General features: G+C 32.7%; 2 protein-coding genes and 2 long non-coding RNA genes across 5 annotated transcripts; 1 reads left to right on the top strand and 3 right to left on the bottom strand.

Moving 5' to 3' along the window:
• Positions 1-8060: 8060 nt before the first annotated feature.
• Positions 8061-9702, bottom strand: LOC127735699 (uncharacterized). The gene is made up of 2 exons (XR_007998568.1): positions 9629-9702; positions 8061-8266 (listed from the first exon to the last, which is right to left on the bottom strand). It is a non-coding gene; the product is annotated as an uncharacterized LOC127735699 (long non-coding RNA).
• An 8546-nt stretch (positions 9703-18248) lies between these two features.
• On the bottom strand, positions 18249-45414 carry LOC127735678 (nitric oxide-associated protein 1-like). Of its 2 annotated transcripts, XM_052245934.1 has the most exons (9): positions 44387-45414; positions 43512-43640; positions 38159-38338; positions 37022-37278; positions 36932-36976; positions 35757-35888; positions 30250-30366; positions 27975-28095; positions 18249-18443 (listed from the first exon to the last, which is right to left on the bottom strand). In XM_052245934.1, exons 1-9 carry the CDS (start codon positions 45339-45341, stop codon positions 18268-18270), a joined length of 2112 nt encoding a protein of 703 aa, XP_052101894.1. In that variant the 5' UTR covers positions 45342-45414; the 3' UTR covers positions 18249-18267. The 2 variants fall into 2 exon arrangements, with proteins under 2 accessions (XP_052101894.1, XP_052101895.1); XM_052245935.1 differs by lacking the exon at positions 36932-36976 and having other exon boundaries at positions 37067-37278.
• On the bottom strand, positions 41248-43044 carry LOC127735702 (uncharacterized). Its single transcript, XR_007998571.1, has 2 exons — positions 42881-43044; positions 41248-41710 (listed from the first exon to the last, which is right to left on the bottom strand). It is a non-coding gene; the product is annotated as an uncharacterized LOC127735702 (long non-coding RNA).
• Positions 45415-45444: 30 nt separating the features above from the next.
• On the top strand, positions 45445-66108 carry LOC127735691 (N-acetyl-D-glucosamine kinase-like). Its single transcript, XM_052245954.1, has 10 exons — positions 45445-45544; positions 49653-49737; positions 50533-50631; positions 53410-53551; positions 54968-55078; positions 56038-56150; positions 57285-57372; positions 60158-60258; positions 61876-61954; positions 63817-66108. Exons 1-10 carry the CDS (start codon positions 45510-45512, stop codon positions 63987-63989), a joined length of 1026 nt encoding a protein of 341 aa, XP_052101914.1. The 5' UTR covers positions 45445-45509; the 3' UTR covers positions 63990-66108.
• The last annotated feature ends 731 nt before the right edge of the window (positions 66109-66839 follow it).

Here is a 66839-nt window from a genome sequence, read left to right as displayed (position 1 = left end):
TCGCACATAGCAGGAACATATATTTAGTTAGATATACTGTTCCCAGCACATAGCTGATAGAATTGAGAAGCGCTAGTGTTAACGCAAAATCCCTAATTTATTAAAGACTAAATATCTCCAAACATCGTGATACATGAACCAGTACGCATTTTTTTTTTATTTGTTTTTTGTGTTTAATCTTTTTCATTATGGTGCAATCGTCTCAAATTTGTGTAATTTTCTAATTAAAAACGTCGTACAAGTCAGATACAAAACAAAAGCAGAGACATATATACATGTATATATGTCTCTGACAAAAGTAACAAAATAAACTGGATGGTAACAAACAGCCGTTATTTTCTGCACTTGTAGTCCGGTCAAGGTCCTCGGCTATCGCCTATGACTTTCCCTGACTACTCGTGCAGAAAAAGTATACGGCAACGGTTGTTAACAGCCAGTTTTACCTTTGTTCTGTATCTAATACTAAAACCTAAAACCATGAGGCTCCAAGAACCTGCATTGTACTCTTGTAAACTATGCATGCTATTGGCAAAAGCATTTAAGTACATATCTTTGTAAGCATCATGCAGTGGGGGATACATGACAATGTCACTTAATTCATTTTTTTGGTCCTAAATTATAATGAGAACACAGGTAGCTAGATGAGTAAAATTCATTATTTTCCCTGTATAATGTGCATTGCCATGGCAACAGCTACACAACATTTTGCCTGAATTATGAGTTTTTAAAGTACGATGGAAGTAAAGTTCATCAATTAAAACAATATGGATTTTAACAAAGTTGACTAAAACACAAAACACCACAATTCAAAAATGTTAAAAATTCAAATTTACTTATATATATTAACGTTATATTAAGGTATTTAGGAAATTTTTTTTCTGAGACAAGTGCCTGTGAATAGAATAGAATATTTTTATTTCCCAAATTACAGAGCCCATAAAAAGCATAAAATCAGTTGCAATTTGTTTGTACGTATTTATGCTTTTATCTTGGTGTGGAGGGGATATATAAATTCAGGGGTGTAGGGTACCATACCAATTAAAGTGAGGGACAAAACTATACGCCCCTCTCCCATTTTGTCATTTTTTTTTTAAATATTAAGTGACTACGAAAGAAGACATTGGCTTATTTCTAGAATATTATGATATAAAATATGGATTACATGTAAAGGTCTTTTTTTTTGCTTGCCACTATAAGAAATCCCCCCCTTTTTCTCAACTTTTCTAGTCCTACTTCACTGATATGTATAAAAGGAATAAGCAAAAATTTTACTCGCACATAGCAGGAACATATATTTAGTTAGATATACTGTTCCCAGCACATAGCTGATAGAATTGAGAAGCGCTAGTGTTAACGCAAAATCCCTAATTTATTAAAGACTAAATATCTCCAAACATCGTGATACATGAACCAGTACGCATTTTTTTTTTATTTGTTTTTTGTGTTTAATCTTTTTCATTATGGTGCAATCGTCTCAAATTTGTGTAATTTTCTAATTAAAAACGTCGTACAAGTCAGATACAAAACAAAAGCAGAGACATATATACATGTATATATGTCTCTGACAAAAGTAACAAAATAAACTGGATGGTAACAAACAGCCGTTATTTTCTGCACTTGTAGTCCGGTCAAGGTCCTCGGCTATCGCCTATGACTTTCCCTGACTACTCGTGCAGAAAAAGTATACGGCAACGGTTGTTAACGGCCAGTTTTACCTTTGTTCTGTATCTAATACTAAAACCTAAAACCATGAGGCTCCAAGAACCTGCATTGTACTCTTGTAAACTATGCATGCTATTGGCAAAAGCATTTAAGTACATATCTTTGTAAGCATCATGCAGTGGGGGATACATGACAATGTCACTTAATTCATTTTTTTGGTCCTAAATTATAATGAGAACACAGGTAGCTAGATGAGTAAAATTCATTATTTTCCCTGTATAATGTGCATTGCCATGGCAACAGCTACACAACATTTTGCCTGAATTATGAGTTTTTAAAGTACGATGGAAGTAAAGTTCATCAATTAAAACAATATGGATTTTAACAAAGTTGACTAAAACACAAAACACCACAATTCAAAAATGTTAAAAATTCAAATTTACTTATAGTTTATTTCCATAGCAGCTAGCTATTTATAAATAAATTAAAATTTTATAATAAAAAACTTCAAAATCGCCAAAGGATCTTCCCAGATGTAAAAAAAATAGACTAAGTGCATGTATCTCTGACTTTAGTTTATGGAATCCAAGTCTTTGTAAACACTTACAGTAGTGTAAATATATGGCAAGAAATGAACCAAAAAATTATTACTTTAAAAATTTCCAGATTTATAATGAGATTGATTACAAGTATGTTGTTATACAGAAAAGACATAAAGACATATTGAGGGTGGGTCATAAATATCAACGAAATATATGTTAAATGAGGCATGCCAAGAAATCCTCGCTAAAAATTCCGGTCGACCTCCCACGGCATCCATTAGAAGTTAAAGATTTGATTTCATTCAATAAATTAATTTATGACCCACGTGTACGTCTCACTTAAAACACAGCCATATACCAAATGGTCAAAATTAATCATCCATGTAATTTGCTCTATGGGATGTTTGCAAAATTTCAACGGAGGCAATTTCTTGGCATGACTAACGTTGGCATTCCTACGGTCAGATGGTACGTCTCTGCTTTCAATTGATGATTTAAAAATGAATGTAAGAATTGGGACTATTTCCGTTGATAAATCTTTCAGAATCTTGGTCTTATATTGTCCGGTCCTGCTGCTTTAAAATGAAATACCAATATTGGAGGTATTTTGAATTACCATGGGCCACTAGTTGAATGGATCCCAAATCCCTCCCTCTTACTCCCACTTCTTATCCACTTACTCCCAGACAAAAATCGGTAAAAATAATTTTCCACCATATCCCTTTTTTTAATCCCCCCGGTTCCCGCTTCCCTCCTCCTGACTCCCGCCTCTAATTCCCTAGTTCTCTTACCCTTGTCCATCCCCTCCTAGTTCGCGGAAGATCTTTTAATATACAACGGGAAGCATTACCTTCGCTTATTTCAATGATGCTACCTTCACTGCAGCAGAACATCTGAAATTCAAAGGAACGATTGTTTGATAGAATATCAAAACAAGAAAAACAATTTAAGTAAGGATGGAGTATATATTCCTCTAGTAATGGACTTCTGATAATACTTTGCGGAGTTTAAACTAGCTTGTGTACTTTGGGACCCCGACTTTGACAGATATCTGTAGATATTTCTTCAAGTGTCTGTTCCCGCCGAGGAGCCCGGTGGTTCGCTCCAAGTACTTCGGCTTCTTCCGCCATAAAAGCAGACTTCCGGGTGTTCTAATGCTCTTTGGGACTGTTCTTGGTGTATATAGCTGTTAATAGAATTGAGAATGGAAACGGGGAATGGGTCAAAGAGACAACATACCGACCAAAGAGCAGAACTTGAAACAGCTATGTATATGTATATAATTTGCATTTAAGCAGTGGCGGTATCTAATCAATTTTATGGAATTACGCCCCCTTTCAAAAATCCTGGATTCACCAATGATAAATAAGCGACACATCTCCGTTAATCCTAATAAGGGGTGTACATGGATTTCCCCTGTACCCTTGCAGCTCTCAAGGGGTATTTAGAATAACGAAATGCAAATTTGAATATATACTTATGCTGTCTAATATCTCACGGATAAAGGTCATCAGGACATTATTTTCATATTGGCCAGTTGTTGGAGATACACAACAGGCAACACTAGAATATCGAATGTTCATCTGACGCATGGAATGAAGCTTTGCACAGTCTTAGTTATGATGCTAATGAACAGTTTTGGATATGGAGCCATCTACAAAAACCTATTTATAATGGTGATCAAATTTAAAACGGCTGCCAAGCTGTCTTCTGTATTACATGACAGTCTAGCGGATATCAGAACAATCACTTTATGGTAAAAGCGTGAAATTTGGCATAGGTGATACTAAAGTTCAGGGGTTCAAATTAGCGGTGGTCCGAGGTCCGTGACCTTCCACTGTTGCAATCAGACTTTCGTTTTGGTTACTAGCTACGCCCGACGGACCTTTGATTCGTAAGAAAATAAAAATTAAATTTGCCGACTTTTTTAACCATCAGTATCGTCATTTCAAAGCCATATTATTATTGAAATTGAGATAAAAAAATGTTTCATCCCTGACCTTGCCGACGAGTGATAAAAGTTATTTTTAACCTTGTATTCTTGGAAACACAAGGTTATAAATAGTTGCGATAAGTCACGTGACAAATCAGAAAAAAATGTGTCTGTTTCGTTTTGGTGTCACGTCTTCCAAGAGAAAGCCTGAAGATGATGAACGGTCTTCAACGTTTTCCTTGGAAACAAAACATGGGCGTGTTTTATTGGTCTCTTCTGCACATCTCCAGAATGTCTTCTGGTGAAGAGTCCAAAAAAATGAATCTGGACCTCTTCTGGAGATATTCTACGGAAGATCAATAAAACAAAAATTCAATTTGCCGTCAAATATAGCAGATTGTTGTTATGTTGCTAGACAAATCTGACTTAAACCCCCACAATTTGAATTTTAAAAATAATCTTAAACTGCACAAAATTTCGTCAACGGTTTGTCTCGAATATGATCAAAAAGGACATCTTGTCTATCCAATTTTTTTTTAAAGTAACCAGTTAACTGGATTATTTTTGTATAAAGCAAAGATATCGGAAAGTTCTCAAAATCATTTTTCTCTGATGGTCCTTGAAGAAAATCTTCTGGTCCTAACTGTTATTTCTATTGCAATATTTCGATGGTCAAAACCTTCGGACCACCACTTTTCAAAAAATTTCATTGTATATGTATCAATATGCAAGTATACAATGTATACCAGACATTTCTCAGACTGTTTTTTTTTCTTTTTTTTTTAATAAATCCGTTGGTTGTGTACTGATTGATACTTCAGTCTGGGAGAACAAGATTTATTTCAGTACTAGTTGTTATTAGCTTTGAACAAACTTCCAGTAATTGCAAATACTCTTATTTCGGTGCTTTGTGTCTATTGTCTTAATCACTGTGTATCATCGCCACCGGAAATTGGGTACTAACGGAGCGGAGAGAAATGGAAAAAAAAAGTAAACAAGGTAAGAATTCATTCAATTTAAAGCATTTCTACTGATTTGACGAGGGTACCGCTTAAGAAATGATTTTCTGATATATAATTCTTTAAATTATTAGGCCGATAAGTACAAAATTAAGACAAGATTTGGTGTTATACTCAAGAACTTGCCACTTAGTACCTGAAAATTTCGATGTCGAACGTCCTCTGTCGCCCCATTGGCAAGATATTCAACTGTTTTTCATTATTTTTCCAGAAACTTTTTTAGATTATTATAGTTTGGCATCATATTTAATGAAATTTGTTGTCAAAATGAACGTTTTTAAAGAATATAGACCATAAAAAATAAAGTCTAGGGTACGGCAACTTGCTCATGTTGACAAATTTACTGTATGGCAACTTGTTTTCAACTGTATGGCAACTTGCTAATTTCAAAATATTTATTTGCCGTCTTTTTAAAGAAAATAAAGTATTAGGTTCAAATATCTAATTATGCATTTTATAAAAATACAATTCGCTTGACACCATTTCAGATGTATACACAATATAAGGCTTGAACACAGTCCTATTACATCTTTTACATACCTGATGTATACAATATGAATACGGCATATACAAAAGCTGGCAAATGTTGTTACTTTCGGAAAGGCATGTCACTGTTGTTCTGCCCTGACGAAGCGTTAAATTTTACCCATGTCCGTCCGACCCGTCTCTCCCGTCCGTCCAGAAAGTCCCAATAATTGGTTTCCGTTCTCTAACTTTAGTATGCCTTAACCAAATGTTTAAAACTTACACGAAATGCTTATCACCACAAAACACAGATCAAGTTATAAATTGGGTAGCGTCACTGTTACCGTTCTTGAGTTATGCCCTTTTATAAATGAAAAAAAGCTAAAGCTGTCGTTTCTGTTCTCAAACTTTAGATTGCCTCAACCAAATGTTTTAACCATACAACATTAGTCAGCATTTGCATATAAGTGATGAACATTTCGGGGATGGGTTGTGGGTGGAGGGAAGGAAGGAGGTAATGGCAGGAGAATTTTTCCGCATTGAATATTTAGAACCATTAAGTGAATGAATTCTCTTTCAACTTTCAGATAAAATGAAATATAAATGAATTATCATTCTCTGCAAAAAAAAAATGTTGTATTGCTACACCACGGCACCATGTTAAGGGAGGTTTGAGTGCTCACAAACATGTTTAAGCCCGCCTCAATATATATGTGTCTGTCCCTGGTCAGGAACATGTAATATAGCGGCTGTCGTAAGTTTCTGCCTGACATATTTGTTTATGATTTTGTCATAAATCAGGCAATTTTGATACGGTATGGGTTTTGTTTATTGTGAAGTGTATGATAACCAATAGTTGGTCAAATCTATTTCATTTGGACTTTGTTTGAAAGTCCTCTCAGTGAAAACCATTCCACGTCTCCTTTTTCAATTAATGTTATTGTCTTATTTGTAAAAGGCAGATACAGCCAATATATTAGAATAAAGAACATTAATTTTCTAAAAAAAAACTTCATCTCTATATAGTAAGAAATGAACAAGCTCGGTGGCTAACACTGTTTAAATTTAAAAAAATATTAACCTTAGATTAATCATTTTTGGAAAGAATGAAAGAAGAATCCGATACAAGGGATACAAATCCGGCTATGGCTACGGCATAAACTATTTATATAAACTTTCTACTTGAGAATAAAGATGACCTTGTTTGAAGTTTTTTTGGTTGTCATCTTAATATTATATACTTATTAATACAATTCACAAAAGCTAGCATCTTCGACTTGTAAGTTTAAAGAATTATAATGAAATAACATCTAATAAGGACAGTTTGAAATATTTTTGAATCCTGATGGTGCATACTCATAAATTCTTTTGGAAAAATCCACGTAAATTTAAATGTTGATTTGATAGCATTCATTTATTTATTTGCCCTCGTAAACAGTTTTGTTAAAATACCGAAATCGGTAAATTCTTATCGTGAACGAATAAGTCGGGTACACCTTTTTGTCGAGCCTTCGACTTTTGTCGAAAAAGCGAGACATAGCGATCCTACATTCCGTCGGCGTCGTCGTCGTCGTCGGCGGCGTCCACAAATATTCACTCTGTGGTTAAAGTTTTTGAAATTTTAATAACTTTCTTAAACTAACCTGGATTTCTACCAAACTTGGTCAGAAGCTTGTTTATGATCATAAGATAATATTCAAAAGTAAATTTTGTAAAAAAAAAATTCCATTTTTTCCGTATTTTACTTATAAATGGACTTAGTTTTTCTGCCAGTTAATATTACATTCACTCTGTGGTTAAAGTTTTTAAAATTTTAACAACTTTCTTAAACTATCCTGGATTTGTACCAAACTTGGACAGAAGCTTGTTTATGATTAAAAGCTAGTATCTAGAAGAAAATTTTGTTAAAATTTTGTTCGATTTTTTCCGTATTTTTCTTATAAATGGACTTTGTTTTTCTTCCAGTTAACATTACATACAGTCTGCAGTTTAAGTTTTTAAAACATTTATTAGATTCATAAACTATCCTGGATTTTTACCAAACTTGGACAGAAGCTACTTACAATCAAAAGATAGTATAGAGAGGAATATTTTTATTAATTTTTTTCCTCATTTTTGTTGAGCCTGCGATTAACAGCAAAAGTAGGCGAGACACTGGGTTCCGCGGAACCCTTACGAATTTTTACATTCAGGCGTGCTTAAGTTGCACTTTTTTCTTCTTATTAAGAAACATGATTTTAATTTTAGCATCTATCTAAAGATTAGATTATTTACACACACACAAAAATAGGGCTTACTGTTGATTTTGAAACTCTATGAATTCACATTTATATTCAACCAAACAGATAGGTCGAGATCCATACCTTTATAAGTTTCAAAACAGAGAAGGTGTGTTTGAAAACAAATAATCACGTACTGCTATATCTTTTAAGGCAAATGCAAGTCTTACTTGTATTAATCATATAATTTTAATTGGCACAATATCACATTAAAATTTACTGAGAAATATTATACATAGTAATCATGAAAATGTACTACTGTAACAATGAAAATTCGGACGAATACACTCCTTTTCACTACCCCTCCATCTACTCATTTAAGTTTAGGCCAAACAGCCTTAGCAACAGTCTTTTATTATTTTTTCCCTGTAAATAAAAAGATTGATTGAATTTACTTAAACTAAAAAAAAAATACAATCTTATTTTCAATAAGAAACAAGAAAATTAATTCGAAACACAATTCATGATTTATTTCTCCTAATTTTCAATGAAAACAAAGTATTTTCTTCACTTTTCTTTTAAACAAATTATTCATTTCAGAAATTAAAAAAAATAAACAATAAACAATGTTGAAGACCGTACCTTGACTTATAATGGTTTACTTTTATAAATTGTGACTTGGATGGAGAGTTGTCTCATTGGCACTCATACCACATCTTCCTATATCTATTTAACCCAGCACATTCTTTATGTGTCTGTCCGAAGCCACGAGCCTGTAGTTTGGTGGTTGTCGTTGGTTCATCTGTATCATATTTGTTATTTTTCGTTAATTGTTTTGTTATGAGTTAGGCCGTTAGTTTTCTTGTTGAATCCTTCCACAATTTTCATGTCGGGGCTTTTTATAGCCGACTGTAAGGTACGATTTTTCGTTGTTGAAGGCCAAACGATAGCATATAATTGCTTACATACACTTTATTTAACCCTGGTGGATAGTTATCTTATTTGCAATCATACAACATCTCCACTGTTTATATTTTTAAAAAAAAAGAACAGCGCCAACAAAAGATGAATAGTCGTTTTTTTTTTATTGAACTTACAAAATTTCACCCTGACAACAAATAAGACAACAGTCGTTAGTATTATAACGATATATGAATGTATTTAGGATAATATGGTTGAAAAAAACCTTTTTGTCTTTAAAAACAAAAAGTCAAATAGAGGTACGCAACGACGACTTCTGAACGAAATTAACGGCATATATTTTATAATATTTGATGAGTAGTTTATTTTGTATATTTGTAAGCCGGTAAAACTTTGATACAACCAAAATTTCGTCACTTGATATTATCTAAACAGTGATTAATTTCATCTTTAAATTACAATATATTGCAAGACGCCGTACAGACAAAAGTTGTTAATTTGCAATTCGCCGTACAACGTCCTGCAATTCGCCGTACAATAAACAAACAATGTTTTGGTCCATATTCTTTAAAAACATCTTTATGACAACAGATTTCAGTCAATATGATGTCACACTATCATAATCTAAAAACGTGTCTGGAAAAATAATGAAAAACAGTTGAATATCTTGCCAATGGGGCGACAGAGGACAATCGACCTCGAAATTTTCAGGTACTAAGTGGCAAGCTTTGGAGTATAACACAAAATCTTGTCTTAATTTTGTACTTATCGGCCTAATAATTTAAAGAATTATATATTAGAAAATCATTTCTCAAGCGGTACCCTCGTCAAATCAGTAGAAATGCTTTAAATTGAATGAATTCTTACCTTGTTTACTTTTTTTTCCATTTCTCTCCGCTTCGTTAGTACCCAATTTCCGGTGGCGATGATACACAGTGTTAATGTAAGTTTTTTTTTGTGTGTCTCATATCGATCTTTTGAGTTAATCTAATTGCAATTGATTTGTGTAGGTTGTTCTTATATTGTACTGTTACACCACTGTCCCAGCTTCGGGAAGGGTTGAGCGCCCACAAACATGTTCTAGTACTGTTACACCACTGTCCCAGGTTAGGGGCGGGTTGGGCCAGATCCCGCTAACATGTTTAACCCCGCCACATTCTGTATGTATGTGCCTGTCCCAAGTCAGGAGCCTGTAATTTAGTGGTTGTCGTTTGTTGCTGTGTTACATATTTGTTTTTCGTTCATTTTTTTATACATTAATTAGACCGTTAGTTTTCTCGTTTGAATTGTTTTACATTTGTGATTTCGCGGCCTTTTATAGCTGACTATGCGGTATGGGCTTTGCTTATTGCTGAAGGCCGTACGGTGACCTATAGCTGTAAATTGCTGTGTCATTTGGTCTCTTGTGGAGGGTTGTCTCATTGGCATTCTTCGTTTTTATATCAACCCTGCCATATTCTTTGTGTGCCTGTCCCAAGTCAGGAGCCTATAGTTTAGTGGTTGTGGTTGGTTCATGTCTCTTTTTTCGTTTGAATTGTTTCTCACACTTTTCACGTCGGGCCTTTTATAGACGACTTTTAATACAGTATCGGGTTTTGTCATTGTTGAAGGCCTTAATTACGGTTGCCTATAATTGCTTACATCCACTTCATATTTGAACTCCGGTGGATAGTTGCCTCATTAGCAATCATACATCTCTTCGTTTTTATATTATATACCTGACTTTAAAACTCGTGTTTTCCTGAACCGAGTCCTGAACATGCATGACATATTTGTCACTGGGCGTTAAAAATTAGCAACAAACAATCAATCAATTTAAACTTGTGTTAAATAAGAAGAAAAATCATTTGATATTTATTCATTTATTGCATTTGGGGTGGGGGACAGGAGGATTTCATATATGTGTAAAAGGTGAATTTCTTTACTGTTTTTAAAACTACCACCAAACTGGGGGCAAGGCTTTATAAACCAATCAGAATACAAGAAAACCTATACACTCTTGTGAACAGTGAGTACTGATAGTAAAATCAATAATAGGTAAATGCTACAAGGTAAACAGTTAGATTTTATGGATCAATGAATAATCAATAGGCAATCAATAGAATAAAGGTAAACTTAAGTAAACTACTCTGCAAATGAAAGAATATAATTAATGGTGTCTCGGAATAACCTATAAACATAATAGATCTATAAATTTAAACTGACCACCACGGAATAGCCCAACTTAGTGTTGAAAGTAGCATTAAACACCAATCAATCAAAATCCCTTCCCTAGAATATCAAATAGTCGTCCCTTAACTGTTATTGTCCGTGTAGTTCTTATATTTATTCAGCTTATCGTCATACAGGGATGTCCTACTAAGACTGTCATACCATAAACACGTTTATAACACAGCTCACATTCTAATATATCTGCATTCATAAATTTATTAATGTCATTTAGACTAAATGACGCCATGTTTGTTATGTGCTTCTGCCGTCTAAACTACCTATCAAAAAAGAAGAGGCGGAAGAGAGCCAGAAGATGTTCCCTATTAAAAAAACAGAAGTGGACCTCTTCTGGCTCACTACCGAAGAACAAAAAAAAAACGCCCCAGAAGAAATCAAATGAAGATCTCACTAAAGACCAAAAATACGATCGTGAAAAACGGGAATGGGAATTTAAGCCCCACTGTAAAATCGATCGACCGTGGCTATATTTTGATGGTCTAATGTCGTGTACATATCGCCAGAAGTTCCCTACTCAATCAGAAAAAGAAAGTGCACTTGAAAGGGGAACACTTAAAATAGACCAAATAAAAATATACGAAGTGACACCCAAGCATTTATCTTGTTTAAAGCATTGGATCCATGAAAGTGTCCAAATTTTAAGTCTGAAGATTTATTGTCAGACACTAAACTTGGACAATGTATTCTTAAGCAGCAATGTGAGCCAGATAAAGTTAAATAGGTATATAAAGGTTCTCTTCAATAATGCATACAGTGTTGCAAAAAAGTGAAACCCTTCAGTGAACACTTTTACATCAATAACAGACTATGGTATAATTTTCAATAATTGAGACAACACACACACCCACAGTGACACCCTCCCCAATCCCCCCCCCCCAAAAAAAAAGATTATTGGAATTCATAATATACAAGACAATTACCTCTATAATTATACCACATTGACACTGACAGTTTGGTGCTATATGGTTGCCTGGCAATATATTTGTAAACTTAACAAAACATTAAATGCAGTTCAAATATGATGAAACAAGCTAACCTAACACCAAAAGCACATTAATTTTGTATTTATGAGTTATGAAATATTTCATGTAAAAGTAGGACCTGTGATTTAAAATGTGGACCTTTCAGTTTGGAGTGTCAAAGGTTCTGGACCTTCCAGTACCAAATGTTAATTTGAACCCCTGAAAGTTGAGCTATTTCATTTTTTCGCTGATAAAACTAGAGGCTCTAAAAAGCTTGTGTCGCTCAATTAGCTTTATGTGTATCTTCATTAATGGACACTCTCCAACACTAGAATATAAGCCATGATTAAAATCTCTTTTTTTGGTGAACCTGTATTGCTGATCATTTAACTGTTTTTATGGTTTTTGCCCAAAACACAAAAAAAAGTTAAAATCGTCATTTAAGAGAAATTACTCCTTTTAAAAGATAACTGACAAATTTATCTTTTTGTAGACCTTGTCTTACTGATATATTCTAGTATACCATCACTTGATTTATTTCACGGGTTGGCAAAACCTCAATAGTTCTTTTGTGTCATTCTGATCAGTGCTTACAGAAGTTGTAATTGCATGTCAAAGGCTAATCCCGGTTATAAAACGCATCAAAATCCGAAAATTCCAAAAAGTTGTGCCAAATACGACTAAAGCAATATATGAAGGAAAACGTTTGTGTTGTAAGAAAGGATGAAAAAATACATTGACAATCTTTGTCCCCTGGTTATATTTATATAATGTTGGTCAGTGTCTTACTATATCAAATAAATATAACGAATTTGTTAACTTTTCATTCCACATCGATAGTGTATATATACTGGTACTGTCAAAATTTGACAGTCTTTTTCTGTGCCACTTTGATGATTTTTTGTATCTATAAAAAATTGTTTGGCATATCTTCGTTGTATTTTCTTAAATTTGTGATATGTACTGAGCTCTTGCATATAGGTAGATTTCCTCAAGACTATTGTATAGTCTTGTATTTTCAGTACCTTATGTCGGTCATCTTTAATTTGGCGGTCATATTGGATTTTGTCGTGGCTCCATGTTTGAATTATGTCTACACCCATAAGCTGTCATTATGTCAAGGAGAGAGGCGAAAAATACCAAAGTGACATTCAAACTCATAAGTCGAAAATAAACTGACAACGCCATGGCAAAAGCAGTTTACAAAGCTCAACATAGAAAACTAACACCAAAAACCGGGGTGTCAAGTGTCATGCTTTTACAATAAAGTGATCAATTGTTCTGATATGTAATTCAAAAGACAGCTTGATGGCCATTTTGAATTTTACTGCTATAATGGATTTTTTTTTTGGGATGGCTCCATATACAAAAAAAAAAATCATTATGAGCATCATAACATTCACTATACAAAGTTTCATGCTTTTACCATTATATGTGATCAAGTATACCTATATATTGGACTTAGCCGCTGGACTAACAGACATGTATATGTTACAGACATTTTCTAAAGTCAGGCATTTTGGAAAATGACTGAATTTTCAGGCAATTTATAATTTCCTAAGCTTGACAGGCATTATATAAAAGGACTTAAAATACCTAGTCATGTTGTAAAATGACTGAAATTTTGAAACAAAATTTAACAAATTGCCTGTCCAGTTTCAGGTAATTTATTAGAAAAGGATAATTATCATTGAGATGCATATGACCAAAAACACAATATCTTGCAAAGAAAATAAGTAATGGTTTGGTAAAAATGAGTTTATTCTTCAAACATAAACAGGGAAAGTTTGTTTTCTTTTTAGTGAAACTACGTTAAGAATGTACTCACTCTGTATTTCGGATAGTAATTTCATGATCTTCTTGTCATGATGGCAGGACAAATTGTTCTTACAATAGAATACAAACGAATGTGTAGAAAATCTAGATGCAAAACAGAAGTGTGTAATATGAAGCAGAGAAAACTAGACAAAGTAATGTCACCGCACTCCACGCTGAAGTAACTGTATTATAACAAAGTCAATGTAGGACTCTCTTTGAAATACTATTGTGTCTGGGAGACACACACGATGCCCCGCAGATGCAAAGTGTTATAATAAATACTCAAGGTTGAGCATGGGAGCACATAGGTCTATGGTTCACTGTAGGAGGAGTTATCCGGAAACGCTATGCACCTCTTATGCAAGTATATACTCCCCAAAAATGACAAAGTTCAACTATCTCACAAAAGAGCAAATATAAAAATAAAAATCAAAACCCTGACCACATGCACACCTTCAATATATGTACAAACAGCCAGCAAAGTGAAAACTTCCTAGCATTCAAACAGTAGGAGGAGTTATCTGGAATAACTATTATACCCATAATGGGACGGACGGACGGACAGGGGTAAAACAATATGCTCCCAACTTTCAGTTGCGGAGGCATAAACAGCATGTTTAAATTGACTGATTGTTGTTTGTTTGCCTTCAGTAGGAAATATGTCATGCATATTTAGGACGAGAACAAATTGATAATAAATCAAACAGGTAAGTTCTGCAATGAATCGACTCGGATAAATGTCAGGAATTTTGACTGCCGCTTGAAATGAAGGTATGTTGGATGGGGAAAGAAAAATTGCCTCGAATTTATATATCCTGCACAGCAAAACAGATTCCCCGCTATATGTAGCATGGGAACGCATGAAAACGAAGATATTAATGTGTGTGATGGTTCGGATTTCACAAAAAGTGCTAAGACCAAATTTTACGCCAAACGGTGTATTTAAAAAAAAATCAGGACAAATGTGCAACAAGTCCTGCCATCCAGACATTTTATGAAATAACAAATAATTGCCGAGTTCAGTGCTTGTGGGAATTTTAGATAATTCAGTAGAATTTATTTTTAATTGATAAAACTCTTAAAATGCAAACTTTAAAATTCATTACTGTAATTATCATAGATGAAACTATACCAATCCAGACACAGTCAAATATGTAATGATATTTAAAATATATAGATCAGCTTTTCTGGTGTTAAGATCTAGCACCGCAAAAACATGTCACGTCTATCACTTGGTAATTTGAGACTCACGTGCAAGTTCTATAATATATATATGTAGTGTAGTCACTGGTAATGATGATTGTACAACCTATGTATGTCAATTTCAGCCAATTTCCCCCTTTACCTGCTAGGGGATTTTTTTTTGCGTTATGAGATACCCTTATTTGTGTATATATGTAGAAAATAAAAATAAAATAAAAAATGTATTAAATTAAAAAAAAAAAAAACATTACCAAATATCTGTAAAATGTCAATCCATCAAATTGATGTTTCTTTTACAGGTTTCAACTCTTTCGACATGTTCTTGGTCCAAGAAAATACTAACTTCAGTAATAGTCCATCAAACAAATTTTGGTCCTGCTTTTAAGAAATGTGGAAGATCAAATTGACATGCAATGTGACCGAGGGTATGTTACTACTGCTAAATGTGTAATAAGGGCTAGAAAGTACAAAGGGGGCAATCATAAACCATAATCCGAAAAAAAATCTAATTTTCATTTCCTTTGGCCAGACATATCATGTACAATATTCAATATGCCAAAGGAAATGAATATTAGATTTTTGTATTATATGTCTCTGCTTTGGCATGGCATTTTTGCAACAAAAATAATGCCACTAAATTAGAAACAAGAGTGCACATTCTGAAATGTTTCGCCTGCTTTACTTATCTTGATTTAATTTCATACCATACATTAAATATAGTTAGCCTATTGCTTAGAGTATCTGAGAAACAGACCTGATTATGAAAATCGATCATTAATTAATGAAACATAAAAATGAGGTCAAGGTCAGATGAACCCTGCTAGACAACAAGAACACCATGCAATAATTCCATACACCAAATATAGTTGACCTATTACATATAGTATCCAATAAATGTATGAAACCATGAAAACTTAACATTGACAAATGATTTATGAAAATGAGGTCTAGGTCAGATGAAATCTACCAGACAGACATGTACACCTTACAATCATTCCATTCATTAAATACAGTGGCCCAATTGCTTATAGAATCTGAGAAATAGACTAAACTGGAAAATCTTAACATTGTCCAATGAACCATAAAAAAAAGGTCAATAGAAATAAGAAGATGTGGTATGAGTGCCAACGAGACAACTCTCCGTCCAAGTCACAATGTGTAAAAGTAAACGATTATAGGTCAAAGTACGGCCTTCAACACGGAGCCTTGGCTCACACCGAACAACAAGCTAGCTATAAAGGGCCCCAAAATGACTAGTGTAAAACAATTCAAGGCCGGATGAAACCTGTCAGACAGACATGTACATCTTACAATCATTCCATATACCACATACAGCTGATACATTGCTAATTGTATCTGAGAAACCGACCAAACCACTAAAACGTAACATTGACCATTGAACCATGAAAATGAGGTCAAGGTCAGATAAACCACACAACAAATATAGTTGACCTATTGCTTACAGTATCCGAGATAGGGACTTGATCACGTAAACTTAACATTGATCACTGATCCATGAAATGAGGTTGAAGTCAGGTGAACCCTGTTTAATGGACAGGAAGACCTTGCAAGGATCACATATACCAAATAGTTTTATCCTATTACTCATAATAAGTGAGTATTTCACATGACAAATAAACTACAATTTTTTTTTCAAGCAGTCGCTGAACCATGAAAATGAGGTCAAGGTCAATGAACATATGGAAAATATATGGTAAGATAAGGCATCTGCATACAAGGTATGATGCATCCAAGTCTTCTACCTTCTGAAATATGAAGCTTTATACAAATACTAGTAGTTTATGCTGCCAGACACCAGATTGTAAATCCTATATCTCGCAATTTGTAACTGTTGCGACAAAAATTGAGGAAACAGCTTTATGATTGATTGATTGATTGGTGTTTAATGACACTTTAAGCACTATTGTCGGTAGGAAAACTGACAATCCTAGTCAATTAAGATTGGAGTCAGTCAATTAAGATTGGAGTCGAGCGGGATTCGTACTCACAACCTTAGTGTTGACAGGCTAGTGATACAGTAAATTGACTACTTAGACCACTCGGCCACCTAGGCCCTGCTTTATGATTCATATATGAAGACTAGGTCGGTAGCACAGGAGCTTGGGGAATGGACACCCCTTTTCCTATATTTCTATATTTTTTTTGGTGTTTTAATTTTTTAAAATAAATATTTGTTAATATTTAAATTTATTTAGTGTGTTCTTGCTCTAATCCATATGATATTACAATAACTGTAGCTTATTTATGATGTGTGTTTCCTGTGAATTTAGTAGTATATCAGGACTGGTGATTCTGGAACATATTTTTCACTGCATATAAAACATGCTTTTTACCCAGAAGTTTTGGAGAGTACTTTATTGAACAAATAAAAAATCACATCACTAACCCTTAGCTGAAATAAGATGAGGCTGTTTAGATATATTTAAACTGAACAGGTTTCAAGATAAACCTTCTTGAGACTAGACTAAAATGGAAATCAGATTATCAACTTATCAGATAAAAAGGTAACGATAAGCAGACAGGCATTTACCAACCAGCCTTTACTTATAGTAGGTTTTAAGCACATTGATGATCTAAAGTACCAGCTGCAAGTCACAATATGAAGCTTTTCGTCAAGTGAGCACAGTGTACAAACTGAAAAAAGCTTCACATTATGTTGAGCAGCTGATTTGATACTTCACAACATCAATATAATGAAAATCTGATAATCAATTTTTTCTGAAAGAAATAATAGTATTTCTTTGTTTTCAAACAAGAGAACTTGATAAGTTGGGGTCAAACTTATCAACTTCTTGTCAAACTTTTTGCTGTCAGTAATATTTGTGCCAAGCATATTTGAAGTCACAAAGCCCTATACACAATTTTATGGAGAGCTGAGCTGAGTGATACAGAAACAGGGTAATACATGTAGTTCAAAAGACTTAATAGGTGGATCACCAAAATATCTGTTCTCACAATTTTAAATGGTTAATTATCACACAATCTGTTTTTCAGTGATTTTAAAAGAGTTAAAAATAAACTTTGATCTCATCTTCAAGTGAGAAAGTGTATTTCATTAATGTACATCTCTGCAACACTCAAAAACAAGCGTCTTGTTTTTTTCTCATAGTGTGGGTGAATGCATGCATTTTGTATTGATAATTAGTACAAGGCATATAATGGTTTACTTTTACAAATTGTGACTTGGATGAAGAGTTGTCTCATTGGCACTCATACCACATCTTCTTATATTTATAAAAGTGACAATTCACAGGTCATTGAAATATTTATTGTCTAAAGCATTTTTGGGGGCTGAATTCTGTATTCTTGTTTCCCTCCAATTCTCTTTCCTCTGAAAGCCTTAATATTAGGCAACAATGCTGGTTCTCTAAAATAGAGTCCTCTAGCTCCTGGTGTGTAGGCTCTTAATCTTACATCATTGTGATCACTTTTAGTAACAGAAACCCAGCCTGTAAAAAGAAACAATAAACAAGGTAAACTATCATTTTATATTTCTAGAGGTGGTAAAGGCAGTATATGCATGGATGAACTTGAAATAAAATGGCCATTTCATAATACGTAAGATAAAAAAATAGCTTCGCTGAGCGCAGCTGGATACGCCAGCAGAGGTCCAATTAACCCTGAACAGTTGGGGCAAAAATGGACACAATATTCAAGGCTGACCAAAGTTGGGCGGTATTTATCGCCCCCGGTATTTAACAGTGGTATTTACCGGTATTTACCACCCCGGACAATACTCCCCAAGTGGTCAATACTGGCAAATACTGGTCAATTGAAATTTTCATGCTTCTTATGACTGACTTATCTATCAATTGTAGTAAAAAATTGGTTGATGAGGGAAAACTTTATTCCTTTGACATGATTCAGTTTATAAAAATGAATGATATTGGTATGTTATTGATTATAAAAACAATAAAAATTACTAATTTAGTTCTTGGGGGTAATGATATTGCATACTTTTGGTATACATATAAAATTGCTATATCAGTTATTTTAACATGTATAAATCAAGATATTTTTATTTTTTTCTTGAAAAGGTTTGAATTTTACAAGTAAATAGAATTACAAGTGACTAGCAATATAGATTATCAGAGCATTACCTATTATATGGCTAACAGGTGTCAAAAGTTTAATTACTATAACAACTGTCCCCTAACAAATGACATAACAGGAAAAAAGTCATAAAAGTGATTTCTGAAGATTGTTTTAAACAATGAATTAATCCTGACTATTCAACAGCATGATAAAAATCTTCTAAATGCAGGAAATGTTTTTTTTTTAATAAATATATAAAACAATTTTTTTTAATTTTTTAATTGCATCTTTCAAAATAACTGTTAAGAAATCCAAATGTTATATAGTCTCTTTATAGTGACTGACTTCATGGTGTTAATGACTATATCTGTTGTTTGATTAAATTAATATTTGATAAATCTTCATTAAACCATGTCCATGAACTAATTAATTGTGAATTTTTGTCCTAGTACAATGTAGTAAATAAGTGACTTTCTGCCTTGTGACTATATCTAGCCATTTACCAAGTAATTGACCTCAGGTAGGGACTAATTTTATAGTAAAATCCTATCAAAATTTCAATTGACCTGTATTTGCCAGTATTGACCAGTATTTGCCAGTATTTCCCGGTATTTACTGCCGGCATGGTCAATACTAGTATTGACTGCTTTTTTGCCAACCTTCAAAAAATTATTTCAAGCTTGATACAGGTCTGAATTTGGATTGTAATTAAATATTTGATATATTATAGGTTTCTGAATAAATGTAGTCAAAGAACTTGAAATTGGTTATATGAAAGATTTCTTGCTGTTGTGCAATACACTGTGCTGTTGCGTAATACTTAGTAAATCTGTTGTCAGACTATAAACAAATAAAATCTGATAACTCGGAAACTTAAAATTGAAAATTTATAAAAATCAAAAGGGAGCTAACAAAAAAAGATATAAGCAATTTACCAAAGTTTCATAAAGAGCCTGAATCGCTCACCTGTAATTTTTTGCTTAAATCTTTCATCAATGATAATTTTTGCTTTTTAATATATATTAGTGAGTGGCTTAAAAATTCCATTGAGATATTCTTTGTATCTGTCATATTTTCCCCCAAAAGCAAAGAAATACATTTTACCCCTATGTTCCATTTTAGCCATAGTGGCTATGTTTCTTGACGTACAAGAAAATAAAATACAAAATTTATACTAGATACTCTGAAACTCATTCAGCCCAAGTTTGGCTGAAATTGATTCAGCAGTTTCAAAGGAGAAGATTTTTTAAAGTTAGAAAACAAGATTAACAAATTGTGTAAAATTATCCTCAAAGGGCAATAATAGTCCTTAAGGGATCAATTGACAATTTTGGTCATATTAAACTTATTTATAGATCTTACTTTGCTGAACATATTTGCTGTTTACAGTTTATCTTTATCATTAATACTATTCAAGATAATAACCAACAAAATGCTCCGCTGGGCGCAGCTTGATAGGACCACAGAGGTCGAACCCTGAACAGTTGGGGCAAGTATGGACACAACATTCAAGCTTGATACAGCACTGAATTTGGATTGTGATTAAACATTTGACACAGCATAGGTTTCTGACACAAAATGAATGTGGTCTAAGAACTTAAAAATTTTTAATTTACCTATTCAAACCATATCATTATTATTTGCTTTTATATATAAATCAGAAATAACCAATTTAAAATGGAATATTTTAAAGAAAAAAAAAATTCCTCCACCAAATTTTTTGAACCCCCTTATGATTCATCACCCCCAAACTCAATCCCAGCCTTCCCTTTGTGGTATGGTACCTTGCATTACAATTTCAGAGAGATCCATACACTTGAACACAAGTTATTGTCTGGAAACTAGAAAAATGCTTATTTTTGGCCCCTTATTCCTAAACTTTGGGCAATTACCCTCAAACTCAATTCCAGCTTTCCCTTTGTGATATATATGGAACCTTGTAGTACAATTTCAGAAAGATCCATACACTTACACACAAGTTATTATCATGAAACTAGAAAAATGCTTGATTTTTGCCCCTTTTTGGCCCCTAATTCCTAAAATTTTGAGGCAGTTACCCCCAAAATCAATCCCAGCATTCCCTTTGTGATATGAAACCTTGTGGTACAATGTCAGAGAGATCCATACACTCACACACAAGTTATGTCTGGAAGTTACAAAAATATTATTTTTGGCCCCTTTTTGGCCCCTAATTCCTTAACTGTTGGTATCATAACCTCCAAAATCAATCCCAACCTTCTTTTTTGTGGTATTGAACCTTATGGTAAAATTTCATAGAGATCCATTCACTTAAACTAAAGTTAGAAGGCGAAAACCAATGTGTCTTCGGACGACGACGACGCCAACGTCATATCAATATACGACCACAAAATTTTTTTGCGGTCGTATAAAAATTGCAAAATTTCCTTAAAATTACCAATTTAGTGGCAGCAACCCAACAATGGGTTATTAGATTCATCTGAAAATTTCAGGGCTGATAGAATTTCACCTAATGAACATTTTTACCCCATGTCAGATTTGTTCTAACTCCTTTGAATTTTTAGATATAAGCCAAAAACTGCATTTTACCCCTATGTTCTATTTTTAGCCATGGTGGCCATGTTTTTTGACGAAACAGAAAATAAAACACAAACTTTATTCTAGATACCCTAAGGATCATTCAGCTTAAGTTTGATTGGAATTGGTTCAGTGGTTTCAGAGGAGAAGATTTTTAAAAATTAGAAAACATGATAAACAAATTGTGTAAATTTGTCCTTAAAGGGCAATAACTCTTTAAGGGGTCAATTGACAATTTTGGTCATATAAACTTATTTGTAGATCTTACTTTGCTGAACATATTTGCTGTTTACAGTTTATCTTTATCATTAATACTTTTCAAGATAATAACCAATAAAATGCTCCGCTGGGGCGCAGCTTGATACGACCGCAGTGGTCGAACCCTGAACAGTTGGGGCAAGTATGGACACAACATTTAAGCTTGATACAGCACTGAATTTGAATTGTAATTAAATATTTGACACAGCATAGGTTTCTGACACAGAATGAAAGTGGTCTAAGAACTTAAAAAAATTTTAATTTACCTATTCAAACCATATCATTATTATTTGCTTTTATATATAAATCAGAAATAACCAATTTAAAATGGAAAAATTTAAAAGAAACTAGAGGCTCTAAAGAGCCTGTGTCGCTCACCTTGGTCTATGTGCATATTAAACAAAGGACACAGATGGAATCATGACAAAATTGTGTTTTGGTGATGGTGATGTGTTTGTAGATCTTACTTTACTGAACATTATTGCTGCTTACAATTATCTCTATCTATAATGAACTTGGCCCAGTAGTTACAGTGGAAAATATTTTGTAAAAATTTACAAAAATTTACAAAAATTATGAAAATTGTAAAAAATTGACTATAAAGGGCAATAACTCCTTAAGGGGTCAATTGATAATTTTGGTCATGTTGACTTATTTGTAGATCTTACTTTGCTGTACATTATTGCTGTTTACAGTTTATCTCTATCTATAATAATATTCAAGATAATAACCAAAAGCTGCAAAATTTTCTTAAAATTACCAATTCAGGGGCAGCAACCCAACAACGTGTTGCCTGATTGGTCTGAAAATTTCAGGGCAGATAGATCTTGACCTAATGAACAATTTTATCCTTGTCAGATTTGCTCTAAAGGCTTTGGTTTCAGAGATATGAGCCAGAAACTGCCTTTTTCCCTATGTACTATTTTTCAGCCATGTCGGCCATCTTGTTTCGTGGGCGGGGTCATCGGACACATTTTTTAAACTAGATACCCTAATGATGATTGTGGACAAGTTTGGTTAAATTTGTCTTAGTAGTTTCAGAGAAGAAGATTTTTGTAAAAGATTACAAAAATTTATGAAAAATGGTTAAAAATTGACTATAAAGGGCAATAACTCCTTAAGGGGTCAACTGACCATTTTGGTCAAGTTGACTTATTTGTAGATCTTACTTTGCTGAACATTATTGCTGTTTACAGTTTATCTCTATCTATAATAATATTCAAGATAATAACCAAAAACGGCAAAATTTCCTTAAAATTACCAATTCAGGGGCAGCAACCCAACAACGGGTTGTCAGATTCATCTGAAAATTTCAGGGCAGATAGATCTTGACCTGATAAACAATTTTACCCCATGTCAGATTTGCTCTAAATGCTTTGGTTTCAGAGATATAAGCCAAAATCTACATTTTACCCCTATGTTCTATTTTTAGCCATGGCGGCCATCTTGGTTGGTTGGCCGGGTCACATTTTTTAAACTAGATACCCCAATGATGATTGTGGCCAAGTTTGGTTTAATTTGGCCAAGTAGTTTCAGAGGAGAAGATTTTTGTAAAAGTTAACGATGACGGACGACGACGACGACAGACGACCGACGCCAAGTGATGAGAAAAGCTCACTTGGCCCTTTGGGCCAGGTGAGCTAAAAAAAGGAAAACAAAATCCCCTCCCCCAAATTTTTTGAACCCCCTTATGATTCATCACCCCCAAACTCAATCCCAGCCTTCCCTTTGTGGTATGGTACCTTGCAGTACAATTTCAGAGAGATCCATACACTTGAACACAAGTTATTGTCTGGAAACTAGAAAAATGCTTGTTTTTTGGCCCCTTTTTGGCCCCAAATTCCTAAACGTTTAGGGGAATTACCCCCAAACTCAAACCCAGCTTTCCCTTTGTGATATGGAACCTTGCAGTACAATTTCATAAAGATCCATACACTTACACACAAGTTATTGTCCTGAAACTAGAAAAATGCTTGTTTTTTTGCCCTTTTATGGCCCCTTATTACTAAAATTTTGAGGGAATTACCCCCAAAATCAATCCCAGCCTTCCATTTGTAGTATGGTACCTTGCAGTACAATTTCAGAGAGGTCCATATACTTGAACACAAGTTATTGTCTGGAAGTTACAAAAATGCTTATTTTTGGCCCCTTTTTGGCCCCTTATTCCTAAAATTTTTGGGCAATTACCCCCAAACTCAATTCCAGCTTTCCCTTTGTGATATGGAACCTTGTAGTACAATTTCAGAGAGATCCATACACTTACACACAAGTAATTGTCATGAAACTAGAAAAATGCTTGTTTTTTGCCCCTTTTTGGCCCCTAATTCCTAAAATTGGAGGCAATTACCTCCAAAATCAATCCCAGCATTTCCTTTGTGATATGGAACCTTGTGATACAATGTCAGAGAGATCCATAGACTTACACACAAGTTATTGTCATGAAACTAGAAAAATGCTTGTGTTTTGCCCCTAATTCCTAAAATTTGGAGGGAATTACCCCCAAAATCAATCCCAGCATTCCCTTTGAGATATGGAACCTTGTGGTACAATGTCAGAGAGATCCATACACTTACACACAAGTTATGTCTGGAAGTTACAAAAATGCTTATTGTTGGCCCCTAATTCCTTAACTGTTGGTACCATAACCCCCAAAATCAATCCCCACCTTCCTTTTGTCGTATTGAACCTTATGGTAAAATTTCATTGAGATCCATTCACTTAAACTAAAGTTAGAGTGCGAAAACCCCATGTCAGATTTGCTCTAACTGCTTTGGTTTTTGAGATATAAGCCAAAAACTGCATTTTACCCCTATGTTCTATTTTTACCCATGGTGGCCATGTTTTTTGACAAAACAAAAAATAAAACACAAACTTTATTCTAGATACCCAAAGGATCATTCAGCTTAAGTTTGGTTGGAATTGGTTCAGTAGTTTCAGAGGAGAAGATGTTTGAAATAGTTTACACCAGACGGACGACGACAACGGACGCCAAGTGATGGCTAAAGCTCACAGTTCCTTCGGAACGGTGAGCTAAAAATGCTGAAAGCATTTTTGAGTTATTGTCCAAAAACTGGAAAATCCCCCTTTTTGTAATGAATAAAACCCCATAAATAGGAAAAGTTTAATCTGAAATTTATAAAAATCAAAAGGGAGCTCATGTCGATAGAAATAAACAATTCACCAAAGTTTCTTGCAAATTGGTGAAATTGTTTTTGAGTTTTTGTCTTAAAACTGGAAAATCCCCCCTTTTTTAATAAATGAAACCCCAAAATTCGGAAACGGTAAATCCAAAATTTTTAAAAACAAAAGGGAGCTCACGTCAATAGATATGAACAATTCACAAAAGTTTCTTGCAAATTGGTGAAATTTGTTTTGAGTTATTGTCTGAAAACTGGAAAAATCCCCCCTTTTTTAATGAATAAAACCCCAAAACTCGGAAACCGTAAATCCTAAATTTAAAAAAAACTAAAGGGAGCTCACGTCAACAGATATGAAAAATTCGCAAAAGTTTCATGCAAATTGGTGAAATTGTTTTTGAGTTATTGTCCGAAAACTGGAAAATCCCCCCTATTTTAATGAATAAAACCCCAAAACTCGGAAATGATAAATTTGAAATTTATAAAAAACAAAAGGGAGCTCACGTCAATAGATATAAACAATTCACCAAAGTTTCATGCACATTGGTTAAAGTGTTTTTGAATTAATGTCCGACTAATTGACGACGGACGGATGGACGGACAGACAGACAGACGGACAGACAGGCGGACAGACGGTCAACAGTATACCATAATAAGTCCCGTAAACGGGCGTATAAAAAAAGCTTACATGTTGCTTTTTTACAAAGAAAAACAATTGTGATTTAGTCTTTATTTTATTAAACCTTTAAACCACTGGAAACTTGGTGGAAAGTTGTCTCATTGGCAATCATACCAAATCTTCTTTTTTTTTATTGAAGGATATCCTTTGAAATATCACTAGTAATAAACTTACATCATAGATACCAGAAAAAGAGCAAAGTTAATCATTAATTCATGGATTGAAGCAGGTCATTAAAATAAAATGTAAGCATAGACTGTTGATGCTTAGATACTCGGAGCAAAACAAAATCAGGATGTTAATCAATATCCTTACTTCTAAATAAATGACAAACCAATAATCATTATCCTTAGCAGGTAGTACATCAAACGATGGGTCAAGTATTTATTGAATAATAATTGTTTCAGTTTGCATGATAAAATCTTTATTGATTATTACATGTATAATATTATAAAGTAATGTTTCCTCAACATTCTCTTAATTGTGTATTTCAAATTCTTATCCCATTTTGATAAATATGATAGTCAAAGGTCAACATGGTACTATTGCGCAAATTGAGAAATGATAAAATAAATCAAAATGATTTGAAAAACATAAAAGAGAAATATGTTCACATATTGTCTGTGTGTATTTACTGTGAAGAAAACACTTCATCCATCAGATGCTCCAAAGCAGATCTAAATATGAACTGTACTACAGAGTTTTATCTGTATGCAGCATTACTGTTCAGGAAAGTAATAAACATTTTACAGATTTCAAATGGAAGAAAAATTCTGTACAAACACAATCTAAAAAATTAAAATATCTTGTTTGATTATTGTTAATTCAGAAATTTTTGCATGCTCTTATCTAATAATGCAATAGTTAAACATTGGACAAAACTGTATGAATAATTTTTTTAAATGGTGCATACAAAAGACTAGAGGCTCTCAAGAGCCTGTGTCGCTCACCTGTATTTACTGATGCTTTGGAAATCATGTAAAATAAGGTTAAAATCATAATTAATAGTATTAGATATTAGATATTGTAATGATATCTAAGATAATAACAAAAAAATGCAAAATTTTTGTAAAATTACTAACTCAGGGGCAGCAACACAACAACGGGTTGTCGGATTCGTCTGAAAATTTCAGGGCAGATAAATCTAAATCTGATGAACATTTTTGCCACCTGTCAGATTTGCTCTAAATGCTTTAGTTTCAGAGATATAAACCAAAAACTGCATTTTACCCCTATGTTCTATTTTTAACCAAGTCGGCCATGATGGTTGGAACGCGGGGTCATCGGACAAATTTTTTAAACTAGATACCCTAATAATGATTATGGCCAAGTACGGTTAAATTTGTCTCAGTAGTTTCAGAGAAGAAGATTTTTGTAAAAGATTACAAAAATTTACAAAAAATTGTTAAAAATTGACTGTTAAGGGCAATAACTCCTAAAGGGGTCGACTGACAATTTTGGTCATGACAACTTATTTGTAGATCTTACTTTGCTGAACATTATTGCTGTTTACAGTTTATCTCTATCTATAATAATATTCAAGATAATAACCAAAAACGGCAAAATTTCCTTAAAATTACCAATTCAGGGGCAGCAACCCAACAACAGGTTGTCAGAATTGTCTGAAAATTTCAGGGCAGATAGATCTTGACCAGATAATCAGTTTTACCCTATGTCAGATTTACTCTAAATGCTTTGGTTTCAGAGATATAAGCCAAAATCTACATTTTACCCCTATGTTCTATTTTTAGCCATAGCGGCCATCTTGGTTGGTTGGCGGGGTCATCGGACACATTTTTTAAACTAGATACCCTAATGATGATTGTGGCCAAGTTTGGTTAAATTTGGTCCAGTGGTTTCGATTTTTGTAAAAAGCTAACGACGACGACCACATCGACGACGACGGACGCCAAGTGATGAGAAAAGCTCACTTGGCCCTTCGGGCTAGGTGAGCTAAAAACTATCAAAATTTAAAATGGGAACTTTTATTTTTGTAAAATCTTTCCCATGGAAATTTTCACAAAAATAAAAACATCACAAAAATTTCAGTGGCACTAAAATAAATCTCTTGAAAAAATTTTCACAAGGGGAGAGCCTCCTTTCAAAGTTTGAAAATATCTTGAGCTCAATTTATACTGATTTCATGTGTCTGGTTTCAGTTTTTGAACACAAAAAGACAAGAAACTGGTATGAACTAGATGCACCATAAAAACATTTCAAAAATTGATTACGTGCTAGTACAGCTTGACTCAAAATATACAAAATCTGATTGGATCATGCCTAACTATGTAGATTGGGTTGAAAAAAAGACTTACCTAGTGATGAAAGCTGAATGTCTGCAATGGCATGGTCACAGGACAAAAAGTTTGTCAAATGATACTCCCTTCCAACTAATGATGGTATACTGTCCAGTCTTTCTTCATCTCCAATAGGTACCTAAAAATAAAAGTAAATATAAGATTTAATATATGTACATGTAATAAGTAAAAATAAGTATACATTTTTTTTACTAAGGAAATGTTCATTCAAACTGCTCAATAGGATCAACAATAATGAGGGTCAAAATATGATCAGAATATAGAATATAATTTCTATCCCTACTACCAGTAATTCAAAATGCAAAAGCTTAATGAAATATGGAACTAAAATTCATATAACAGAAAAATAAGTGTCTGATTCAATCCAAACTATTTTTCTACCTATGAATTTTAAGCTTATTGAAGTACCAAGGCTTTTATGGGCTACAGGCATGGTTTGTATATTGAGAGCAAACAGAGCAGAATTAACTTGACACATTTTTTTCTCAATAAAAGTGGTACAAGTCTTTTTGTATTTCATCATCAATATCATTCTTGTAAACTATGTAAAAGTTTCAAAGTCAATGAACCATAATGAGGGGTGAGGTTATATAATCTCCATTGAAATGAAACTTGCAAATGCCAATACATTTGCATACCAAATATCATTGACTTAACATTAGTGGTTCATCTTAAACTGACATAGTCACAAACTACTACATGTAAACTAAGCAAAAGTTTCAAAGTCAATAGACCATGACTCAGGGGTAAGGACCGAATATTCTCCATGGAAATGAGATGTGCTTATGCTTATACAACTGCATACCAATTATCATTGACCTAACACTAACAGTTCCCCATCAACTGACCTAATCACAAACTAATACATGAAAACTAAGCAAAAGTTTCAAAGTCAATAGACCATGGCTCAGGGGGCAGGGCCAAAATTAATCTCCATGGAAACTAATACATGTAAACTAAGCAAAGTTTCAAAGTCAATAGACCATGACTGAGGGGGCAGGGCCAAATAATCAATGTGGTAATGAGATGTGCCAATGCTAATACAACTGCATACCAAATATCATTGACCTACCACTAGTGGTTCACCATAAACTAGATCTAATCACAAACTAATTCATTATTGACACTGCCGCCACCGCCGGAAACAGCATACCTATGTCTCGCTTTTTTATTCTGTCAAGGCAAGACAAAAATCTGCATTTAAGGGCAATAACTCTGATAAGGAGTCAATTGATGGTTTCAGTCATTTTTGTATTTTTGTAGATCTTGTATTGGGACTCATTTCTGCTGATTTCATTTAATGTCTATCTATAGTTATTATGAACCTTTTTGCCCTGTTAGATTTTCTGTGCCCATTATGGTTTTCAAGGAATAAGTAAATTACTTTAATTTTATCCTTATGTTCTATCTTTAGCAAAGGCCACCATATTTGTTGATGGACCAAAATATAACTCTAGACAAACCACTGATCTCAGTTTTTTTTATTTCAATTGGTTCAGTGGTTTTTGAGGAGAATATTTTTGAAAGTTATCATGCACACACAGACGATGGATGATATATGTCAAGTAGAAGCCAGATGAGCTAAAAATGAACTGTTTCCTTCATGTGGAGTAATGTTTCCTTCCTTCAATCTATCTTACAAAGTTTTGAATAGTAAGACAACAATCAAATCATTTTATTGTAAAATGAGGTAAATGTCTTGCAAAATTCTTTGATAAAATGACCAAAGACATTTTAGAGCTTAAAAATACTTCAAATATTTCAAACCATGAACTTACCTGTAATACACTTGTCCCATAGGCTTTATCATAGAAATCATCGGCCTCTTCTTTATCTTTAATGTGTAACCATGAACTTACCTGTAATACACTTGTACCATAGGCTTTATCATAGAAATCATCGGCCTCTTCTTTATCTTTAATGTGTAACCATGAACTTACCTGTAATACACTTGTCCCATAGGCTTTATCATAGAAATCATCGGCCTCTTCTTTATCTTTAATGTGTAACCATGTACTTACCTGTAATACTCTTGTCCCATAGGCTTTATCATAGAAATCATCAGCCTCTTCTTTATCTTTAATGTGTAACCATGAACTTACCTGTAATACTCTTGTCCCATAGGCTTTATCATAGAAATCATCGGCCTCTTCTTTATCTTTAATGTGTAACCATGAACTTACGGTCTTACCAGTAATACTCTTGTCCCATAGGCTTTATCATAGAAATCATCAGCCTCTTCTTTATCTTTAATGTGTAACCATGAACTTACCTGTAATACACTTGTCCCATAGGCTTTATCATAGAAATCATCAGCCTCTTCTTTATCTTTAATGTGAACCTTAATATTGGAAGTTACATGGACTGTTATAAACACTGGCCTTATCCCCTATAAAATAATAACCATGTACATTTAAACAGGGATTGGTTTAAATATCAAGAAGTTTGTTACAATAAAGGATGTTTGCTGCTCTGTTTCAAAATAACAAGCTTTTTAAAAGTCTGTTATAAATTGATGGTATATAAATAACAAAACTAAATAAATGGGGAAGGTGTCCATGGGACACAGATGATGCCCCCGCTTGCATATCATATAAAGTTATAAAGGGACAAAAATGAAGAACGTTAAAAGTGACGCTACCTAAATTTGTACTTGATCTGAGTTTTGTGGTAATAAGTATTGTCTATAAGTTTCATAACATTTGGTTGAGGTAAGCTAAAGTTAGAGAATGGAAACGAAAAATTCAGCAATTTTTCCATTTGTAAAGGGGCATAACTCCAGGAAGGTTAAAGTGACACCACCAAAATTCAAACTTGATCTGTGTTTTGTGGTAATAAGCATTGTGCATAAGTTTCATAACATTTGGTTGAGGCAAACTAAAGTTCGAGAATGGAAACGAAAAATTCAGCAATTTTTCCATTTGTAAAGGGGTATAACTCCAGGAAGGTTAAAGTGACACCACCAAAATTCAAACTTGATCTGTGTTTTGTGGTAATAAGCATTGTGTATAAGTTTCATAACATTTGGTTGAGGCAAACTAAAGTTAGAGAACGGAAACCAACTTTGGGACATACAGATGGACGTACAGACAGACAAGGGTAAAACTTAATGCCCCCTCCGCTACGTGGGGGCATAAAAAGCTGAAAAATGAAAGGTCCTTTTCTTGTTTTTGGCTGTGAATAATACTCTCTGGATATTCAATACATATAACATTGGCACCTTTTTCATTCAAAATCTAAGAAAATATAACAAGGATTTTATAAGATTTTCAATAAAATGCTCCGCTTGAAGCAGCTTGATACGACCGCAGAGGTCGAACCCTGAACAGTTGGGGCAAGTATGGACACTGTATTCAAGCTTGATATAGCTCTTAATTTTTTGGAAATATTTGACACAGCATAGCTTTCTGAGACAGAATGAATGTGGTCAAAGACCTGAAAAATTTGAAATTGGACTTTTACCTATTATGGTCCAATGTCCAAAATCTAAATACACGGTTCGATTCAGCATATCCAAGTGCACCAAGAATTGAATTGAATTATTTATTAATGGACAATATTATCTAAGTTTTTAAAGGGGTTCGCTTCATAAAAATAATATATATATATATAGCATTCTGAAAATTAACTTATACAGAATAACAAACAAACCTACCATGAAGTTTTTCAAAAAATTAACCAAAAACTGAAATAAACAATTTCAAAAATATCAATCATCAGTACTACAATGTCTTTAAACAAATGGAGAATGTGTCTATGGGACAAAGATGATGCTCCCGCTTGCATATAACGTTATAAAGGGACATAACTAGAGAACTGTAAAAGTGATGCCACCCAAATTCAAACTTGATCTGTTTTTTATGGTAATAAGCATTGTGTATAAGTTTCATAACATCTGGTTGAGGCAAACTAAAGTTGGCGAACAGAAACCAATTTTGGGATGTACTTACGTACGGAGAAGGGTAACACTTAATGCCCCCTTCACCTAGTGGCGGGGATATAAAAATCTATAAAACGGTTTGGGTCATAACCCCCAAAATCAATCCCAACCTTCCTTTTGAGGTATGGGACCTTGAGGTACAATTTCATAGAGACCCATACACTTCTACACAAGTTCTTTTCCTGAAACAAGAATAATAAAATTGAGAATGGAAATGGGGAATGTGTCAAAGAGACAACAACCCGACCATAGAACAGACAACAGCAGAAGGTCACCAACAGGTCTTCAATGCAGCGAGAAATTCCCGCACCCGGAGGCGTCCTTCAGCTGGCCCCTAAACTAATATATATACTAGTTCAGTGATAATGAACGCCATACTAAACTCCAAATTGTACACAAGAAACTAAAATTAAAAATAATACAAGACTGACAAAGGCTAGAGGCTCCTGACTTGGGACAGGCGCAAAAATGCGGCGGGGTTAAACATGTTTATGAGATCTCAACCCTACCCCTATACCTCTAGCCAATGTAGAAAAGTAAACGCATAACAATACGCACATTAAAATTCAGTTCAAGAGAAGTGCGAGTCTGATGTCAGAAGATGTAACCAAAGAAAATAAACAAAATGACAATAATACATAAATAACAACAGACTACTAGCAGTTAACTGAAATGCCAGCTAATGCTTGTTTATAGTCCCTAATTTCTTAACAGTTAGGACAATTATCCCAAAAATCAATCCTAACCTTCCTTTTGTGGTATGGAACTTTGTGGTACAGTTTCATAGAGATCCATACACCTATACTCGTTATTGTCTGGAATCCAAACGTTTTCCGATGATGATGACGCTGACAACGTCATCACAATTTATGATGCAAAAATAAAATGCTTTTTTAAACTACTCTGTATATAGATAAAACCAGAGGGTTCAGAATATCTGACAAAAAGTCAAAAATAAGCTTAAAGAACATCCTTAATATCATAGTTGTTTAATCATTCTAAATATATATATTTGTTTACAACAGGCCTTTTGATTTGACTGTTTTACAAGATCTCTTGTGATCCTTCAAACCATCTACAAAAGGCTGAAGTGTAAGACAGCTATAAAATTATTAAAACCGGGTTTTAATAAGGAGTATATATGTGGTCCAGTGGATCTTAGTCTATACACAAGGTGCTGCAATAGTCAAGAGTTGTGGATTAGAGCATTAGGTTCTGTACACGAGGTGCTGCAATAGTCAGTTGTGGATTAGAGCATCAGCTTCTATGCAGAAGGTGCTCCATTGGTCATGAGTTGTAAATTAGAGCATTAGATCTAAGCAGAAGGTGCTGCAATAGTAATGAGTTGTGGATTAGATCATTAGGTTTTATACAGGAGGTATTGCAATAGTCAGGAGTTGTGGATTAGATCATTAGGTTTTATACAGGAGGTACTGCAATAGTCAGAAGTTGTGGATAAGATCATTAGGTTTTATACAGGAGGTACTGCAATAGTCAGGAGTTGTGGATTAGATCATTAGGTTTTATACAGGAGGTACTGCAATAGTCAGGAGTTGTGGATAAGATCATTAGGTTTTATACAGGAGGCTGCAATAGTCAGGAATTGTGGATTAGATCATTAGGTTCTATACAGGAGGTACTGCAATAGTCATCATGATCATGAGTTGTGTATTAGAGCATTAGGTTCTATGCAGAAGGTGCTCCATTGGTCATGAGTTGTAAATTAGAGTATTAGATTCTATGCAGGAGGTGCTCCAAGTCATGAGGTAAAATGTGGGCAGTTGGAGATGACTTAAGGGTTCTATTTAAATTTGCCAGCTTCTAAAATCTATTTTTAACTCTGGTTAATTACAATATGTTCATATATATGTAATACTCAGATCGATATCATGGCATCGCATTCTCAAATCAGTGTCCAATATTTTTACCCTCTAATAAACGTCAAATGTGATGCAATGTATTACAAAAAATGACGTCCAATCGATTAGAGTCTCCACTCATCGATGTCCAATATCCTTTAATCATTTCTTCTGAATTTAATCTTTGTTTATTTAACTGTATCGTTTTGTCTTTGTGTAAAGCTGCTTTAAAAAACTAATTGATTTCATATATCTTTACACTTAGACGTCGATTAGAGGGGCATAGATTTGGCTGTAAAATTGCAATCTTATTTTATTATGACATCAGATATAAAATGTTGATTTGAGGAACGGATGTCGATTAGAAACCAGACGTCCTTCTGAGTCTTACATATATATACTTGAACACACACACAACATCGTGGGTCAGTGACTGAATTAAAGCACCTATGCCTTATTTTTGGCCTGGATTTTTAGTATTCGTATTGTCATCTGATAAAGTCATGCTGATTGTAAGGTGCACAGTTTTTCTCTGATTAGAAAATCTTTCTGGTTGAACCTTCCAGGTTTTCTTACTATAATAAGATTACTACCAAACTAAATATATTTTTTTAACTGATTAACCAAAATGTATAGTGGTATTGAAAAGGAAGAAAACACTTGTTAAATAGTTTACCAGTGTAACATTTACTGGAGGAATTCCAGGTTCTCCTGACAGAGGAAGTATTTACAGAGGTAACAGGAAAATACAACTGGAAACTACATGTGACATATGCTATTGGTATCAGTATTGGATTGGATCACGAATCTGTTAATTATTGGTGATATTAATCATATGGAAAAGGGCCAAGAATGATTTAATTTTTAAACAACACCATTGTCCTATATTAGTTATATATAAAGTTGAATTCTTTGATTCGTCGTTTTTACGTCATGCCAGCTAACAAATTGAACCTAGTATAGATATTTGATTCTGTGATTAGTTCTTAGCTGTCAAAATGAACTAAAAGTAAAACGATTACAGTCATAATATTGAAAACTTTAAAAGTTACACCATCTATCACATTTTATAAGAAATGCAAAGTCCTCTGCATAGTTTTTTATACGACAGCAAACAATTTTTGCAGTCGTATATTGGTATGACATTGGCGTCATCGTCCGAAGACACATTGGTTTTCGCACAATAACTCTAGTTTAAGTGAATGGATCTCTTTGAAATTTTACCATAAGGTTCAATACCACAAAAGGAAGATCAAGATTGATTTTGGGGGTTATGGTACCAACAGTTAAGGAATTAGGGGCCAAAAATAAGCATTTTTGTAACTTCCAGACAATAACTTGTGTTTAAGAGTATGGATCTCTCTGAATTTATACCACAAGTTTTCATACCACATAGAGATGGTTAGGATTGGCTTTGGGGGTTATGGCTCAAACTGTTTAGGAATTAGGGGCTAAAAAGGGGAAAAAACAAGGGTTTCCTGGTTAATGGACAATTTAAAAGCAGTGTAAAGGAGGTAATCCAAAAAAAAAAATTGTACAATGTTGTACAATGTTGGATTACCTCCCTTACACTGCTTTTAAATTATCTATTTCAGACTTTTATGATGTATTTAAATTGGTAATTATGGTTGCAAACTCCATTGGAATGAAAAAATTGAATATAAATACAAATCATAAAACCAATTCTAAGTTCTTTGACTACAGTTATTCGGTGTCAGAAACCTATTATGTGTCAAATATTTAATTACAATCCAAATTCAGACCTGTATCAAGCGCGAATATTGTGTCCATTTTTGCCCCAACAGTTCAGGGTTGGACCTCTGCGGTCGTATCAAGCTGTGCTAAGCGAAGCATTTTATCTTAACCTATTGTACACAAAATAAAAGAAATCTGAAGACCCTTTCCATTACAAAGTTACCATAAAAACATTTTATTTATGTAGAAATAAGATACAGACTGCAATCGAACAAATATCTTTACCTCAATAAAATCTACTCTCCCAAAGGCTGTAATAAACATAGACTGTCCAGGTTTTAACAAATAAACTCTAGGTGGTACCACATCAGTTGGCAGCAGTTTTATAAGCTCAGTGGGTGTCAACAAGTTGATTATCTGTAAAACATATGCACACATTTCAAATACAAAAATGACAACTCTAAGCATGTTAAAAATCAGCACCAAATATGCTAAGTTTTTTATCTTTTCAAAAAACTTCTTAATCAAACTCAGCTGTTAATTTTAATAATTATTAGAGTATCAAAGTTTTAAAGGTTTACTGTAACAAAATCATGACATGTAAATAAGTGTGTTTGCTGTCTACACACTAAGAAAGACTCTACATGCAAATCTCCAAAATGTTCTTTTCATATAACATGTGTAATAAAAACTTGAATAAACCTATAAAAAAGGAACCAATATCCCATGGATTTACAATATACAAGCCCAGATACCCCATAGTACACAATCTACAGCTACATAACTGTCAAAATAAGAGGTTTTCTAGCACTTACTTCAGTGGTAGTCTATCGAGTAATTCCTATTGCAAAAAGCAAAATCAAAATTCAATCGAAATACAAAATTTCAAATAGTTAGACATTTCAGTGCAAATATTACAGTTATTATTAATCTGCATCTTCCTTTTCAGACCTATTAACAAAGGGAATTTTAAGTTAAAAAATCATTTCAAAACTTCCTAATGTTGGGATACTCTTGTATGTATATATATATTATTCAACTGATTTACTCATTAAATTTTCAAATGATTTTTAGTAATGTGTATTCATTATTATTCGTCGGATAGCAATTTTTGTTGGTTTTGTTTGTAAAAGATGACCACAAATTCAAATGTCCAGAAAAAAACAAATTATCTATAGGCTTGTATGTAGACTTTGGCCAAACCACAAAATCAAGTATATACAAAAATACAATTGTTCCTTAATCCATGAAAATAGGTACTCACCAAAATAACTGTATAAACAGTATTAGTAACAAATAACACAAGGTGTATCTAAATGCCAATTTATCTGCTGTTCACAAATTACTGGTGTATCTAAATGCCAACTTATCTGCTGTTCACAAATAACTATGGGTGTATCTAAATGCCAACTTATCTGCTGTTCACAAATAACTACAGGTGTATCTAAATGCCAACTTACCTGCTGTTCACAAATAACACCAGGTGTATATAAATGCCAACTTACCTCCTGTTAAAAAATAACACCAGGTGTATATAAATGCCATCTTACCTCCTGTTCACAAATAACACAAAGTGTATCTAAATGCCAACTTACCTGCTGTTCACAAATAACACCAGGTGTATCTAAAAGCCATCTGTTTTGTTGCTGATATTCAACATCATCAAAGTTTATACCAGTAGGTAGATCTAAGAGATGGTCACGTCCACTCTTAGAAACCAGAGAATCATGCTTCATTTCAAAAGTAGCCAGGTCATATCTAGGAGGCTCTTGGTAGTCTTCTCTGAAGTCTGTTACACCTAAATAGCCTTGAATTAGATATAAACAGTTAGAAAAATTAATAAGGTATTGTGGATTCACATGCATTTAATTTTGAAGATGATAAATCTTTGTGAATCAAAAAATTGTACTTTTGTGGTATAAGTATAGAAAACAAATAAAATATTGTGGATTCACATTTAATTTAGAAGACAATAAATCTTTGTAAATATAAACCGTATATATGCATCAAACAGTTAGAAAAGAGAGTATTAACACTCCAATGATGTAAAATTAAACTATTCATTGATAATAACTTAAAAGGAAGCTGAAAAGAGTTTGATAAGCAATATATTCATATTAAGATATTTTCAAAATCAAAATTTAACATGTCTAAACTCATACTATTTCTAGTACTTTTACACTGCTTTTTTTATTCTTAGAACAGAAAAAAACACATTCTGAAAATTAAAGATGAGGACATGCCTATAAATGTTTTTGGTTTTATAATAAAGCTATTCCCATCATTTGTTATAAGAAATAACTTAAACAATGCTATCAAAAGTCAACTAAGGAGATTAGAATAGTTTATATATAAAAAAAAATTAAAATTGAATGGGTTAGTAATTTGAGTTACTGGCATGACTAGACTAACAGAAGACTCAAGTCAGAATCACTGTAAATTCATAAATTATTGTGTTGTTTTCATTATTGAGAAAGTTGCAACAGCAAGTTATATACCAAAAATAAAAACTAAACATTTAAAATTTTGATAGCATTATTTGACATATATATGTTTGCAACATTTCCAGAAATCACAATAATAACTGCAGGCAAAAATTTCTGAATTTACAGTAATCATGGTAAATTGGTAATACAAATTTTGAAAAACATCAAATGGTAATTTATCAATTTATTATATTTTCATACCTGACAAAGTTGAAGATTTCCATTGACTCCTTAAGTTTTCTTTTTCTTGCACTATAGATTTCTGGAGATTTCTTTCCTCAACTAAAGTCTGCTTGTCTTGTTTTAACCTTGCTTCACGCATTTGCATTCTCCAAGATTTAGGGTTCAATATTGGAAATTTTAATGTGCTGATTGTTGTTCCTAAAACAAAATTAAAGAAAACTTCATATTGTTGAATTACTTGTGGCATAAATGACATTTAAAATTATTCAAAAGATTTTTTCAAAGTTTCAGTCATCAATTCAAAAAAAAAATAATTGAGCAAAAAAATGTGTTTATTAATACAATTACAACATTTCCATTGACCCTATTATGGGTCCATCTTTAGCATGGTTACATAACATCATAGTTCACCAATAAGTATACATAATTGTCCACACATTAGATGACATGAAGAGAGGGAGAAAAATAAAACTTGTGATAATCAAAACTTTGGTTATCTCCCTTTGCACAAAAAGTCATATGCCATCAGAGACATATATACACAGAGATTGGCAACTCCGTGAAATCCCGTTAAAAAACGCGGCCCGGAATGAGATTCTCGTAGATAATTATTCTACAACATGTAGACAAGTCAGGGATGAATAACCTCGATAGCTAATCAAGAAAAGTAATGGGAAAACTTATTTCAGATCAAATAAATTCTTTTTCTAAAAAACTACTTGAAATAATATATTATATAATAATATTTTTTTAATGTATTTGATTGAGAAAATATTTTTTTCTTTTTTTCGGCATTTCTTTTAATTTAAAAAGTAAAATCTGGTAATGATCATGATATTACAAGAAACATTTCTTTGCTAAAGTTTGCTTCTAAATTACACAGTGAAATTATGTGTGTCCGATTTTCCGGTCATTATTTCCTTAGAGTTGTGACTGTGGATTCACAGGTGTGCGATTACGCAAATTTATTGCCCTCCGATCACCTGAATTTTGCCGGAGGTGAAGTTCTAAGTGGATTGTTACTTGGTAATTGTTTTTACAACTAAACAAATTCTGACATTATTTTAACCATGACCAGAACTTTATTTTAACAGAAACACTGGGCTATACTATGAATAGGGTAAACGGACAGAAAGTCACAGGACATAAAGTCACAAATTGGATAGGACAAAAAGTCACAAATAATGTATTTACAATTGTTTGATTATATAAGAGAAAGATCTTCAAATAATATATTTTTTTACATTTATTCATTTCTAAGTTCAGGAAATTGTTCATAAGCCTTGATAAATGAAAAATTATTAAATTTTAATCATGCAAATAATATATTTCTTGGCACCATGAAGCCATTTAAGTGCCAAACCACTTTGACATTTTGTTATCATAACAATTATTTGATCATCATTGATATTTATTGAATAAATTTTTAATTACAAAGTTGCTTCATATATTATAGTTCAATAAAAAATCAAAAAATTATTTTTAAAATTAGTGTTTTCTTGTTCAGAGAAAAATAATCTCAAAACTGAATTGTGACTTTTCGTCTGTGACTTTTTGTCCGTGACTTTTTGTCCTGTGACTTACTGTCCTACATTCTACTATAGTATTCAATCAGGAACAAAAATAGTCATTTAACATGTCAAAAAAAAAAGAAATCAGAAAGCAACTTTTGTATATAAATAAAATATGTAGCCAGTAGAATTTTGTCTCGTGGAAAACGGATTTAAATGTTTACTTTTTGATTGACCTACAATTACATTATTTGTGGAACCTTTGCATGAATTTCCTAAATGAACGTACATTATGTACAGTGTTGTCGAAATCACTATTTTTGCTGTCATGAAATATTGAATATGAATCTGTCATTATTTGTAGTTTTTTATAGACTTAATATCACAGACCCTGATTAAAAACAACGTGTATCATAAGTGCAGTAAAATGCTCTGCTGAACTGTAGAATTTTAATGTTCTGTTTCATAGACCACAGAAGTACTGCAACATCCTTATCTTTACTCTTTCCTATCGGGTAGTGAAACTCCAGTTTGAAATTAGAAAGATTTAAAATTGAAGACAAGTTTTATCTGATCTTTTGTGGGTTTATGTTTCGGTGCAGTGCTATGTGGGCTGTTATTTTCTTTTCATTTGTCATTTTTTTATCTGTGTTACACGACCTTGTACTTTTTGTATTGCCCCTTGACATCTCCTGCTTCTGTTTAAACCTTTACCACTAATATCTCATCTGGTTTAAATAAAATAGTGTCTCATTCCCGGAATTTGTTATACAGGAATTCATTGCAATATCAGTTTTTTTATAAGCATATAAACTGCTTGGTCTCTTCACACAATTTATGTTTAGGACGAAATGCATCAATAGGTACATACATGTACCAGGTCACCAATATATAAGTACACGTTATGTGCTTTTGACCTCCACAAGAATTCTTAAACATTCATAGATGTGCAAAGAATATTTTTGTCGTTGGGTTGTTGTCTCATTGACATATACCTCACGTTTCTGAATAGTCATAGCAGCTGTGCCTTTTCAATTTATTGCAGAAAATATTTGCATTAACATTTTTCAAAATAGGCGAGGTGAAACAGTGATCACAGAATGAGGACATGTAAAACTGAAACAACACAACACAACAGATAAATATAAACAAGCACCATTGCTAAAGGACTGAAACAAACATAGATGATGACTAATATGAGCGACTAGTAGTGTACAAGTAGAGTAAACATTTCTTGCTTCTTATTCTACACATTTTGTCATTTCATGTAAACAATTAAATATGTTATTTTCCGAGGAGAGGAAGGAATTTGTGAAACGAAATATTTTGCCTTTAGTACTGTCAAGTTATATATTCACAGGAGTGTTGTTGAATAAATGAACATTTTCCCTTTTTTACATTATGCTACCTTTATGCTACAAAGGTAGCATTTCCATTCTCATGATATACAAAGATATTATAGAGTGGCCTTCCAATGATAGTCATACATGTAAATCATTGTCTCATTGGCAATCATACTACATCATCATATTGTTATACATGTATGTAAAAATTATGTACATGTATACTTTGTAAACGTAAAGAAGACAAATGAAGTTGAACACAAGATATTTATTTTCATTTTTATCTGTATAGTCTCTGCACAACTGCCACTTCTGTTTCAAATTCAATAGATTGAATGCAGAGTCTTGTATTTATTCTTAGTTCAATGATGTCACCATCACTTGCACAAAAATCGCATACACATGTACATCAAGTTTGGCATATGAACTATGATATTTGAACTACAATAATGTGGTGTTTTCACAGTCAGGATAAGCACATGTCATTTCCTCTCTTACAAAACCATTTTTTAGTATCACATTGATAGTAGTACATGTAATCGGTCCACTACATGACTGTGCAGTAACATTTGAAAAAAGTCATCACTAATAGTTGTTCTTGTCTGCCAGGGAATCTTTTTTTTTCAATCAGAAAGGCTAGGGAGTCCTACATTCAGCACATGTATGATATTACATCTCTTGTATGCTGCACTGTTAGGTAAATTTGATGCAGGATCCTGTTAAAAAAAAAATGCTGTCAGATACTGAATGTAAATATACATGTATATAAACTTGTAAATGTCATCAAAGTGGCGGAAATAATGAAAAAAACAATTTATATACACAAAACCGGTATGACTTGGGAAAGTAATTCCTGTGATCAATGGTGATGGGTACATTTGTTCTTTAAAGATGGACAATTTTATAAACTGTAGCCATGGACAGGTGCCTGTCTTTATATTGAAGAGAATGAAAATGGCTGACAGCTTGAATGGTCATGTTTAATTGTAAATTGCATCAAAGCTGGTGAAAATATGGAAAAAACAACTGTTATACACAAATCCAGTATGTCATAAGAAAGTAATTCATGTGCTGGGAATAATTATTCTCTAAAGATGGAAAAGTTTATTGACTGTAGACATGGACAGGGACCTGTCTTTATATTGAAGAGAATGAAAATGGCCGACAGCTTGAATGGTCATTTTTAATTGTAAATTGCATCAAAGCTGGTGAAAATATGGAAAAAACAACTGTTATATACAAATCCAGTATGTCATAAGAAAGTAATTCATATGCTGGGAATAATTATTCTCTAAAGATGGAAAAGTTTATTGACTGTAGACATGGACAGGGGCCTGTCTTTATATTGAAGAGAATGAAAATGGCCGACAGCTTGAATGGTCATTTTTAATTGTAAATTGCATCAAAGTGGGTGAAAATATGTAAAAAACAACTGTTATACACAAATCCAGTATGTCATAAGAAAGTAATTCATGTGCTGGGAATAATTATTCTCTAAAGATGGAAAAGTTTATTGACTGTAGACATGGACAGGGGCCTGTCTTTATATTTTAAAAATTGAACGTGGCCGACAGCGAGAATACTGAATTTTAATTGTAAATTGCATCAAAGTGGGTGATTTAATGAAAAATTCAACATATTTACACAAAACCAGTATGTCTTGGGAAAAGTGATTCATCTCATAAATGGTTTTATTCCTTTTCGAATGAAAAGGTTTTAATAAAAAATACGTCCGTGTAAAAAATTTTCATAACGTCCAGTCGGCCAAGCTTTCCCCTTATTATTGACCACAATAAAACGTTAATCGTCACAATATTTTAACTAACAATTACTACAAACTGAATAAAACAAGGTAAATAATTTACGAAATTGAAATATATACTTACATTATGCTGTTTTGAAAAGCTTGATGTAAAATAAAAATCGAAGCGGTGGTGAACTTGTCATGATCAGATGCAAAATGGCGATCTCGTTAAAGTCTCGTGTGACGCGTGTTTTTAATTGGATTTCGCTGACCACTGTTACAGTTGCCAATCTCTGTGTATATATGTCTCTGATGCCATGTAGCATTATTTTATATAAAATGTATTCAGTCTATATATAATTACCCTATCTAGTACCTACATTGTATTCTTATTTTTTTTACTTTTCTGATCCATACCATTACAGCATGTACAGACTTTTCTGTTAATATAGATTATTTTTAAAGCCTTCTATTTTTGGTGTTTTTTTTTAAGACATTAAACAGGCATATAGGTTTTAAGCACTTCTAGTTTTACAGACATCATTTTAGTACATTTTGTTTTCGTAAATCCTTATATACATTGTTCATACATGCTAATATCACTGATACCTAGGTTAAGGGACATTTTCATACACATTATCATAGCATAAAAGCTGCATTGATGGAACTGACAATTACAAACACAATGCTGATTTAAACAGTTATCTCCCTTAACCCAGGTCAACAACCATAACTTTTTATTCCTTACCAAAATGTCTTACATGTTTTCTTACCTGGCCATACTGAAACTGTAGCTCTATGAACTATTTCCCTTGCTCTAGATTTGCAATAATCTGACTGAAGGAGTGCATTAAACAATGTAGATTTCCCAGCATTTGTATTTCCAAGTAAATACACATTCCCTGAAAGAAAAAAAAAAACCAATGTAATGTATATCAAAGCATAAAATTTTAGTATCAAATCAAATGTACAGGCAACTGAGCAACACATTAATGCCTGGAAAACATGTAAAGTTCAACATGTTCAACATACAGTCTTTAAAATCAACAGATGTAGTAAATGTACAAGTACATGTAAATGATAGTAGGTATACATTTGTATGGGTCTCCACCATAACTTAAGATCTATGTTTTTGTATCTAATCCAGTTGTAAATAAACTTGTCAGAGACTACCAACATAAAATTGACCCATGCAAAGATCTGCAATCAGCAGCAAAATATTTAAAGCACAGAAAATATATACATGTACACCACTGTCCCAGGTTATGGGGAACAAGGGGAAGGTTGGTACCTGCAAACATGTTAAACCTAGACACATTCTGTACATTTGCATGTGACTGTCCTAAGTCAGCAGCCTGTAATTCAGTGGTTGTCATATTTGTTGCTGTTTTTCATTACATGTAGTTGTTTTGTTTTGCTAACATCAACATCATTTGGTCTCTAGTAAAAAGTTGGCAATTATGCATGCATGTACATGCATATACCACATCACCTTATGTTATTTAATATGAAAAATAGAGCAAATCTCTGAACTTAATTTTCATTTTTATTTTGAAACATTTGTTATTGTGAAAAACAACAGCAAAATTAAACGTTTAAATTTTTGTAGATCTATATGTATTAAAGAATATAACTTAAAGATCATTACCATTGTGTTTCCACTGAACCATTAAATTTGATATTAGATCTTCTATTCCATACCCAGTTTTAGCACTAATTAGTCCACAGTACTTTATATTGTTACCATTAGGATTAAGACCAGCCTCTTTACATTCTTGAAATAAATAATTTTTTATTCGTTTCAAATAGCCAGATGCATCCATTGGAATTGAATCAACTTTATTTCCAATAATGAATATTGGGCGACTCTGTTTCTTTAGAAGTTTGAATAAGTTTGGCATTAAACTATTTCTGACATCAGTAACATCGACAATTAACACTAAAAGAGCCATCTCTTCATTTATTGTTTCAATAATGTTTTGAAATTCTTCCTCAGATGACCTTACATTAAGACATATATTATGATTATGCATTAAACTACATTTTTGACACAAACTTCTTCGTAATTGCTGTTTTGTAAGAGACAAAAACCTTTCACTTGGTAAGTACCCTGTTATGGAAGGATCTTTACAATGATAAAAGGCTCCACAGCCTTGACAAGAGATATTGCTCATTGGAACTCCAGGATCTGGCTTTCCCATTTTGATTTCTTCATTACTCTGTGTAAAAGCTATACTTTCAGTTTTATTTATTTGTTGACTTGCTATGACATCTTCTATATTATCTTCTAATTCTCCTTCAGCATACATCAACGGATTTTGTTCTTCGAGATCATACTCGTCATCTAATCCATCTTCCAGTTCGTAAATTAAATTATCGTTTTGCTTTGAAGAAATAACAGTTTGCTTCACTTCAAATCCTCTTTCCTTTAACATAAATTCTGTAATTGCTGACAGGATTCTTGATTTGTTAGTTTCTGTTGAATATTTCCGTGATATTTGCACTAATTTCTTTGTAACACAGTAGGATCTGTTTATTTCCTTTAATGTGCCCGACAGTTTACAAGGGAGTGAAATGCAATGACTGACATATCTTCCAAACATGTTGAAATCTTGTTTTTTATGTAAAACAAAAAAATAATCACATTTTCGTTAAAGCGGATCTATTTGATTTTCTCTAGACTTACATAAAAGTCAAAATAATAAATAAACAACGAAACGTGTCCGGAAAGGAAACGCCCATTTTCTGTTGAATAACAATTTGCCCCAGAAATGAGTGAATATGAATATTATGGAGGAGTTGAAGGGTAAATGAACACAGCACACAAATATATGTTTTATGATAAGACAATTTTTAGCCAAAAATTTCCCAAAAAGATATTTTTTTCTGCAACATATCTTCTACAAAGAAATAAATCTGGGTAAACTAGTTTTGGGTTAGGCTGTGGGGCATATCCAATTTTATTAAAAGGCGTAAAAGCTATTAGTAAAGTGGCATTGTTTATTCAAATATTTCAATTTTAACATGTCTATGACAAAATATCGACATATAAGCTGACAAGTCCCAAGTCAGTATCCTCTAGCCTTTGTTAGTCTTGTATTATTTTTAATTTTAGTTTCTTGTGTACAATTTGGAGTTTAGTATGGCGTTCGTTATCACTGAACTAGTATATATATTTGTTTAGGGGCCAGCTGAAGGACGCCTCCGGGTGCGGGAATTTCTCGCTGCATTGAAGACCTGTTGGTGACCTTCTCACAGCTGTTGTTTGTTCTATGGTCGGGTTGTTTCCTCTTTGACACATTCCCCATTTCCATTCTCAATTTTATTCCTACACTAAAGTGTCCAGATGATATTCTATTTATTTACAAATTAAAATTATACCATCATGACTAGTCAAAATAATTATGACTCTTAAACGGCTATTTTAAATTTTTTCTGTGACGCCTTCCGTCGAAGGAAGGCGTCACAGAAAATTTTTAAAATAGCCTTTCTAGACATCATAATTATTTGGAATACATCATGACCTTAGAATTCTAATTTCAGAACATGCAGAATGTTCATAACAATACACCTTATCGCTATTTGTGCCAATCTGGATAAGTTCTAAAATTACACAACTTTTTCAAACCAGTTGAAGCTATCTGGGGTCTTGTTCAAACAATATATTGTGCATAAAACTTTTCATAGAGACATGCTTAAACTATCATAAACACATCAAACAAAGCATTTTTAATGACTTTAATTTGTATTTTAAAAATTGCTTCATAAACTATCAAAACTTTAAAATGTTCACTTTCAAAACTTTTTCCTCCCTCAGCTCATTGCTGATGACCTTGTTTTTTTTCAATATTTTACCCAAACTGGAAGTTGTCTAAATGACTGTTTTTTTTCCGGAATGGACTAAATAGTGATAAGCTGTATACAATAACATATATCATTGTCCAGCTGCACGGCTCATGAAATATTTTTGCAATTTTCCCAGAATCATCAAGGTGAAGCTTCTTGAAATTTCAGGCTGGACTCTCGCTCATAAAAACCTTTCCTATCAATGTTGCCATAATTATTTTATGTTGATGCCTGACCTTTTATATACATGTATGTACATGGGTCTTGAAAATAGCCAATTTTGGTACATTATCAACTTGGAAGAAGTCAATATTTGCAACATTTTGATTAAAACAAGGAACTATTTGAACTGTTAAATATGGAACAATTTTAAGTTCTGGAAAATTGATAATAAATATGATAAAAGTATGATGAAAACTAATCCAGCTATGGAGGGTTAATTGTGTTAGTTTTCATCATACATTTCTTATCAATTTTGTTTAAGTCATATCTTTTCATAACACAATGGAGACAACATGTGAAATATACAAATTTAAACCTCTTAGAGTCAAAAGCAAAATAATACATATTTATGTCTGAGATCTCTGACACTGTAAATTTATTGAATAGTATTTGTTTGTAACAAGGTAGCAACCATTTATCAACATAATCAAGAGAAATTGTTTACATAATAAATGGCAAAAAATGGCATTTCAATGTTGGAATTAAAGCCATTTGTAAAAAAAAATGTAAAAAATGCCTGCTGTACAGTATTGAAATGCCATTTTTTCAATTAATGGCAAATAAATGTGAAGATAGGAAATGGTTTGAAAAAATTTACTAACAAAAAATTGAAATTTCATGGATTTTTAATGGTTTTTATACAACTGCAAAAAAATTTGCGGTCGTATATTGGAATGACGTTGGCGTTGTCGTTATCGGCGTCGACCGAAGACACATTGGTTTTCGCACAATAACTTTAGTTTAGGTGAATGGATCTCTATGAAATTTTACCATAAGGTTCAGTACCACAAAAAGGAAGGTTGGGATTGATTTTGGGGGTTATGGTACCAATAGCTAAGGAATTAGGGGCCAAAAATGGCCCAAATAAGCATTTTTCTAGTTTCCAGACAATAACTTGTGGAACAGTGTATGAATCTCTCTGAAATTATACCAAAAGTTTCCATACCACAAAGGAATTGTTAGGATTGATTTTGGGGGGTTATGGCTCAAACCCTTTAGGAATTGGGGGCAAAAAAGGGGGAAAAACAAGGGTTTCCTGGTTAATGGACAATTTAAAAGCAGTGTAAGGGAGGTAATCCTAATACATTTTAATCCTAATACATTTAAAGTATTAAAAAAAAAAATGTGGATTACCTCCCTTACATTGCATTGCTTTTAAATTATGTATAAAGATGTTGTATTGTCTTGAGGTGATTAGCTGTCAATTAATTTTTAGAAGTTACTATTAACATGATTAAAGGAATATTAATTTTAGCCATGATTATGTATGTCATTTTCTATTTTAAGACTTTTATGATGTATTTAAATTGGTAATTATGGTTGCAAACTCCATTGGAAATTTGAATTGAGATTATGACCATATCTTGAGGGAAAGAATTTTTTTTTGGATAAAGGGGGGGAGGTGAACCAAAAAATTTGGGGTAAAAAAGAAATTGGGGGGGGGGGGGGGGGGGGGGGGGGGGGGGGCAATTTTTTCTCATTTCAGATTTGGCAAAATAAGGGGGGGGGGGGGGCAATAGGCAACAGCATGATGTATTGCACAAAAGCAAAAAAATTGAATATAAATTCAAATCATATAACCAATTCTAAGTTCTTAGACTACAGTTATTCTGTCAGAAACCTATTATGTGTCAAATATTTAATTACAATCCAAGTTCAGACTTGTACTTGTTTGTTAACTGAATACTTATATATTCTGACACATACATCACATAACAGACATGTAATGAATTTACTTTGCATTTTTCTACGGAACAGCAACTAATCAGAGCTTTCTTAAATTTGATATCAAGCTTCATTAGAGCATGCTATACTGTGTGATTTGTTTTTATATCCAGCACTCATCATCAACTCCCTGTTTTTACTTAATACTTACATGACTTATAGGGATATCATAAGTGACGAAAGGCTTGTATATAAAAATAAGAAGATGTGGTATGATTGCCAATGAGAAAACTCTCCACCAGAGTTCAAATGACATAGAAGTTTACAACTAGAGTTCAGCTGGTTTAAAAAAAAATATTGTGGACAGTATTGTGGACAGGTTTTCAAGACATTTCAATTTAAAGTTGAAAAAAAGCATATTTATGAAGAGCTATTCATTTTTGTCTGGCCTTGTTTGAATAAAAGAAAGAAAGACTTTAGGTGTAATGTTTCTGGCAGTGGCGTCTGCTGCATCAACAACTTCTTAAAGTCAGTTCAAGGGGAAGGATTATTGGTAAATCAAAGACATTTGGTATGCAGTTGTACAGGCATTGGTACATATCATTTCCATGGAGATTATTTGGCCCTGCACCAGGGTTTACCCCTCAGTCATGATCTATTGACTTTGAAACTTTTTGCATCATTACATGTTAAAGTTTGTGATTAGGTCAGTTTTAGGGGGAACCACTTACGATAAGTCAATGCTATTTAGTACAAGGTTGTATTTGCATTGGCATATCTTATATCTCAGAAATTATTTGGCCTTGTTCCTTCAGTCATGGGTCATGGACTTTGTGTATTTTGCATAATTTACATGTTAAAGTATTGCTATTTGGATTTCAACATTTGCATTTTACTATCAAAATTATATACAGACAAGACATATATCTGTGTCAACAATTGATTGCTACTATAAATATGTTGCAATTAGGTAACAGCTGTGAAAAATAAAGTGTTAAAGGGTAAATTCCAGGGAAAATAGCAGGAAGTTGGACCAATTCAATAAGTAAAATGATCATTCTATTTTTTTTACATAGATTTATTATTATGGAAAAGAATTTAACACAAATAAATTTTTTAAAATAATTTGTATGAATATATGAAATAATAATGCTTTAGTTTCAAACCCTTTTAACTTTCAGTGGAGCCACAAAGTCTAAGATGGTTTTGATCAGATCTGATGGAAAGATTGTCGCATGGAGTGAAGGACCATGTACTAATCAGTGGGTATGTATACAAAATAATGACTAGTGAGAATTGTGTATTGTATATTGCTTGACATTAACTAGAATTATATAAATAGATTTTACTTCCATATATATTTTACAATTATATAAGACAGTTCAAAGGAACAGCTATAAAAATAAAGAATTTGTATGATTTTCCAATGAGACAGTCTATTCAGCAGAGACCAAAGGACGAGGATGTATACAACTATAGGTCACTGTATGGCCTTCAAGAATGAGCAAAGCTGGCCTTCAAGAATGAGCAAAGACCAAACTGTATAGTATTAAAGCTATAAAAGGCCTTGGTATGACAAAATGTCAAACATTAGTCAAAAGAGAAAAACAACAGCCTGATTTAATAACAACATCTGAATTACAGGCTTCTGACTCTAGACAGACATGTGGTGGGATTTAACATGTTGTGAGCTCTCAACCCTCCCCTAGACTGAGACAGTGGACAGAGACAACTTTGTAATTGTGGATTACAATTTCTTTAAAGATAAGGAGATGTGATATGATTGAAGATGAGACAACTCTCAACCAGAGACCAAATGACATAGAAAATAGCAGATAGCCTTGAACAAATGAACAAAACCCATACTGCATAGCAAGCTGTAAAATGCCCTGAAATGACAAATGTAAAATATGCTAATTTATATGTCTGAACAATATTCATTTCTTTTTCTCTTAAAGATTTTGGTTGACCACATATGATTTAAATCATTACACATTATTGTGGGATAGCTTTATATTATGTTAATTAGTAATATATATTATAAGTATACCTTTTTTATAGCTGATTGGTCAAGAGGAATGTCTAAAGCGAGTGAATGATATGACACAGGAAGCTAAGAAATCTGCTGGTTTAGATTCAGATAAGCCAATTAGATCTTTGGTGTGTATAAAAATAACAAAATTTCATTAACATACATCTCACATATATAGATGGAGTCTGACTCAAAGACAGCCCCCAGTTTTCAGCTTGTTTGAAATTTTTTGCTAGATGTTAATCCAACTAAATCTAGGCATTGAAAAACATAGCTATTTGGTAATATCAACAAATTATTAATTATAAAAATAAGAAGATGTGGTATGTTTGCCAATGAGACAACTCTCCACCAGAGACCTAATGACATAGATGTTAACAAGTTTAGATCACCATACAGCCTTCAATAATGAGCAAAACCAATAGTGCATAATCAGAATGAAAGTTTAAAAAAAGTTCTTACAAATACTGTCATAAATTACCTGAAATCTGACTGTAAAATTAAGATATACAAACATTTAGAAAAGTAAACATTGGGCCACATTGAGATATATGAAGGATAATTAGGTAGGAATTTGAAATATATAGAGGGTAAATAATTTGTTTGGGCTGCATACAAACAAAATGGCCAAAAGTAATAAAATGAAGAAGCACACAAAATTCAAGACTAAATACACCATATCTGTAAAAAATATGAACATACACCTCAAGCATACTGTTATAAAATTGCAACTGGGCATTGTATAATAATAATCCACTAAACCCTCCAAGTTTAAAAAATAAAAATATATGTTGATTATTATGTTTTAAAAAAAATTGAAATACCTTTTTTTAATAAAAAAGATAAGAAGATTAAACTGTTGCATGCCACAAATCATTCTTGAACATTTTTACAAAACAAATACTTAATTTAAGTTCAGGCTTGCTGAGACAGGTTGGAATAGCACTGATTAAGTGACACATGAAGTACAGGAGATGCTCACCCTGTTATTGCGTCTTATCATTATTATATTATTATATTACAAGGCATTTTTAAATCCCATTATATAACAATACAATTACTCTAAGCGCTTTACATGTTAAAAAATATACACAAATTCGTACATAGACGAAACTGCAAAGTAAAAAAAATACGTTTAAAAGCATACAAAATCACTTAAGACTCTAAAAACTTCACCAAATTGGATAAAAAATGGATTAAAAGAAATATCAATGAATTAGTAAAAATCTCAAAAATTATTATTTAAACTAAATAATATAAATAGACTTAGAATTTGAATAGTCATAGACTTATCTTTTGAAATTGCTAAATGCTACTACTTTGTATTCATAAAATATGCTAACAACTCATAGTAAAAAGTTCTATCCAAATATACAGAAATACAACAAATCTAATTAAAAAGTACACAATATTATTGTAGCAAATCAACATCAGTCAAACACAATCAATCACAGATCCAGGTCTATACTATTAGCGATCCACAAATGCTACTTTGAATAAATGCGTCTTTAGTCCTTTTTTAAATAGATCAAGTGATTGTTCATTTCGAAGACTTGCTGGAAGGCTATTCCAAAGAGTCCCTGCCACCAAATCGAACCTCCGCTCACCATACATTTTGGGCATGCGTTTTTTTTGCATCTCGATTAGAGCAGCATTTTAAGATCGTAAGGATCGTGCCGGTTTGTAAAAATGTATGAGTTCTCTAAGATACGTAGGAGCAAGTCCATGCAAGGCTTTGAATGCGTACAACAACAGTTTATACTGGCATCAGAATTTAAATGGTTACCAATGAAGAGTCATAAGTGTTGGAGTTTTATGTTCAAACTTCTTTTTGCGGGTTACTAGCCTGGCAGCTATGTTCTGAACACGCCGAAGCGTTCACACCATACATTAAAGCATTACCATAATCCAGTCGTGACGTAACAAGAGAGCATACTAGAGTTTTGCAAGCTTCCTCCGTTATATGTGATCGAATCCGTCCTATGTTACGAATCTGATGAAAACAGGATTTGGTAATTGCAGAGGTCTGTTACTGCATGCTGAGGGTTTGGTTGAAATAAACACCAAGATTTCGAACACAGGACAATTCACTAAGTATAGTTCCATCAAATTTCAGTTGTAACTGACCGCGACTTTTGACTTTGTGTTTTGGAGCAAAAAAAATCAATTCGGTCATGTCCTGGTTCAACTTTAACATGTTTGTACACATCCAAGTTTTGATATCTTCCAAACAAGCCTCTAGACGCTCGGAGATGTCATCCCAGTTATCTAATGGTTTGATGGCTTGGTAAATTTGTTTTGTCTTTATTCCATTGGTAGTTTACATAGTTCTCTCTGTTTTCACTCTTATATGGGATATCTTGAATGGACTGTTTAGATTATGATGGCTTCAGTACTACTCATTTCATACAACTAGCCATTTAAAACATAAAATAAGCTTAAACAACTTTATATCAGATGAACTTACTGTAGTTAGCCGATTTCTGTCTTTCATGGAATTTAAAATAGTTTATCAGACGATTTTGTTTTATTGCTAAAGGATTTTCTCAAATTTGGTATTAAGACCTTACATGTACAATGTATGTTGTATTATTTATGAAAAAAAAACTGAGATGCAAAATCTCAAATGATTGTTAAAGAAGTTTTTATAGAACTAGCTATTAAGATATTATGCATTTTTAACATTTTTCAGTTTTTGTAGGGTGATTAATTCACTGTTGACAAATGGCCATTCAGTTTAATGTTGGGAGCTTAAAATATATTAATATTATATGTTAACTTTAGTAAATTGAATAAAAAAGATTTTGGTGCTTCAAGATTTTAAACTTTCAAAAAAGAAAAATTCTATGGCCTAAGTTTAGATCCGAAAATAGTAAACTGAATTATTGATATTGTTTTTATTGCAGGGTTTATGTATGAGTGGAGCTGATCAGAAAGAAGCACAACAACAATTGATAGATGGAATGAAGTCAATATATCCAAATGCAAGTCAAGATGTGTCTGTATCTAGTGATACAACTGGTGCCATTGCAACAGCTACTGCATTAGGTTGTTATCTATACCTCATGGTCACTGAGGCTGATTGTTTCTATAATATTGAATCCAATAATATATGGTTCCATGTCCTTTCATTTAAAATAAGGGAGATAATTGACTACTTCAAATTTATAAAATGTGACATCTAATTTGGAAAGATATCTTTATACTGATTCCAAGAATATATGTTGTTCAGGTACTGGTACTTTATGTGGAAAAAGTGGTTATACAGGGTAAGCTGCAAAAGCACAATAACGGTTCAATATCATATATACGTAGGACTCGCATCCATGGGCGGGTTCCAGATGTATGGCAGATTTCAAATCTATGGTAAATATGACGTCATGCCATCCCAAATCTATGGCAGAATTCTAAGAATCCAAATCTATGGCACATTTTCTAGTTTCCTAATCTATTGCGGTTTTTTCTAGTATCTAAATCTATGACAGATTTTCTGCAAATGGGGGATAAGTCAATATATATCTGACCAAGGACTTGCCTTAAACAAATGCTTTCTCAAGAAATCTTACTCTCTCCAACGGGACAGGTATTCAACACAAATATAGGTGAAATTGATGTAATCGAAAATCTATGAGAGATTTGTATTTGTTTCCTAATCTCGAGAAAGATTATTTGCTACATAAGTACAGTTAGTTGCTGAAATAAAGCTGACAAAAGGCAACACCAGAAACACAGTGGACAAAAAACAAGGAGCTTTACTTTTATTCTTACAACACAAAAGACAAATCTTCTAATAGATTCATAAATGCTGTGATATTTTTTTTGATCTATGAAGTGATTCTTTTTCACCAGGTCAATTAATTCCTCATTTAAAAGACATTCTCTATGTGGAGTGGCTAAGCTGTTACTTTTTCGTACAAATGATTAGAATTTGAATCGAAAAAAAAAGTTTTTTCTAAATATATTCATACAATTCTATCATTTAACTATTTATTCAAAAACTTGATAATTTTTGAGTAACCCCATTTAGGATTTTTCTTTTTTAATTTGCAACTGGACAGTACCTTTGCATAGTCCCTCAAAAACAACATAATATTACGTTATTAAATTGTGATGTTGTAGTTTACTCTTTTTCCCGGAAATTACGCAATTTCAAAATCTGCCATAGATTTGGGGAAAACAAAAAAATGCCATAGATTTATGATTTTTATGGCGTTTGTGACGTCATATTTGCCATAGAATTGAAATCTGCCACAGATCTGGAACCCACCATAGATTTGAGTCCTACATATATACCAAAAATCTTATCGACATGTTTAAGTAAAATGGCATAAGAGGAAATAAATATAACAGTAATCAGAACAAAATGAAAAGGTCTTTCCAAAATGGTTGAAAGACTTAATGAATTATCATCATAATGTGATTATTATATGTAAAGAGATTTTTTCAGTTTCTTTTTTCTTACAGGTGGCATAGTACTTATTTCAGGAACTGGGTCTAATTGCCAGTTAAACAACCCAGATGGTAGCATGTATAGGTGTGGTGGTTGGGGTCATCTCCTTGGTGATGAAGGGTCAGGTAGGCTGTACAAAACATTTTTACATATGCATGAAAATATTTGGTTATATGATTCTTACATATTCATAGTTTGTCAATAATGATGATGGTTGAATATGTGGGGGTTGAACAAAGTTTACATTTGAGGACACGGTTATTGAGCACGAGGTTGGTTGTTATGATATGGCAAACAAGAGAAAAGGATATATCAATCAAGCCTTATTTAGTTGAAATCTCACATAGTTTGTCGCACCAGGGTTTTTGGTCATAAAACTAAGTACTCACAGTACAAAATTTGTGCTGGAAACACCAAATCCAGGCTGTGTTTTGATTGGTTGAATTTTTGTTCTGAGTATTATAACAAACTCCAAATTATTATCACTGCAAGCACGGGTATAATCCAGTCTTGTTTAATTTATGTTTACCTCTGATAAATTGAACTTGGTAAATTTAATCTGAGTGAACTTTGATATATTTTGCTGTCCCCTTTAAGAAAATATTACCTGAATTAACCACAATCTGTTAGAATACAAGAAAAGTTTGATACAAAAAGACATTTAAATCATTTCAATAAACCAACATTGCAATTACAAGTTGAATATTTTAAGGAGATATCTTTTTTATTATTCATCAATAAGAGTTTCCTTTAATAATATCTCAATCTATCTGTTTATATAACAATTAGAATTGTATGTTAATTGTTAGGGGACGCCTTTGAAGAAAATTGTGTTTGTTACACAAATTAAGCATGATCAAAAAAGAGGGACGAAAGATACCAGAGGGACAGTCAAACTCATAGATCGAAAACAAACTGACAACGCCATGATTATGACAAGAGGCTTGTGACGTTGATTAAGTTTACAAAAGTTTATGATTTTCAAACCTATTTATTATTTTATTCAAATTTTAATTATTTTGTTTGACCTTTATTGTAATAGATTATAAATTGGGACTTTTAATTTTTTTCTTCCATATTTTAGCTTACTGGATTGCACAGAGAGCCATAAAAACCATATTTGACCATGAGGACAATCTTTGTGTATGTCCATTTGATTGTACATTTGTATGGAATACCATCAAGACATATTTTAAGGTAAAAACTTATACAATGTTCATATACCTTTTTTAGTTTCAAATACTTATGTTGATTGATTGATTGTTGGTGTTTAACACCACTTTCAGCATATTTGCTGGCAATTTTTATTGTTGGAGGAAGCAGGAATACCTAGAGAGAATCACTAACCTTCAGCAGGAAACCAGCAATCCCAGTCAAAAACAGTCAGTAGAATGCACCCACTACGGGCAGTGTTTAGACTCAAAACCTTAGAATTGACTGACTAGAGATCATTGTAGAATTTAGAATGTGGACCCTTGCTGACAAGTCAGGTTTAATAGTTTTGACAATTTTCTTCAAAGATCCATATGTGATTAGGCCAAAAAAAATAAATGTCTGTTTAAGGTTACATCATAACAAAAAATAGATGTAGGTAGATCAGTATTTCTATTTTATTTTATTTTATTTTTTTGTGACATGATTTTGATTTGTGCGGTCTGTCTTTCCATGGTCAGAGTTGTCCATAGGCCGAGTTTATCTGCATTTTTAATGATAATTTCCCTTAGTTATTGGTTGGAGAAAAAAAAATGGCGGCAAATTTTTATTTCATCACTAGAATCACAGCTGTCATATTCACAGTTATGAACATATGGATGTATCGGGCAATTGATTAAATTTATTGGCAACTCTTAACTTCGCTTTTGAAATGAGTTCTGTTAATTTTTCACTTTACGAGGGAAAGAAAATGGCTTAGGGTCAGTGATCAAAATTAGGGTTGGTCGGGTAACCATAAAAAGACATATTTTTTTTTGGCCTTACCTTATTCTGATTAAAATTTGCCAATGATGTCAGTATTTTGCAAAAAGTCTTAATGTACATGGATTTGTACTGAAGTTTATGCCATGCACAACATGTATCTAATTCTAGGGTACATTAATATGCTTAATTCAATGGTTTTAAGTCATTTTCTTATTTACATTAGTTCTTATTTGATAATACTTATAGTTTCTGAATTTTTTATTTGTTTTAAAACCTAAAAATAGTAAACGTTTTGTATTTCAAATTTCATTTCTTTAGTAAACTACAGAATATTGACACGATGCCTTTGAAGATATTTTGAAGATAATACAGCATTTTTTACTGAGATATGTTTTTCATTTCTTAACTACACAGATACAAGACAGGAACCAAATTCTTGGAAACTTCTACACAAATTTTGACAAGTCATTCATTGCAGGGATGTGTAAAGAATTAGCAAGAGGTCAGTGGTATGTATAAAATGTCAAATGAAATTTGAAATACAGTTTTTGAAATAAAAAAGTTTTGTGTGTTCACTGTGTTGCCTTGGTATGTACTTGTCATTAGTTTGGAAACAGTATTTTTATGCCCCTCTGCTAGGTGTCTGGGGGGGGGGGTATTAAGTGTTACCCATGTCTGTCCCGAAAGTCCTGAATGTCCCGAAATTGGTTTCCATTCTCTAACTTTAGTTTGCCTCAACCAAATGAAAAAACTTAAACACAATGCTTATTACCACAAAACACAGATCAGCTTTGACATTGGGTGGCGTCACTTTTACTGTTCATGAGTTATGCTCCTTTATAAACATAAAAATTGCTGAATTTTTCGTTTCCATTCTCTCACTTTAGTTTGCCTCAACCAAATGTTATAATACATATACACAATGCTTGTTTCCACAAAACACAGATCAAGTTCGAAATTAGGTGGCATCACTTTTACAGTTCATAAGTTATGCCCCTTTATAAACATAAAAATTGCTGATTTTTTTGTTTCCGTTCTCTAACTTTAGTTTGCCTCAACCAAATATTATAAAACTTATACACAATGCTTATTACAACAAAACACAGATCGAATTTGAAATTGGGGTGGGGGGCATCACTTTTACCTTTCTTGAGTTATGCCCTTTCTAAATGGAAAAATTGCTAAATCTGTCGTTTCCGTTCTTTAACTTTAGTTTGCCTCAACCAAATCTTATGAAACTTATACACAATGCTTATATAATAAAAAAAAACGGTCTTAACAATGTGAATCCTGCATCTGTATGTGGAAGTTGACTCGTGCATATTTACAAGTGTGTAAATTTTTTTTTGTGGGAGGAGGGGGGATCAATTCGCAACAGCAAGGCAAAAAATAGAATATAAATTCAAACCAATTCTAAGTTCTTTGACTACATTTATTCTGTGTCAGAAACCTTTTATGTGTCAAATATTTAATTACAATCCAAATTCAGACCTGTATCAAGCGCGAATATTGCATCCATTTTTGCCCCAACTGTTCAGGGTTGGACTTCTGGGGTCGTATCCAGCTGCGCTCGGCGAAGCAATTTATTGAAAAATGTCACCCAATCGCGAAATTCCGTTATATTTCAATTTCTCGATTGTCAACCCCACTAAAACTTGTTATGCCTTAAATCTAAATTGATTTATCTTCACAATAGTGTGTAACACGCCTACCTTTGTTGTCGGAATCAATCGTAGCAGGCCTCCCAAAGTATGTCAACCGTAATTATTTCGTCTTCCAACAGCAGGGTGACATTTTTCAAAAATGCGAGTTAAGTACCTTGTGTTATATTAAGGTATGCCTGTGACAAATACTCAACAAAAGAATAGGACACGATGTGTTGCTTCACTCTTCACTAAGTACACGTACATTTGAGATGATGGGGAGGAAAATTATATAATAGTCAGTTATTTAAAAAACTTACAAGCACTAAAGATAGTAAAGTTAAATCACTGTTATATAACAAATACGATTTTAGTTTAGAGACTGCAGTATACACAGACCATGGTTTGATCTATTCATGGTCCTATTAGCTTACCTGTGATAAATGTAAATAATGGATATTAATTCCTTTACAAAACAAATAAAGACACAAACTATGTATGGTAGATAGTTATTCACATAAATATTTCAGGACATTTTATTTATTTTAATAAATATAGGATTTAAAAAATGAAACAAATATAAGCATTACATAACCAGCTGATAATTTTTTACACAAACATCGTGCTGATGTAACTGATAAAAATCATTCCAGCCCTTTCTTATATATAGCAGTGGTCAGGGCTAGTAACATCTCAGGATTAGGTTTACTCTTTATTGCAGAATATTCAATGAATATACATTTATTGTCTAATTGAATATATCGAATAATGGGATATTTTTTGCTGACATTTTGGGTATCCGATTTGCTGGAGTCTACTGTACATGCATTTCAGGGATTAAATGTAGAGGTATGATAATAGCCATAATTTGGCCCCTGATTTTGCAAAAATATATTATAAAAATCATGTTAATTTAATTGATAAATGAACCAGTTAATATAATCTAGACAATTTAATGCAGAAAGGTCTATTGTGATGTCATTATAATGTCATAAGTGTGTTGGAATTGACATAATTGACAAAAAAATGGCATTATACACATAGTATTTTAGGGCAAAATAGATATTAGGCAAGATCAGCCATTACCCAAAAAGATATTTTACTCACATTAAGATCTTTATAACATAGACTTTGTAGCAAAATGTCTTATTGTGTAAAGCCTTGGTTCATATCTAAATATTAGTTACAAGAATATTTTAGCAGTTTTGCACTACTTTCAAAAGTTTGAAACTTTAATGTCAATATATAAAACAAAAATCAAAACTATCAATACTGACATCTGTCAGATAAATGTCTTATGAATATCTGAATGATTTTATTTGGTAGATTTATTATAATACTATTTGATTTTCATTTCAAGGGACCAAAAAGCAGCCTTACCATACCTTCTCCTTTATCAATTACACTCAGACTGAGTTAGCACAAAAAATAAGAAAAGCAGAGCATAAATTATTAAATTTGGATAAAAAAATGGCCTATATGGAAAAAGTAAAAACTGTGACAAAGAGGAGTGAATCTTTATAGTTTTATTAATTGTCAACAGATATGAAAGCATTTAAATGAAAAGAAGAGAAAACATAATACTGTTTGTCTATCAAATTAATATTCTTATAGGTTCATACTAAATATTCAGTAAATTTTCAGGTGCTTCAGAAAAGAAGGATAAATTATGTTTACAGTTATTCTGTGATGCTGGAGATATTCTTGCCAGACATATTGTTGGCTTGGAATCAAAGATAGACCAGGTAAGATTTTTTTTCAGCTGGTCTTTGCAGGCACCTTTGCAGGCACCTTTTCAGAAACCTTAACACCTTAAACATTATAGATCTAAGTCATGAATTATATTCTAATCTTAATGTTGGAGACTGGAATACATACCATATAGTCGGCTATAAAAGGCCCTGACATGAAAAATATGAAACATTTCAATTGAGAAAACTCTCAGCCTAATTGATAACAAAACAATTTACACAAAACAAATATGACGGGCATGAACCAATGACAACCACTGAACTACAGGCTCCTGACTTGGGACAGGCACATGTAGAATGTGGCAGGGTTAAACTAGTTTGCTGGCCCCAAACCCTCCCCCTAACCTGGGACAGTGATTGATTGATTGATTGGGGTTTAAGGTTACTTTCAGTATTATTGTGCTATTTCATGGCGGTCAGTTTTTATTGGTGGAGGAAGCCGGAGTGCCTGGAGAGAACCAGAACCTTAGGTAGGAAAACTGACAAGCCTAGTCAATGCAAATTATGGCTATTATTTGAGTCGAGCCCACCTTCCACGTGTGGGATTCAAACTCACAACCTCAGTGTTGACAGGCCAGTGATACAGTAGTTTGACTACTTAGACCACTTGGCCACCTAGGCCCCTACATGGGACAGTGGTGTAACAGTACAACATAAGAACAAACGAAAACACAGACCAGACATGGCAGTGTATCTATGCAACCCACAACAAAAAAGACACCAAGTAAAGATCTGAGTGTACTCACAATTACTGAGAGCTAGTTCAAAGCCAATACCAACTAATAAAAAAATCATGTATCTAAGACTGAAATATCAATTGTTACACATCCAACATACAATGGATTGAGTGTAAATAGTTATTTTGCCCAAATTTTTTTAATTACTTTCTTAAGCTGATATATATGGCATACAGCTCAAAACCAAAAAAAAAAATATTAATATTTTCTCGCGGTTCGAAGTAAAGCGGGAAAATATTGTATTGACGTTATGGGTAATATGCGTATGGTCCAATCAGAGGGGTTGATTTAGATCCGGGTATGTAGGTATGTTTGATTTGTTTGTCACTTTCTAGCCGCCGTTCGTACGTGCATGACTTAAACTTAAGTCATATATATATATATATGTATATATGTATTCATTTCAAGAAGTTTTGTTTTTTGTCATCTCTCTCGTTATAGAAGGTGAGGTCCGACTACCTTTTTCCTGAGATAGGCTTGTGCATTGTCGTCGGATACAGGTTTCCACTTAACAAAATATGGTTTTTCCTGGACGGCCTCGACTATCCGTGAGGGAAATATATATTTTGGAAAGATTTAAGAGAGAATGTTCATTTATAATGTATAGAAGCATTGAATTACAACATGTTTGTTATTTGTTGTTTAATAGAAACAATATTGTATTTGTTATTATAAAATTACATCCGGCGTCCATCAAATACGGCGGGCTGTCGGCAAATTGATATTTGCGTTTGTGTTGTTTTCTTTATAGGCATATGTAGTATAGATAATACATGTATTTTTAATGTTAAATAGTATGTACATTATTTATTTGTTGAAGCATTTTAAAAGATGCTTCATTAAATTTTTTTTTTTATTTCCTATTGATGTTCAGTCTCTGCTGGATGGAGAAAATGGTCTGAATATTGTGTGTGTTGGTTCTGTATGGAAGAGTTGGGATCTTCTACAACAAGGTAAATGGAATCATTGATCGTCTAAACCAATTGGTTTACATGGACTTATTCTCCAATGACATTCTGTTGTTAACTTGATATTTTCTTTTATTTGCCTTACATTAATTAGTGGTTGTTTTATATCCATCAGCCTAACATCTAATGTCTGTCAAACGAATTCTAATGAATGAATATGTTCATATGTTGTGTGTATATTATCTTTTTCAGAATAATTCAGTTCTGCACAACAGAATATTTTCAGATACCAATAATATTTGTATGAGAACTTTAAATTAATTCAGTGACTAAACTAATTATTAGATTTTTAATTGAATTTGCTATTTTATGTTTCCATCATATGATTTTGGGATGTTCCAAAGCTAAGCATAAACATTACCATGAGTTTACCAAATTTAACATCAACTTTGCCATGGGTTTAATACTCAAAGCTAAACATTAACTTTTCTGTATTTACAGAAAGAGGTGTGTTTCTTGATATGCAAATCTATCTAAACCACTGACTGCATTTCAGTCAAAATTTCACAGAACCTTAAATTTGTTCTATAATACCAATGTGGACTTTATTTTTTTATTTTTTTATCTAAATGATTTTTGTGTTACCAATAGCAAAGCATGAACTATCTGTCTATGAAAAGGAAAGCATTTTTGTCGCCTCCTACATCATTTAATGGAATTCATTGAAACTTCAAGAAAGTCCCAAGACATGTTGTGCATCTCTTGTTTTAGTTTTATACAAGTTGTATTTTGGGGTTAGTTAAGCAAAAAATTTAGTAAGCCATATCTAAACATGAATCAAGCAAAATATTGAGTAAGTCATATCTAAACATGAATCAAGCAAAATATTGAGTAAGTCATATCTAAACATGAATCAAGCAAAATATTGAGTAAGCCATATCTAAACATGAATCAAGCAAAATATTGAGTAAGCCATATCTAAACATGAATCAAGCAAAATACTGAGTAAGCCATATCTAAACTAATAGGGGAAGTGAGAGATTTGAATTTATAAGCCAGGCTTGTTGCAATTCTGTTTGGTACTAGAGTCAAATAAGCAGTGATCTGCACATGACTAATTTTGTTCCTGGCCATATGCAGCAACTTATTGATCACATGTGCTCAGATATTTAATTTACAAAAGGATGTGCGGCAATCACCATACTTATCCAGAACATCATTAATAAAAATTTAAACCAGTTTTTTTCATTTGCCTCTTCCAGTAGTTGTTGTATGTAATATCTTTATTTTTTTCATATTTAGAGAGGGTGGTACAGGGTTATTTTTTGCAATTTTTATTTCACGTGTTGTTGTGCTGGAGGCTCATTTATTCACTGTTTTGCACAAATTGGTAAAAAAAGCAACATGCAACATATTTGCAATTTTTCGTTCATCTTAAAATGGCCATTTAATTTCCTGTTCTTCCATACACATACCTCTCTTTTATGGCTCTATATAGATAATTGGTGTTATTTAATAGAAAATATTTGATTGTTTCTGGGAAATTTTATTCACAACTTTTATAAACTCAGAAGGATTTAATTTGACATATTGTGTAGACATGTGTCTATTGTTGAAAACTGTGCATTATCTAAGGGATGTCTTTTGTTTATTTTGTTTGTTATGTTGCTGTCTCACTGATGTATCCCAGGCATCATCTTTGGTTCATATGCAGAAAACAGTACATGGTGTAAAAATTTCTGTTTTACCTATAATTTTATGGACAAAGGGAAATCACTCCATATAAAATATTGCTTAAACGTTTCTTTGCAATACAATGTTTAATACCATGTTCACAATACAAATTGGAATTAATCTTTATCCACTTAGTGCTCACAAGCACTTTAATTTATCTTTTCTATTTGAAGGATTTACAAACGTTTTAAAGACAAATTGTGACAGAATACAAAAATTTTGTCTCCTTGACCTCAACCAATCAGCAGCTTTAGGAGCAGCCTGTCTCGGTGCCAGAGATATTAAGTTTACACTTCCCATGGACTATAGTGCAAATGCCACAATCTTACATAAAGCAGTATTATGATGGATGACATGGAACATCAGGGTCATAAACAGTTTTCGGACCAATATACATTACCAATGGACAACAGTTTTAATGCTAGTATCACAAAATATATTATTTAATGTATTAGAGCTTCAGGGATATATTTCTCGCCATGCAGGATGAAGTAAAACTTTAAATGGTGCAGTTGTTAAATGTAGTTTTTAGTAATAAACATGATAAAGGGTTTATGATGGACCTGGAAATCCATGAAAATTCCAATTATTACAGAAAGAAAATTTGATACTGTAAATTTAGAAATTATTGCGTGCATTTATTATTGCGATTTTTGTGGAAAGGACACAAAATGAGATTAATTATTGCGATTGCAGGAAAATCTGCATACAGTTATATATATCTGATATCAGAATGCGAGTTATTATTATTGTGATACTCACTCAATCGCATTATTCGCATTAATAAAAACCTCGCAATAATTTCTGAATTTACAATATATCAAACTCACAAAAAATTGAATTATGTAAGAAAGTTTTTGCTTATAATGCCAATTTGTCATAATAATTATGTACTCCTAACTCAATTTTTTTTGTATTTACCAAATTTGGACTATTTTTAAATCATTTTTTGATTTTAGAGATATTGGCAGAATGCTCTTACCAAATTGATTTTTTTGTGATAATGTGTATCATACCTTTATACATCTTTTGTTTACAAATTAATTTTGGTCATTAAATTTTCTAAAAGTTCTCTGAAAGGACATTTTGCATATAAATTGTAAAATGGAGATGTTTTCATGATCATGATAATTATACAGTATTTGGAGACAAACTTCTGTGAATATACTTAACTTGATGAATCAAATTTGTTTACAAATATGACACTATCAATGCTTTAATTTATGTTTTTTTACTTGAAGGATTTACAAACATTTTGAAGACAAATTGCAACAGAATTAAAATGTTTTGTCTCCTTGACCTTAATCATTTGGTCTCTGTTGGAGAGTTGTCTCATTGGCAATCAGACATTTCACCTCTTCTTATTTTTATGATTATAGATACACTATAGGCTTCTTTAATCTTTAATGCTAAAAAAAAGTATGTTCTTGGACATAGTCCTTGGTGCTATTGGTTTTGCTAAGGATGTTTTACAGTTAAATGCATTATTTATTGATTTTCAGTTATAGTTCATTGAGCCTTAGTTGTATGCAAAATTTTACCAAAATCTGTGACATAGCCCATTTACTGTACCTTGTCCTTTAGGGAACTCTACCAACAAGAAATTTATAAGGGTTTCAGCAGTTATTTTTGTACATGTAATAGAATTATGTAAGATTTACAATATCATTTAAAATTATACCATGTAGAGTTATTTATAGCTTTCTGTCTATCACTTTACTAGCTTTTGCTTAAAAATGCCAATTGTAATTTAAATGAATGGTTTTTGTCTTCTGTAAGTTTTTTATGCAATTTTGTGAACATCATGAATCGTATTGGGTCATTATATTTATATATATAACCCACATGAACCTATCAGATTAAAAGTTTTCAGCTCTAAATCATATTGAGAAATCATAATTAAGTCGACTGTTTCATATTTTTTTTAAATTGTAAGCAGTATTTTGATATTATGTTTTGTTCATTGTGATGACTTTATTTTGTAGCAGGGGAAGGTGCAATGCAACTTCTGTGAAACAATACAGAAATTTAAATCATTTTTTAAATGCTGATAACATAATGTGTCTGATGCCATATTCTTTTGTTCAAAATTCCTTCTGTGAACAGATAGTTCATAAACTTTAGGAAAAGAACCTTTTAAAATTATTCTGCCTTAAAAAGTATTTAAACAATTCATCAATCAAGAAAAGCTATATAAAAAAATGGCTAACTAGTTGCTGCCACATAGCATCAGTGGCTTTCTTGGAAATTGACCTTTTAGTGTCTGCATAAGATAATAATATAATAGCTAGTATAGGTAATGGTACAGGTACATTATTCAAGGAAAAGTAGAGGCTAAAGAAGAGGAAAGAATAATTAATTTAATGTCAAATTCCATAATGATATTGCTTGATAATAAATTTACAATTTTACTTATAATATATTATGAGACTATGTTAGACATATAGTAAAGCAACTTAAAAATATACTTGTGTTTAGTTTTTTTCTTGTTGAAAAGTAGCAAAGAGATAAATTTGTGGCAGTGTGAAAAAATGATCATTTGTTTGTTTGACTTGAACACCACTTGGCATCCAGTTTAATTGATGTAGGAAGTTGGAGTACCCAGAGAGAACCATTGAACTTCAGCAGGGAAACTGGCAGTCCTTGTCAATAAGATATGTGTTAAACATACCTAGCATGGGTTCCAACTCACCTCAGACAAACTAGTGATAACTGTAGATGAAATATTAAGACCACTTGAGCTCTGTCTAGGCCCCATCATACCATTGTTGTTTAAAATATCCTACTATTAGGTGAACCAGACTTTGTATGGAGGTTACTATGATGTGTAGTTGTTAGCAAGTCATTATCACATATTTAGTCTCATTTCCATGTTATAATGATCATGTTTTTGACTCAGTTTGTCACTCAGTAAAATTAATTAGGCCAAGTAATAGTGGAAGTAAATTTAATTACTCTTTGTAACAGTCAAAAGGACCAAAAAGTACATGCCTGGAATTTGAATTTCAGAAATGAACTATGATGTAAATATGTAAGACTTGAATCTAAGAGGTGTCAGGTATAGGTCAGAGTGACATACTTTTCATTGATTTGTTATGGGATGCAGTTTGGATATACTCACAAAACTCAACTAACAAAGTTAGTTGTTTTTGAGACCCAAATCAGGATATTATTTCTGATTTGCCTCAACTGTATT

The sequence above is a fragment of the Mytilus californianus genome, unplaced genomic scaffold (genome assembly GCF_021869535.1).
Source record: "Mytilus californianus isolate M0D057914Y unplaced genomic scaffold, xbMytCali1.0.p SCAF_3, whole genome shotgun sequence".
Taxonomy (NCBI): domain Eukaryota; kingdom Metazoa; phylum Mollusca; class Bivalvia; order Mytilida; family Mytilidae; genus Mytilus; species Mytilus californianus.
This window is presented reverse-complemented; position numbering and strand designations above follow the sequence as displayed.

Coding starts and splice junctions, on each gene's coding strand:
- LOC127735691 (XM_052245954.1), top strand. CDS start 45,510: ATGAGTGAATATGAATATTATGGAGGAGTTGAAGG. Junction 49,738..50,532: donor GACCATGTACTAATCAGTGG/GTATGTATACAA, acceptor CCTTTTTTATAG/CTGATTGGTCAAGAGGAATG. Junction 55,079..56,037: donor CCTTGGTGATGAAGGGTCAG/GTAGGCTGTACA, acceptor TCCATATTTTAG/CTTACTGGATTGCACAGAGA.
- LOC127735678 (XM_052245934.1), bottom strand. CDS start 45,341: ATGTTTGGAAGATATGTCAGTCATTGCATTTCACTCCCTTGTAAACTG. Junction 36,977..37,021: donor GTGTTATTTGTGAACAGGAG/GTAAGATGGCAT, acceptor TTTTAACAGGAG/GTAAGTTGGCATTTATATAC. Junction 30,367..35,756: donor GGAGAGTAGATTTTATTGAG/GTAAAGATATTT, acceptor ATTATTTTATAG/GGGATAAGGCCAGTGTTTAT.